At 43.2% G+C, this 72,089-nt stretch overlaps 2 protein-coding genes and 1 pseudogene across 2 annotated transcripts; 1 reads left to right on the forward strand and 2 right to left on the reverse strand.

Annotated features, from left to right (window-relative positions):
• Positions 1-17,098: 17,098 nt before the first annotated feature.
• LOC127306339 (uncharacterized) lies at positions 17,099-19,901 on the reverse strand (annotated as a pseudogene).
• Positions 19,902-57,172: 37,271 nt separating this feature from the next.
• Positions 57,173-64,874, forward strand: LOC127306345 (sphingoid long-chain bases kinase 1). Its single transcript, XM_051336959.2, has 9 exons — positions 57,173-57,434; positions 58,692-59,217; positions 59,324-59,692; positions 60,664-60,757; positions 60,840-60,877; positions 61,569-61,715; positions 62,495-62,594; positions 62,687-63,639; positions 64,073-64,874. Exons 2-9 carry the CDS (start codon positions 58,810-58,812, stop codon positions 64,223-64,225), a joined length of 2,262 nt encoding a protein of 753 aa, XP_051192919.1. The 5' UTR covers positions 57,173-57,434; positions 58,692-58,809; the 3' UTR covers positions 64,226-64,874.
• Positions 64,875-66,951: 2,077 nt separating this feature from the next.
• On the reverse strand, positions 66,952-67,893 carry LOC127297304 (uncharacterized). The gene is made up of 2 exons (XM_051327625.2): positions 67,673-67,893; positions 66,952-67,536 (listed from the first exon to the last, which is right to left on the reverse strand). Exons 1-2 carry the CDS (start codon positions 67,764-67,766, stop codon positions 67,313-67,315), a joined length of 318 nt encoding a protein of 105 aa, XP_051183585.1. The 5' UTR covers positions 67,767-67,893; the 3' UTR covers positions 66,952-67,312.
• Between the last annotated feature and the right edge of the window lie 4,196 nt (positions 67,894-72,089).

Consider the following 72,089-nt stretch of genomic DNA (forward strand, 5'->3'; position numbering starts at 1 on the left):
GCAGCCGTCCAAACTAACTCCAGAGATCGGCTCTTGGTCGTCTGCGTCCCAAATATTCATGCCAGCTATTGAGATCTCGACTGAGTCATCTGCATGAACGACCTCCACTTCATCTCCATCCCACTGTATCAGGCATTGGTGCATTGTGGATGGAATGCAGCAGTTGGCGTGAATCCAATCCCTCCCTAGCAGGACAGCGTAGGTGCTTTTGCTGTCGACGATGAAGAACGATGTAGGGATGGTTTTTCGGCCCACGGTTAGATCCACGTTCAGAACGCCTTGCGTTCCTGATGCTTGGCCGTTGAAGTCGCTTAGTGTGACGTTGGTTTTGATCAGATCTGCGTTAGAGCGTCCCAAACGCCGTAGCATGGAGTACGACATTATATTGACTGCCGCTCCCGTGTCAACCAACATCTTGTTGACAGGCTGCCTGTTGATATAACCTCTTAGGTACAGGGCCTTCAAATGTTTGTAGCTCTTCTCCCGTGGCTTCTCAAAGATAACTGGCCGTGGGCCGCAGTCAAACTGTGCCACCGGCGCTTCTTCAATTCTTGGAGCACAAAACTCTGACGGAAGAATGAACACCATATTTGTGCCAGCCGATGCCTTCGCGTCGGTTTTTATTTGTTTGGGGCGCCATTCTTTCTTCTGTGGATGCGTCCCCGTGTCCAAGGTTTGCTGAACTTTCACGGCCAGATCGGGCCGCGCTTTCCTCAACGCGTGCAGGTATTGCGCCTCGGCTTCCTCCAAGCTACGTAGCCGCTGAACCCTACGCTTTTGGGAGTGACTGAGTCCATCAGGGCACCACCTTGGCCGGTGGTATCTATCTTCTTCTTCATCTTCTGACTCCTCGAATCTTCCACTCAAGATGACTCAGCTCGTCTGTTCTGAGATGGGAGAGGCCCTAGGCGTTTGAACACTGAAACCTCACCTGTGTCCTCCTTCCGCTGTCTACATTCCGGGCAGTTGTCGATGGTAGGTAATCGGCTCATACCTGAATCCCAGCAGTGCTTAAAGAAAGGACAATCCTAGTGTCTGTCCATGTCTTCCTGCTCTCTTGACTTCCCCTTAGCGCGACGCTCATACCCCTCGTCGTCTCTATTATACCGACGATATTTTCCATTGTCTACATCAGACCGACGATATCTTTCGTCATCTATATCGTACCGCCGGCGTTGATCGTACCGACGCTCATATTTGTTAAGGAGATGCTCGGAGAGCGGTCGTTGATACCGCACGTTTCTCACCTGCTCCTCGGTGACGTACCGTCTGTCATCATATCAGGGCCGGTCGCGTGGGCCGGCCTCCTCTTTCTCCTTGCCACAGGGGTGACCACTTCCTCCTTTATCCCTGCTATGGTGGTATACAGGCCCTGCCATGTTGACATCGAATGAGAAATCTAGTTGATGTTGTAGGATAACGTTGCATAGAAAACAAAAAATTTCCTACCGCGAACACGCAATCCAAGCCAAGATGCAATCTAGAAGACGGTAGCAACGAGGGGATGATCGAGACTCACCCTTGAAGATTTCCAAAGCCTACAAGATGAGGCTCTTGTTGCTGCGGTAGACGTTCACTTGCCGCTTGCAAAAGCGCGTAGAAGATTTTGATCACGGTGCCACGAACGGGCAGCACCTCCGTACTTGGTCACACGTTCGGTTGTTGATGAAGACGACGTCCACCTCCCCGTTCCAGCGGGCAGCGGAAGTAGTAGCTCCTCTTGAATCCAGCAGCACGACGGCGTGGTGTCGGTGGTGGTGGAGAATCCCGGTGGAGCTTCGCTAAGCGTGCGGGGAAGAAGGAGGAGTAGGGCGGCTAGGGTTTGGGGAGAGGGGGGCGCCGGCCACTATAGGGGTGCGGCCACCTTGTGGTGTTTGGGGTGGCCGGCCCCCTCCCCTTGGCCCTCATTATATAGGTGGAACACCCAAGAGTTGGTCTACAAGTCTTCGAATAAGACTCCAAACCAAAACCTTCCATATCACATGAAACCTACCCAAGCTAGGACTCCCACTAGAGGTGGGATTCCCACCTTCCCTTGGGAGGGGGTGGCCGGCCACCATAGGCGGAGTCCACCTGGGACTCCACCCCCTAGGGTTGGCCGGCCATGGTGGTGGAGTCCCTTCGGGACTCCGCCTTCCAAAGTGACTTTCTTCCGGAATATTCTAGAACCTTCTAGCACATTCCATAAATGCACCGGATCATTTTCAAACTCATAAAATGACTTCCTATATATGAATCTTATTCTCCGGACCATTCCGGAACTCCTCGTGATGTCCGGGATCCCATCCGAGACTTCGAACAATACTTCGAACTCCATTCCATATTCAAGTTCTACCATTTCAACATCAAACCTTAAGTGTGTCACCCTACGGTTCGCGAGCTATGTGGACATGGTTGAGAACTCTCTCCGACCAATAACCAATAGCGGGATCTGGAGATCCATAATGGCTCCCACATATTCAACGATGACTTTAGTGATCGAATGAACCATTCACATACGATACCAATTCCCTTTGTCACGCGATATTTTACTTGTCCGAGGTTTGATCATCGGTATCACTCTATACCTTGTTCAACCTCGTCTCTTTACAAGTACTCTTTACTCGTACCGTGGTATGTGGTCTCTTATGAACTTATTCATATGCTTGCAAGACATTAGACGACATTCCACCGAGAGGGCCCATAGTATATCTATCCGTCATCAGGATGGACAAATCCCACTGTTGATCCATATGCCTCAACTCATACTTTCCGGATACTTAATCCCATCTTTATAACCACCCATTTACGCAGTGGCGTTTGATGTAATCAAAGTACCTTTCCGGTATAAGTGATTTACATGATCTCATGGTCATAAGGACTAGGTAACTATGTATCGAAAGCTTATAGCAAGTAACTTAATGACGTGATCTTATGCTACGCTTAATTGGGTGTGTCCATTACATCATTCATATAATGATATAACCTTATTGTTAATAACATCCAATGTTCATGATTATGAAACTAATCATCCATTAATCAACAAGCTAGTTAAGAGGCATACTAGGGACTCTTTGTTGTTTACATATCACACATGTATCAATGTTTCGGTTAATACAATTATAGCATGGTATATAAACATTCATCATAAACATAAAGATATATATAATAACCACTTTTATTATTGCCTATTAGGCATATCTCCAACAGTCTCCCACTTGCACTAGAGTCAATAATCTAGATTACACTGTAAGGTACCTAACACCCATGGCACTCTGGTGTTGGTCATGCTTTGCCCTAGGGAGAGCTTTAGTCAACGGATCTGCTACATTCAGATCAGTGTGTACTTTGCAAATCTTTACTTCTCCATCTTCGATGTACTCGCGAATCGAATGATAACGCAGCTTGATATGCTTCAGCCTCTTGTGTGACCTTGGTTCTTGTGCATTGGCGATGGCACCCATGTTGTCACAGTATATGACTAATGGGTCCAATGCACTAGGAACCACACCGAGCTCTACAATGAACCTCTTCATCCATACCGCTTCTGATGAAGCCTCTGAAGCCGCTATGTACTCCGATTCTGTTGAAGACTTCGCCACCATGCACTGCTTTGAGCTTGCCCAGCTTACTGCAGCACCATTCAATATAAACACGTACCCAGACTGTGACTTAGAGTCATCAGGATCAGTGTTCCAACTTGCATCGGTGTAACTGGTTACAACGAGCTCTTGGTCACCTCCATAACAAAGAAACATATCCTTGGTTCTTTTCAAGTACTTCAGGATATTCTTGACCGTTGTCCAGTGTTCCATTCCTGGATCACTTTGATATCTGCTAGTCAAACTGACAGCATGTGCTATATCCGGTCTAGTACATAGCATGGCATACATGATAGAGCCTACTGCCGAGGCATAGGGGATCTGACTCATCCTTTCTCTTTCTTCTGCCGTAGCCGGTCCTTGAGTCTTACTCAAGAACTTGCCTGGTAACATAGGTAAAAATCCTTTCTTACTTTCGTCCATTCTAAACTTCTTTAGAATCTTGTCCAGGTATGTACTTTGTGATAGCCCTATTAGGCGTCTTGATCTATCTCTATAAATCTTGATGCCTAATATATACAATGCTTCACCAAGGTCTTTCATTGAAAAACTATTATTCAAATAACCTTTTACACTGCTTAATAGTTCTATATCATTCCCAATCAATAATATGTCATCTACATATAATATCAGGAATGCTACAGAGCTCCCACTCACTTTCTTGTAAATACAGGCCTCTCCATGACACTGTATAAACCCAAAGTCTTTGATAACCTTATCAAAGCGTCGGTTCCAACTTCTCGATGCTTGCTTCAGTCCATAAATTGAACGCTGAAGTTTGCATACTTTGTCAGCATTTTTAAGATCGACAAAACCTTTGGGTTGTACCATATACAACTCTTCCTCAATGTCTCCATTAAGGAACGCCGTTTTGACATCCATCTGCCAAATCTCATAATCGAAAAATGCAGCTATTGCTAACAAAATCCTCACAGATTTTAGCTTCGCTACAGGTGAGAAAGTCTCATCGTAGTCAACACCTTGAATTTGTCGGAAACCCTTTGCGACAAGTCGAGCTTTATAGACAGTAATATTACCATCAGCATCTGTTTTTCTCTTGAAGATCCATTTATTCTCGACAGCCTTTCGGCTATCAGGTAAGTCTACCAAAGTCCATACTTTGTTATCATACATGGATCCCATTTCGGATTTCATGGCTTCTTGCCATTTGTTGGAATCTGGGCTCATCATCGCTTCTTCATACGTCGCAGGGTCCTCATCATTGTTGTCCACAATCATGACATTTAGACAAGGATCATACCAATCAGGAGTGGCACGTTCCCTTGTCGATCTGCGAGGTTCAAAGAGCTATCTCGTTTGAAGTTTCATGATCATTATCATTAGCCTCCTCTCGTTGTTGGTGTAGGCGGCACAGGGAACAACTTCCGATCTTGCGCTACTGCGATCAACTAGTGAAGATTCATCAATCTCATCGAGTTCTACTTTTCTTCCAGTCACTTCTTTAGTGAGAAATTCTTTCTCAAGAAAGGTTCCGTTCTTAGCAACAAAGATTTTGCCTTCGGATCTGTGATAGAAAGTGTACCCTATAGTTTCCTTAGGGTATCCTATGAAGACGCATTTCTCCGCTTTGGGTTCTAGCTTGTCCGGTTGTAACTTCTTTACATAGGCTTCGCAACCCCAAACTTTAAGGAACGACAGCTTAGGTTTCTTGTTAAACCATAATTCATACGGTGTCGTTTCAACGGATTTTGATGGTGCTCTATTTAAAGTGAATGCGGCAGTCTCTAATGCATAACTCCAAAAAGATAACGGCAAATCAGTAAGAGACATCATAGAACGAACCATATCTAAGAGAGTTCGATTACGACGTTCGGACACACCGTTACGTTGTGGTGTTCCCGGCGGTGTCAATTGTGAAAGTATTCCACATTTCTTTAAATGCATGCCAAACTCATAACTCAGATATTCACCTCCGCGATCAGATCGTAGAAATTTGATCTTCTTGTTACGTTGATTTTCTACTTCACTTTGGAATTCCTTAAACTTCTCAAAAGTTTCGGATTTATGTTTCATGAAATAGATATACCCATATCTACTCAGATCATCTGTGAAGGATAGAACATAACGATAACCACCACGCGAGGCTACACTCATTGGTCCACACACATCGGTATGTATGATTTCCAATAAGTCTGTAGCTCGCTCCATAATACCAGAGAATGGAGTCTTAGTCATTTTTCCCATTAGAAATGCTTCGCATCTATCAAGTGACTCAAAGTCAAGTGATTCAAGTAATCCATCGGTATGGAGTTTCTTCATGCGTTTCACTCCAATATGACCAAGACGACAGTGCCACATATAAGTAGAATTATCATTTAATTTAATTCGCTTAGCATCAATGTTATGTATATGTGTATCACTACTATCGAGATCTAACAGAAATAAGCCATTCTTTTCAGGTGCTCGACCATAAAAGATATTATTCATAAAAATAGAACAACCATTATTCTCAGACTTGAATGAATAACCGTCTTGCGTTAAACAAGATCCAGATATAATGTTCATGCTCAACGCGGGTACAAAATAACAATTATTTAGGCTTAAAACTAATCCCGAAGGTAGATGTAGAGGAAGTGTGCCGACAGCGATCACATCGACTTTGGATCCATTTCCAACGCGCATCGTCACTTCATCCTTTAGTAGTCTTCGTTTATTCTTTAGTTCCTGTTTCGAGTTACAAATATGAGCAACCGAACCAGTATCAAATACCCAGGTACTAGTACGAGAACCAGTAAGATAAACATCTATAACATGTATATCAGATATACCTTCTTTCTTCTTCTTGACAAGGCCGCTCTTCAGATCCGCCAAATACTTGGAGCAATTACGCTTCCAGTGTCCCTTCTCCTTACTGAATAGCACTCAAGATCGGGTTTAGGGCCAGTCTTAGGTTTCACAGGAGGCGTGGCAGCTTTCTTGCCACCCTTCTTGAATTTGCCTTTAGACTTGCCCTGTTTCTTGAAACTGGTGGTCTTGTTGACCATCAACACTTGGTGCTCTTTCTTGATCTCAATCTCAGCAGCTTTAAGCATGGAGAAGAGTTCAGGTAACTCTTTGTTCATGTTCTGCATATTGTAGTTCATCACAAAGTTCTTGTAACTAGGTGGCAGTGATTGAAGGATACGATTAATCCCCAGTCTGTTAGGAATAACTATTTCCAAGTCACTGAGTTTCTTCGCATGCCCGGTCATAACGAGCATGTGCTCACTAACGGAGCTACCTTCTTCCATCATGCAACTGAAGAAGTGTTTCGATGCTTCATAGCATTCCACGGCCGCATGAGTTTCAAAAATAGTCTTCAACTCTTTTATCAACTCATGTGGATCGTGGTGCTCAAAACATTTTTGAAGATCGACTTCCAGACTGCATAGGATGGCACACTGAACTTGAGAGTACCGAGTTTTTCGAGTTGCGTAAACATTCTTTACTTCATCGGTTTCAGTTTCTGCAGGAGGGTCACCTAGCGGTGCATCAAGCACATATTGCAGATTTCCGCCAGCGAGGAAAATCCTCACATGACGGAACCAGTCGGTGAAATTGCTACCGTTGCTCTTAAGCTTTTCTTTCTCTAGGAACTGGTTAAAATTGATTGGGGACGCCATATCTACAACATATATTTGCAATAGTTTAGACTAAGTTTATGACAAATTGAGTTCAAATTTTAATTCAACATAATTAAAAATCTAGGTGAACTCCCACTCAAAACAATATCCCTCGCATTGTCTTAGTGATCACACGAACCAAATCCACCACACCTAAGTCCGATCATCACGAGACAAGGTGTAATTTCAATGGCGAACACTCAAAGTGTTCATCATATCAATCATATGATTCATGCTCTACCTTTCGGTATCACGTGTTCCGAGACCATGTCTGTACATGCTAGGCTCGTCAAGGCCACCTTAGTATCCGCATGTGCAAAACTGGCTTGCACCCGTTGTATGCACTTGTTGATTCTATCACACCCGATCATCACGAGATGCTTCGAAACGACAAGTCTTGGCAACGGTGCTACTAAGGATGAACAATTTATTATCTTGATATTTCAGTGAGAGGGATCATCTTATAATGCTACCGTCGCGATCTAAGCAAAATAAGATGCATAAAAGGATTAACATCACATGCAGTTCATATGTGATATGATATGGCCCTTTTGTCTTTGCGCCTTTGATCTTCATCTCCAAAGCACGAACATGATCTCCATCATCATCGGGCCTGATCTCCATCATCGTCGGCGTAGCGTCATGGTCAATGGCGCCGTCTTCATGATTGTTCTCCCATGTAGCAACTATTACAACTTCTTTGAAATACTACTCAACATGAAATTTAAAGACAACCATAAGGCTCCTGCCGGTTGCCACAATACAATAATGATCATCTCATACATATTCATCATCACATTATGGCCATATCACATCACCAAACCCTGCAAAAACAAGTTAGACGTCTCTAATTTGGTTTGCATATTTTACGTGGTTTAGGGTTTTCGAGAGAGATCTAATCTACCTACGAACATGAACCACAACGGTGATACTAGTGTTGTCAATAGAAGAGTAAATTGAATCTTCACTATAGTGGGAGAGACAGACACCCGCAAAGCCACTTATGCAATACAAGTTGCATGTCGAGCATGGAGCAAATCTCATGAACGCGGTCATGTAAAGTTAGCCCGAGCCGCTTCATCCCACTATGCCACAAAGATGCAAAGTACTCAAACTAAAGACAACATAAGCATCAACGCCCACAAACCATTGTGTTCTACTCGTGCAACCATCTATGCATAGACACGGCTCTGATACCACTGTAGGATAACGTTGCATAGAAAACAAAAATTTTCCTACCGCGAACACGCAATCCAAGCCAAGATGCAATCTAGAAGACGGTAGCAACGAGGGGATGATCGAGACTCACCCTTGAAGATTTCCAAAGCCTACAAGATGAGGCTCTTGTTGCTGCGGTAGACGTTCACTTGACGCTTGCAAAAGCGCGTAGAAGATCTTGATCACGGCGCCACGAACGGGCAGCACCTCCGTACTTGGTCACACGTTCGGTTGTTGATGAAGACGACGTCCACCTCCCCGTTCCAGCGGGCAGCGGAAGTAGTAGCTCCTCTTGAATCCGGCAGCACGACGGCGTGGTGTCGGTGGTGGTGGAGAATCCCGGCGGAGCTTCGCTAAGCGTGCGGGGAAGAAGGAGGAGTAGGGCGGCTAGGGTTTGGGGAGAGGGGGGCGCCGGCCACTATAGGGGTGCGGCCACCTTGTGGTGTTTGGGGTGGCCGGCCCCCTCCCCTTGGCCCTCATTATATAGGTGGAATACCCAAGAGTTGGTCTACAAGTCTTCGAATAAGACCCCAAACAAAAACCTTCCATATCACATGAAACCTACCCAAGCTAGGACTCCCACTAGAGGTGGGATTCCCACCTTCCCTTGGGAGGGGGTGGCCGGCCACCATAGGTGGAGTCCACCTGGGACTCCACCCCCTAGGGTTGGCCGGCCATGGTGGTGCAGTCCCTTCGGGACTCCGCCTTCCAAAGTGACTTTGTTCCGAATATTCTAGAACCTTCTAGCACCTTCCATAAATGCACCGGATCATTTTCAAACTCATAAAATGACTTCCTATATATGAATCTTATTCTCCGGACCATTCCGGAACTCCTCGTGATGTCCGGGATCCCATCCGAGACTTCGAACAATACTTCGAACTCCATTCCATATTCAAGTTCTACCATTTCAACATCAAACCTTAAGTGTGTCACCCTACGGTTCGCGAACTATGTGGACATGGTTGAGAACTCTCTCCGACCAATAACCAATAGCGGGATCTGGAGATCCATAATGGCTCCCACATATTCAACGATGACTTTAGTGATCGAATGAACCATTCACATACGATACTAATTCCCTTTGTCACGCGATATTTTACTTGTCCGAGGTTTGATCATCGGTATCACTCTATACCTTGTTCAATCTCGTCTCCTGACAAGTACTCTTTACTCGTACCGTGGTATCTGGTCTCTTATGAACTTATTCATATGCTTGCAAGACATTAGACGACATTCCACCGAGAGGGCCCAGAGTATATCTATCCGTCATCGGGATGGACAAATCCCACTGTTGATCCATATGCCTCAACTCATACTTTCCGGATACTTAATCCCATCTTTATAACCACCAATTTACGCAGTGGCGTTTGATGTAATCAAAGTACCTTTCCGGTATAAGTGATTTACATGATCTCATGGTCATAAGAACTAGGTAACTATGTATCGAAAGCTTATAGCAAATAACTTAATGACGTGATCTTATGCTACGCTTAATTGGGTGTGTCCATTACATCATTCATATAATGATATAACCTTGTTATTAATAACATCCAATGTTCATGATTATGAAACTAATCATCCATTAATCAACAAGCTAGTTAAGAGGCATACTAGGGACTCTTTGTTGTTTACATATCACACATGTATCAATGTTTCGGTTAATACAATTATAGCATGGTATCTAAACATTCATCATAAACATAAAGATATATATAATAACCACTTTTATTATTGCCTCTTGGGCATATCTCCAACAGATGTCTCGTGGAATGATTGAGCTCCACCATGTTGATGCCAGGAAACGGTTGCGTGTCCACCTTCATGGCAAACTGACCAAAGATCAAACGGCCTTGTTCTATCGCCGTTTGGATCTGCCGACGCAACTCTTTGCAGTCATTGGTGATATGGGTGAACGAGTGATGCCACTTGCAGTACGGCCTCCCGTTCATCTCTTGCGCCGTAGGGATTTTATGGCCTTCAGGTAACTTCAGCTGTTTTTCCTTAAGCAATAAGTCAAATATTTGCTCAGCTTTGCTTATATCGAAGTCAAACCCTTTTGCAGGCCCTTGTTGTTTCACCCATTTGCAGGACACGGGATCTGCCCCCCGAGCCCATTCAGCCACGGCTACTTCCTGGTCTTCTGCAGAGTCCCCAACTTCTTCCGTCTCGACCAGGCCTATCGGGCGCTTGAACTTGTCTTGGTACAATTCTGGGTGGCGCTGCTCATACAATGTTAATTTCTGAGCCATGTGCGCCAGTGAATTGTATTCCACCTGGAAAGCCAGATCCTTGATCGGCGCTGCGAGGCCCAACACTGCCAGATCGACTGCTTCTTTCTCATTCAAGCGAGCCGAATAACATCTATTCTTGACAGTCCTGAAACGCTGGATGTATTCCGACACCGTTTCTCCACGCTTCTGCCGCACCTACGCTAGATCGGCAATGCCAACCTCGGTAGCTTCTGAATGATATTGAATATGAAACTGCTCTTCCAGCTTCTTCCACGTCCGGACTGAATCTGGTGGCAACGAGGTGTACCACCCAAAAGCTGGTCCTGTGAGAGATTGCGCAAAAAACCTCACGCGTAATGGATCTGATGCTGAAATCATGCCCAATTGTGCCAAATATCGGCTCACATGCTCGATTGAGCTAGACCCTTCTGATCCATTGAACTTTGAGAACTCAGGGAGTCGATACTTGGGCGGCAGTGGAATCAAATCGTATTCGTTGGGGTACGGCTTGGAATAGCCGATTGTTCTCTTCTTTGGCAGGATGCCGAACTGGTCTCTCAAAATTGTACTGATTTGTTCCACGGTATTAGCTGCAGGGGTTGAGCTTTCATGACTCGTCCCGGTGGCATATTTAGCTAGCCACGCCTGTTTATCGGCGTCCGCTCCAGAAATCCCTCCTGTTGTAATCTGGTTCGTGCGTGCCAAGTTGTTGGAGTCTGGCACGTATGTGCACACGTATCCATGTGGGATCTCTTTAGGCGGCTCTTGCAGGAACTGGTAATCGCCAGGATCGCCTCCAATCTTGTAGACGACCTATGCCGGTGAACCCGGCGACTCTGGCGCTGCAAGCGCGAATGGCAGCTGTGGTCTGGTTTGGAACGGTATCTCTCCCTGGTGAGTTCCTAGGGCAGGCCCTGACGGAGAGTACTGATGCTTCATGATTTCCTGAACCACGCGAACCGCAACGCGCTCGAAAGCGTTTACTAGGCTCTCAGAATGACGGTGTAGAGAATGAGCTACCATGTAATTAACTTCCTGCGTAGAGCTCTGGTGCGTTCTTCTGAAGGGGTAGACAGATCCACTTCATCGAGAGCCCCTTCGGGGGAGAACCCTTTCCACCTAACGCCATGCCATTCTCGAAAGAGCCGATGAGATCGGCTTCGAAGACAACTTTAATCTCATCATATTTCTTCTTGTGCTCCTCACGCAGTTCTTCGTAGGTGATTGGTGCCTCCGCCATCTCAGCTGCAGATGTTGACGCAGTTGATGTAGAAGGTCCCACCGGGCGTGCCAGAATGTGTTGCCTGCCAAAATCCACCGACGAGTAGCGACGAGCAACACGAAGAGCCGGGAGGCTCCCAGAACTGCTGGTGGGCCCTGGTCCCTCGGGCAATGGCCCGCAAAACTCCAGCACACGTCCTGGCTGTTGCGAGGGCGTGCCACCTGACCTATACCTGGTCAGGAAGGTGATGGATTGCTTCAATTAGTTTCCTGCATGGCAGACACGTAAACATTAAATCCGAGCCTCGATCGGCTCTCAGGTTGCCCTGTGAATCGGCTCAAGGAGCCGATCGACCCATGGTTCGTATTGGATCTACAATAACATGGGGGTCCTGCTTTATCAAAATTAAGTTAAATCGACCTACGACAGTCTAGGGTTTTCACCACATAATTGGAACGTCCTACACGTAGTTGAGCCTGGCAGACACAGAAGATAACGACAAGCTAGTCTTAGAAAAGGCCTAAAAACCAACACAGAGTCAATTTCCGGAACAACTCCTCTAGGATCGGCAAACCATACCTTACGCACTACTGGATCATTCAACCCGTTTGCAAGGCCTAATCATGCGGATATCAAACTAATCCTTGGAGATCAAGGAACAACCATAACAGATCAGATCTACTAAATAAAGACCAAGCAAGCTGCTGCCTTTACACCTAAGATAGGTGCAAAGGCAGCTAGATATGTAGAGGTAGCCTAGCTAAGCAAACATGTAAAAGTATTGATGCTAGCCGCAACACATCCAAGATAACGGTGTTACTCGCCATCAACAAAGCTTCAGTACGAGCAACACAAAACAACGAATAAACTGATACTACCTAGATCGCAAGATGCGATCTAGGTAGCATGGCGCTTACCCGGAAGAAACCCTCGAAACAAGGGGTGGCGATGCGCCTAGATTGTGTTTTTTGTGAACGTGATCGTCCCTTTTCCTCAATAACCCTAGGTACATATTTATAGTCCGTGGACTTTCTATCTTTGGAATAAATCTAGTTGTATACGAGCTAAACTCTATCTCTTAATTTTAACTGAAACGTAATCTACCATAATATACAGATACACGGGCAACCTAGCCCAAATTCTCGCAGGAGGCCGATTCATAAACACTTCGTGCGCATATCTTCTAAGCCCATCTCGATCACGGCCCAACTCCCAGTGCGACTGAAATCTGGTGATAACACAAGGTTATATCATTATATGAATGATGTAATGGACACACCCAATTAAGCGTAGCATAAGATCACGTCATTAAGTTTTTTGCTATAAGCTTTCGATACATAGTTACCTAGTCCTTATGACCATGAGATCATGTAAATCACTTATACTGGAAAGGTACTTTGATTACATCAAACGCCACTGCGTAAATGGGTGGTTATAAAGGTGGGATTAAGTATCCGGAAAGTATGAGTTGAGGCATATGGATCAACAGTGGGATTTGTCCACCCCGATGACGGATAGATATACTCTGGGCCCTCTCGGTGGAATGTCGTCTAATGTCTTGCAAGCATATGAATAAGTTCATAAGAGACCACATACCACGGTACGAGTAAAGAGTACTTGTCAGGAGACGAGGTTGAACAAGGTATAGAGAGATACCGATGATCAAACCTCGGACAAGTAAAATATCGCGTGACAAAGGGAATTGGTATTTTATGTGAATGGTTCATTCGATCACTAAAGTCATCGTTGAATATGTGGGAGCCATTATGGATCTCCAGATCCCGCTATTGGTTATTGGTCGGAGAGAGTTCTCACCCATGTCCACATAGTTCGCGAACCGTAGGGTGACACACTTAAGGTTTGATGTTGTAATAGTAGAACTTGAATATGGAATGGAGTTCGAAGTATTGTTCGAAGTCTCGGATGGGATCCCGGACATCACGAGGAGTTCCGGAATGGTCCGGAGAATAAGATTCATATATAGGAAGTCATATTCCAAGTTCGGAAATGATCCGGTGCATTTATGGAAGGTTCTAGAAGGTTCTAGAAAAGTCCGGAAGAAATCACTTTGGAAGGCGGAGTCCCGAAGGGACTCCACCACCCATGGCCGGCCAACCCTAGGGGTGGAGTCCCAGGTGGACTCCACCTAAGGTGGCCGACCACCTCCCCCTCATGGAAGGGTGGGAATCCCACTTGGGTGGGAGTCCCACCTTGGGTAGGTTTCCCTACTACATGGAAGGTTTTGGTTTGGGGTCTTATTCGAAGACTTGTAGTCCAACACTTGGGGTTCCACCTATATAATGAGGGGCATAGGGGAGGGGGCCGGCCACCACAAAGCCATAGCTTGGCCGCACCCCTCAACTGGCCGGCCACCCCCTCTCCCAAACCCTAGCCGCCCCACCTCCTCCCTCTCTCCCGCAACGCTTAGCGAAGCTCCGCCGGAGATCTCCATCGCCACCGCCACCACGCCGTCGTGCTGCCGGATTCAAGGAGGAGCTACTACTTCCGCTGCCCGCTGGAACGGGGAGAAGGACGTCGACTTCATCAACACCGAACGTGTGACCGAGTACGGAGGTGCTGCCCGAACGTGGCACCGTGATCAAGATCTTCTACGCGCTTTTGCAAGCGGCAAGTGATCATCTACTGCAGAAACAAGAGCCTCATCTTGTAGGCTTTGGAAATCTTCAAGGGTGAGTCTCGATCATCTCCTCGTTGCTCCCGTCTTCTAAATTGCATCTTGGCTTGGATTGCGTTCTCGCGGTAGGAAATTTTGTATTTTCTATGCAACGAATCCCTACACCATGCACCACCGAAATGTTGTATTTCTGTGGCGTATTTGGCAGAAAACAGCGCATGGAGCTCCATGCGCCACAGAAGATTTTCCAACCGTCCACGCCTCCCCCAGATCCTCTTTTTATTTTTCAGAAAATCACCGAAAATTATAAAACTTCCAAAAAATTTCCTTTAAATTGTACTGATACTAAGTGGTATACTTGTAGGCAAATTTGTAAAACATGAATTTTGATGTATTTTGCAAAAAAGAAAAAGTGATGAACTCTTTAAACTGGATTGCTGGTTGCATATGAACTCGAAAAAAACGCACAATATATCAAAATGACCAGGAGAATATATCAAAATGACCGGGAGGAAATTCTACATCCGAATTCACCAAGGCTTACCCGGTTAGCCAATTTTTAGAATCGGAAAATTCGAAAAGAGTAAAAAGTTACGGCAAAGTCAAGATTTTTTCCTACAAAAATAAAAAAATCCGAATTTTTTTGTGGCGCACCATATGCCCATGCGTCACAGAATGTTTAGTCTCAAATTTAAATTTCTGGGGCACCTATCTCCCTCTATCTTTTCTCCTCCTCCTCCTCCTAATCTTCCACACCCGACGACCACCACCACCTCCTCTTCCTCCTTTGGCGACCACCTTCTCTTGCTCCGGCAACCTCCTTCTCCTCCACCGACGACCACCACCACCTCCTCCTCCGGTGACCGCCTCCTCCCCTACCTCCGGTCGGCCGCCTCCTCCTCCTCCACCACCCACCCACCAACAACCTCCGGCCGGCCTCCTCCTCCACCCACCCCACCCCACCCACCCACCTCCGACAGCCTCGGGAAAATTTCGAAGAAAATATCCGGCGGCCCTAGATCTAGATCTGGCCACTATTTTTTTAATTAAAAAAAAATTGTGACGCACCACCGCTGGATGTGCCACAGAAAGTTTTCTGTGGCGCATGTCGGCCCGATGCGCCACAGAAATATCATTTTTCTGTGGCGCATGGGTTCGTGCGCCATAGAATTCAAATTTTTGCGGCGTGAATTCGCACCTACAGAATTCCAAAATGGTGCGAAAAGCCTTTTCCTACCAGCGATGCCTTGTGTCCAGACATGTTCGGAAGCGCGGGAGATAGGACATTTCGACATAACTCTCCGCTTCGCTGCCCTCATCGATGAAAATCCACTTTGTCATCCATTCGCCGAAAATTTGCATGAGTAAGTATCAAAATAATGTGTACATGCAAAAACTTATGTCAACTTATTTTGAAACTTTGAAATAGATTTTTTTTTTTGCTTTTAAATAAACCAGGACCCCGGATTCCTCTAGCTACTTTCGAATAAACATCCTGGTATATAAGTACTTCCTCCATGGAAAACTTAAAACGATGGCCGAGCTACACATAGCCCTTTATTTGTAAACACTCATAATTCATATTTCAAAGTTTTAAAAAAGCCAAAACAAAATTCTAGAGATAGCCAATGATGTATACTAAAATGGTGTAAAATCTCAATATAAACTAGTACTTCATATTGTAGGCTACACAAAAATAACAAATGTTATAGTGAATAGTGCATATTTCAAAACTATAAAATTTGTCAGATTTTATCAATTTCATGTAGCCTAGAATACAAATCAGTTTGCATTAGGATTTTACACCATTGTTGAATACATCATTGGCTACCTCCAGAATTTTGTTTCGAATTTTTTTAAAACTTTGAATCCGAATTCTGAGAGTTAAAAAAAAAGAGCTACATGGCTTCCAAAACACAAACCTCCTCCCTCCGCCCCTAAAAAAGCTGGTCAACTTTATCTAGATACAGAAAAATTTAGACAGGTTATAGATACATCTGTATCTAGTAAAAGTTGAGCAGCATTTTTTTTTTGAGAGAGAATCCTTTGTAGACACCAGGATGGTATCAAAATGAAGTTGTCTTATTCATTGTAATCAAGAATCTTATCCACTATAACTGACAATACGGATCATCTGATAATTAGTACAGATGTCTAACTGCCTGTTGGCTAACCAACTGTGAATACACCAACAAGGATGAAATCGCTCCTGTTAGTATCGATATGAAAAGGATACAAAGATGCAACTGTTTGAGTGTGATTGTAGAAGTGTTGCCCGCAACAGAAAACACTAAGAATGCCATAATAAACATATTATGCACATGACGTTGTTCATAGTAAATTAGGGAAACTGCAGTGGGAAATTAGGGGTGCAGGTAATTAGTGTTAATATTTATTTGCGAACCTGTAGACTGAACATTTGGAGGTGCTAAAAGTACTACGACATGCATCATGCTTGTTCAGTCTATCTATTCACTGCACTTGACGAAATGTAGGCAAAAAAAGGTCAAGAAACATTAGTAAGTCTGTACCACATACATGATAGATCAACCATGGTTGAGCAAGGCGTAATAGTATCCCAAAGAAACATTCCAATTTTTCCCCCAAGTGCCTTTTGATTTAGCAAAATGAGATTTATCATGATTAACACTAAGAATCTATTTCACATTGTATCGAAGAAAATACAGAAACTACCTTCAATAACTACCAAGTATAACAAGCAGCCGATTACTGCCAAGTGCTTGAGGCAGAAAAAGAGCCCCGGGGACACTTGATCCAAAGAATGTAGGATGATAACTACATCTTCCAGGTATCATCTGGACAGAAAATATACATCTCTGTTTTCATCAATCAAGAGAATCAGAAGCTGATCCAAACGCTCCACGTCCACATTGCCGAACAAACATAAACAGAGTACCATTAATAGATCCCTTCACAGCACTACATAACCTTCTTGGTGCCTGTATATCAGCAGAATGATAATTAGCAATTGTAAAGGTTGAAACAATACAGGAGATTTCGCTAGTAATATTAGAACGAACCAGATGCCATCTTTTGCTTAAAGGGGACGCAGAAACTTGAATCTCTTCTATGTCGGGTAAAGGAGATGACCTGAAACAGAACACCTTCCTTTTGAGATCATCCCGATTGGTTGATCTTATATAAGAGCCTCTTGTTATGTTCCCGTCCTTCCAAACATCCTTCAAGAAAAATAAGACTGGCTTCTTGCACATAGACTTCTGAATTTCCTTAGTGTCAAAATCGAATTCGGTTCTCTGGCTCATCCTATTAAAAGCAATGTATGTCCGCTCAGATCGCTCCAATTCAGGAGGAAGAAGAACACTGGGGTACACTTGAACAACATAACCCAGAGAGATGGCAAATGTAAGCTTCTGCTTTACATCATAGCAAACTGAACGCTGCAAGAAGCTCATGGGTTCTGTTTTCATAGCCTTTGTAAAGAGCTCCAAGCTCTCAAGAGAGTTTAAACCAGGATATATAGGATCCACAAACTCCACATGGTGGATGCTGACGAAAGGAGCGATTGGATGAGCAGCCAATATACCATGGGCATTGCCTCTGATATCCCACTGATTATGGCACCAGGGGCAAAAGTACATAAAATAGAGTAAGGGGGTTAGAAGGATGCATTCAAAATTCCAAATCCACATAAATTATTCAACCGAAAAAAGAATATATGCAGTTAAAGGATGACGTTCACAGCAAACAGAACATCTTTTGTTAATCAGCTGTTATCTTTTTTAATGATGCAGTGCCTGTTCAACAGAGATATATACAAAGATAATAATACTCCTACTGTAAAACAAGTAAATAGCAAAGCAAATCTTAGCAAAGGAAAATACTAACATTCAAGGCCAACCAAACTTGCTTTTCTATCATAAACACTCTGGCAAGGACGTACTTTTGTTCATGCGCTACAACCAGTGAGATAACAACACGGGGCACAGATTCGGTGGTACCACAGAGGAAGGACCAGCTTTCTTTCTGTCATAACGAATCAAGCATGACACACATAGTAAAGTTCAGAACAGCGCATCAGGATCCAAAGCAAGCTCTACAGTGGGGCGAATTCCTCAGCAATCTCCACGCGTTTCTTTCAGTCAACACGAAGAATAAGTTACATTGCACTAATTCATGCATGGTATGGTAAGTATGTGTGGAAGAGCGCACTGTCCTCGAATTCGTGTGGCTGAGAATCAGTTTATAAGCAGAATCTACTAATCTACATAGTAGGACAGGCTAATAAGTGAGCCAATTGGTCGATGAGATTTAACTATTTGATAGTAATAAGATCCTTAAACAAGGAACAAGCGCTGTAAATGGCAAACGAAAGTTGAAATGCCGAACAGAACAGACGTTGAAGGATAAGCTCCATACCTGATGGAATCCATACTCCCGGGAAAGGGGCACGCCGAGCTCCGTAATGCAAGCATGGAGTCGGTCGTCGCTCCCATACAGCCTGGGGTACCTCTCGATGCAGACGTCGAGCGTCCTTGCGAGCGCCGCGGCGAGCGGGAAGCTGAGCGCGACGCCGCCGCCCCCGAAGGCCATGCCGTGGCTGAAATAGGTGTTGGCGGAGTGGCTCTCGGACGGGGCCCCGACGTAGACCATCTCCCTCCAGTCGTATTTCCCGAGCACGGCCACCAGGTTGTCCGGGGACAGCACGGTGTCGTCGTCCACGAGCACCACCCACCGCGCGGCCCCGCCGCCGCCCACCAGCCGCACGGCCTCGGCAGCGATGCGCGCGATCCGGAGCCCCGAGGGGTGGCCCGTCGGGTTGGTGTACCGGAAGCGGGAGGTGTCCTCGGACACCCGGATCGGCGGGAGCGAGCCCTCCCCGGGCGCGCTGGGCCCCGGCGCGCCGGCGGCGTCGAGCCAGACGTGGCCGCGCATGGAGGCCGGGTCCCACCAGAGGCGCACGTACTCGCGGCGGCGCGGCCAGAGGTGCGCCGAGCCCGCGATCCCGAACACGATGTGGCCGAGCGAGAGCGGGGAGGACGCGTCGGCGGCGGAGAGCGCCTCATCCGCCGCCGCCGCGGCGTAGGACAGCGCGGCGGCGGAGGAGGAGGATGCCAGGGAGGCCTGGGCCGGGGAGAGCACGAGCGCGAGCCAGAGCGCGGTGGCGAGGAGGAGCGAGAGCAGCGCCAGGAGCGCGGTGGCGAGCGGGCAGGTCCGCGGCGGGAGGATGGCGAGCGAGAGCGGGAGCGGCGTCGGCGGCGGGGCTTGGTGGGGCTTGGGCATTGGACACGGGGGACGCCGCCGCCGCCGGTGGCCACGGACATTTGGGGGGGTGGCGGGACGTGGCGATGTTTCAGGAATGGACGGTGCGACACACTTCCCCGGTGGTTGGGTTGCCCTCACCTCTCACCTGCGGTTGTAGTACTAGCACCAGTCCATCACCAGTCCAATACAAATCTCCCATGATTTAGAAAGAACATTTTACAGTTTTAAAATAATTATTCGAATCTTAGTACGGTTGGGTTATTTAAATTACTGTAAAATTTGAATTAGATTCGGCGGCGTCATTACGTTAGCTTAACCTGATGACACGCTAAGCCAAGATTTGAACGTGCACGTGGAGGGCGATGGGGAGCGATAGCGTGGTAATACTGGTGGACTGCTACTGACGATTCTACGAATTTTTGACTTGTAGTGTAGGCGACATGTATGCTTTAGAATAGAATATATCTCGCTGTCGTGAGCTATAAGATAGGACGACGAGGGCGCGCCATGTGTCTGGGGGAATGTGATTAGAGGATAGAGTATAGTATGTCTTTTCTTTTCTTTCATGGACACTGTGGAACATATTCCCTTAATCAGTCTCATCAATGATTGAACTACTGCTAATGTTTGTGAAATTTGGTTATTGCATTGTGGTACGGTGTTGCCGTGATAGTGAGCAACAGGTGTGCGGCTGGCTTGAGTTTGCAGCAACTAGTTGGAATCAGTGAGAATTACCTGTCAAGCAACCTAAGGTTACAGAAATGCTTTCCTAATCATGGTCAATCCCAAATGACAGGTAGTTGTCTGATAAGTGATGGTGTGATGGTGTGATGTGTGATTTTTAAATATGCATTTGATGTGTGATGGTGTTCACTGGGTGTTGTCTGATAAGTATATGAATTAAATATAAGAAGTCCTATATTTTCCGCAAGGGTACATTGGTCTGAAGGGCTGCGCCCATGTTTTTTTTGTCTCCTATGTATTTGAATTTATTTTATTTCATAGTTGGGACTTAAAATCATCCACCCATATTTTTTTTTCATCACCTCTCTTGTGAGGATCTCTTATCTTTGGTCTGAGGTCACAATCATCCATATCTTGATAAACCTTGTAGCGCTCTCTCTCGGTACACCACGAATCCAAGTGTATGTTGAGGCCTCAGACCACCTTCAGAAACAAAGTGCATGATGGAATTTCCAACGAGTCTTATTTGTATACGTATCAAAGAAATTTTACAATAAGGTACTGGTAAAGTGTACAGCGTGCGATAGTTTCTATTTCCGACTTGGCTCTAATTTTATCATTAATTTCTACGTGTAGGTAGTCTGTTAGATCCATAATAAGTACCGTAATTTTAGTTACTAACTAAAATCATGACACTTACTATGGACCAAGGAAGTAGCTTTTATAGTACTTTACTTCGCGGCAGCTCGTTTGACCACATACGTAGAAGTTTGAACACACCCAATGAGGCTGTTCGACCTCCCATGCTAGGTTTAGGAAGTTGGGTCCGGATGGAGTAGAAAACAAAATTTCCGAATTCTTGATAATTATAGAACATCGTAAGCATGATAAGTTTTTCTTAACAAAAGGGTAATATTGTATTATTAACGAATTAGTAGGCGTCGGTCAATTAATTAGCGATAAACTGGTCATAAACCTATATAGACACCTCGCCGACTGTCTAGAACACGACCTCCTCGAGAGCGGTTAGCCTGGCTACCTACACAAACGCCAACCAGTATCATTGTCATCACTCCTTATCGAGCGAGGAACTTTGATTTTACCAAAGAACAACCTCCTAAGAAGCCTTAGCCTCCCATGGCAAACAATTGACCCTTCACACAAAATACTGGCAGTTTCAATATATTTTGATGATGACCTCTAGAGAAGGAAAACAAGACCCGCTGATGGCGGTTGACGGGCTTGATGGAGTGTCTTGATTACTCCCCGACAACGGCGCCAGAAAAGTTGCTGCTGGCGTGTGGGAGTTAGAAATCCCTGGGGAGCAGCTCCTTGTGACGGTAAAGCACACGTCCGTTGGGAACCCCAAGAGGAAGGTATGATGAGCACAGCGACAAGTTTTCCTTCAGTAAGAAATCAAGGTTTATCGAACCAGTAGGAGATGAAGGCCACGTGAAGGTTGTTGGTGAAGGAGTGTAGTGCGGCGCAACACCAGTGATTCCGGCGCCAACGTGGAACCTGCACAACACAATCAAACAACTTTGCCCCAACTTAACAGTGAGGTTGTCAATCTCACCGGCTTGCTGAAAACAAAGGATTAAACGTATGGTGTGGAGAATTATGTTTGCTTGCAGAAAACAAAAGAGAACAATGATTGCAGTAGGTTGTATTTCAGATGTAAAAGAATGGACCGGGGTCCACAGTTCACTAGTGGTGTCTATCCAATAAGATAAATAGCATGTTGGGTGAACAAATTACAGTTGGGCAATTGACAAATAGAGAGGGCATAACAATGCACATACATATCATGATGACTAATATGAGATTTACTTAGGGCATTACGACAAAGAACATAGACCGCCATCCAGCATGCATCTATGCCTAAAAAGTCCACCTTCGGGTTAGCATCCGCACCCCTTCCAGTATTAAGTTGCAAACAACGTACAATTGCATTAAGTACTGTACGTAATGTAAACAATACAAATATCCTTAGACAAAGCATTGATGTTTTATCCCTAGTGGCAACAGCACATCCACAACCTTAGGGGTTGCTGTCACTCCCCCAGATTCAATGGAGACATGAACCCACTATCTAGCATAAATACTCCCTCTTGGAGTCACAAGTATCAACTTGGCCAGAGCCTCTACTAGCAACGGAGAGCATGCAAGATCATAAACAACACATATATGATAGATCAATAATCAACTTGACATAGTATTCCATATTCATCGGATCCCAACAAACACAACATGTAGCATTATAAATAGATGATCTTGATCATGATAGGCAGCTCACAAGATCTAAACATGATAGCACAAGAGGAGAAGACAACCATCTAGCTACTGCTATGGACCCATAGTCCAAGGATGAACTACTCACGCATCAGTCCGGAGGCGGGCATGGTGATGTAGAGCCCTCCGGTGATGATTCCCCTCTCCGGCAGGGTGCCGAAGGCGATCTTCCGAACCCCCCGAGGTAGGGTTGACGGCGGCGGCGTCTCTGGAACTATTCTCGTATCGTGGCTCTCGGTACTAGGATTTTCGCGACGGAAGGAATAAATAGGCGAAGGGGCAGCGTCAGGGGCGCTCGAGGGGCCCACCCCATATGGCGGCGCGACCAGGGGTGGGGCCGTGCCCCCCTATGGTGTGGCCGCCTCGTGGTCCCTCTTCGTCTCCTCTTCGGTATTCTGGAAGACTCCGTGGAAAATAAGACCGTGGGCTTTTGTTTCGTCCAATTCCGAGAATATTTCCTGTGTAGAATTTCTGAAACCAAAAACAGCAGAAAACAGGAACTGGCACTGCGGCATCTTGTTAATAGGTTAGTCCCGGAAAATGCATAAAAACAATATAAAGTATGAACAAAACATGTAGGTATTGTCGTAAAACTAGCATGGAACATAAGAAATTATAGATACGTTGGAGACGTATCAAGCATCCCCAAGCTTAGTTCCTACTCGCCCTCGAGTAGGTAAACGATAAAAAGAATAATTTCTGAAGTGACATGCTACCAACATAATCTTGATCAACACTATTTGTAAAGCATATGAGATGAATGAAGTGACTCAAAGCAATGGTATATAGTTTGCTAACAAAAAGATAATGACTAAACAACTGAATCATATAGCAAAAACTTTTCATGAATAGTACTTTCAAGACAAGCATCAAAAAGTCTTGCACAAGAGTTAACTCATAAAGCAATAGATTCTTAATAAGAGGTTTTGAAGCAACACAAAGAAAGATTTAAGTTTCAGCAATTGCTTTCAACTTTCAACATGTATATCTCATGGATAATTGTCAACACAAAGTAATATAATAAGTGCAATAAGTAAACATGTAGGAATCAGTGCACACAGTTGACACAAGTGTTTGCTTCTAAGATAGAAAGAAGTAGGTAAACTGACTCAACATAAAGTAAAAGAAAGGCCCTTCGCAGAGGTAAGCAGGGATTACTCATGTGCTAGAGCTTTTTATTTTGAAAGCATGGAAACAATTGTGTCAACGGTAGTAATAATTCATATGTATTATGCATAAAACCTCCTATAAGTTGCAAGCCTCATGCATCGAATACCAATAGTGCCCGCACCTTGTCCTAATTAGCTCGGACTTCCATGGATTATCATTGCATTACATATGTTTCAACCAAGTGTCACAAAGGGGTACCTCTATGCCACATGTACAAAGGTCCAAGGAGATAAATCGCATTTGATTTCTCGATTTTGATAGATCTCAACTTGAGGACATCCATACCGGGACAACATAGAAAACAGATAATGGACTCCTCTTTTATGCTTTAAGCATTCAACAACAGATAATATTCTCATAAGAGATTTGAGGATTAATGTCCAAGCTGAAACTTCCACCCTGATACATGGTTTTGGTTGGCGGCCCAATGTTCTTCTCTAACAATATGCATACTCAAACCATTTAATCATGAGAAATCTCCCTTACTTCAGACAAGACGAACATGCATAGCAACTCACATGATATTCAACAAAGGTGTGACAGGTTGATGGCGTCCCCAGGAACATGGTTACCGCTCAACAAGCAACTTATAAGAACTAAGATACATAAACGACATATTCATTACCACAATAGTTTTTAGGCTACTTTCCCATGAGCTATGTATTGCAAAGACAAGGAACAAATTTTTGGTAGCACGCAAGCAATTTACTTTGGAATGGCAGAAAATACCACATAGTAGGTAGTTATGGTGGACACAAATGGCATAGGTTTTGGCTCAAGGTTTTGGATGCACGAGAAGCATTCCCTCTCAGTACAAGGCTTTGGCTAGCAAGGTTGTTTGAAGCAAACACAAGTATGAACCGGTACAACAAAACTTACATAAGAACATATTGCAAGCATTATAAGAATCTACACTGTCTTCCTTGTTGTTCAAACACCTTTACGAGAAAATATCTAGACCTTAGAGAGACCAATCATGCAAACCAAATTTCAACAAGCTCTACGATAGTTCTTCACTGATACGTCTCAAACGTATCTACAATTTCTTATGTTCCATGCTACTTTTATGATGATACTCACATGTTTTATACACATTATATGTCATTATTATGCATTTTCCGGCACTAACCTATTGACGAGATGCCGAAGAGCCAGTTGTTGTTTCTGCTGTTTTTGGTTTCAGAAATCCTACAAAGGAAATATTCTCGGAATTGGACGAAATCAATGCCCAGGGTATTATTTTTCCACGAAGCTTCCAGAAGACCGAGGGAGAAACGAAGTGGGGCCACGGGGCGCCGCCACACTAGGGCGGCGCGGCCTAGAGGGGGCCCGCGCGGCCCTAGCGTGTGGCCCCCCCGTGACTCCTCCGACTCCGCCCTTCCGCCTACTTAAAGCCTTCGTCGCGAAACCCTCTGCACCGAGAGCCACGATACGGAAAACCTTCCAGAGACGCCGCCGCCGCCAATCCCATCTCGGGGGATTCAGGAGATCGCCTCCGGCACCCTGCCGGAGAGGGGAATCATCTCCCGGAGGGCTCTTCATCGCCATGATCGCCTCCGGATCGATGTGTGAGTAGTTCACCCCTGGACTATGGGTCCATAGCAGTAGCTAGATGGTTGTCTTCTCCTCATTGTGCTATCATGTTAGATCTTGTGAGCTGCCTATCATGATCAAAATCATCTATTTGTAATGCTACATGTTGTGTTTGTTGGGATCCGATGAATATTGAATACTATGTCAAGTTGATTATCAATCTATCATATATGTTGTTTATGTTCTTGCATGCTCTCCGTTGCTAGTAGAGGCTCTGGCCAAGTTGATACTTGTAACTCCAAGAGGGAGTATTTATGCTCGAGGAGTATTTATGCTCGATAGTGGGTTCATGCCTCCATTGAATCTGGGACAGTGACAGAAAGTTCTAAGGTTGTGGATGTGCTGTTGCCACTAGGGATAAAACATCGATGCTTTGTCTAAGGATATTTGTGTTGATTACATTACGCACCATACTTAATGCAATTGTCTGTTGCTTGCAACTTAATACCGGAAGGGGTTCAGATGATAACCTGAAAGTGGACTATTTAGGCATAGATGCATGCCAGATAGCGGTCTATGTACTTTATCGTAATGCCCTGATTAAATCTCATAGTACTCATCATGATATATGTATGTGTATTGTTATGCCTTCTTTATTTGTCAATTACCCAACTGTAATTTGTTCACCCAACATACTATTTATCTTATTGGAGAGACACCACTAGTGAACTGTGGACCCCGGTCCATTCTTTACATCTGAAATACAATCTACTGCAATTGTTCTTTACTGTTCTTCGCAAACAAACATCATCTTCCACACTATACATCTAATCCTTTGTTACAGCAAGCCGGTGAGATTGACAACCTCACGGTTCCGTTGGGGCAAAGTACTTTGATTGTGTTGTGCAGGTTCCACGTTGGCGCCGGAATCCCTGGTGTTGCGCCGCACTACACTTCGCCGCCATCAACCTTCAACATGCTTCTTGACTCCTACTGGTTCGATAAACCTTGGTTTCTTACTGAGGGAAACTTGCTTCTATAAGCATCATACCTTCCACTTGGGGTTCCCAACGGACGTGTGCTTTACGCGTATCAAGCTAAATTTCTGGCGCCGTTGCCGGGGAGATCAAGACACGCTGCAAGGGGAGTCTCTCACATCCAATCTCTTTACTTTGTTTTTGTCTTGCTTTATTTTATTTACTGCTTTGTTTGCTCTTATATCAAAATAAAAAAAAATAGTTGCTAGCTTTACTTTATTTACTGTCTTGTTCTCTATATTAAAAACACAAAAAATTAGTTACTTGCATTTACTTTATTTTGTTATCATGTCTAGCTCTGAACCTGTTACTTCTTCACCTGAGGAATTAATCTTCACTTTTAAACAAGGGGATGAGGAGAGTTTTAAAGATGCTTGGTCTAGAATTTTTGATTCTTATCGTAAAGCTGAACCTCAAATGACTCTAAGTCTGCTCCTTAGTAATTTTTATTTTGGGCTTATGATTTGCTATAGATATGCCTTAGATGATGTAGTGGGAGGAGATTTCCTTCATTGCAATGGTGATCAAGCTTTTAATGCCATAAAAAAATTAGTTGCATCACATAGTTCAACTAATAACTTTGATTCAGCTCTTATTAGCATTTATAATAGATTAAACACTCTTGAGACAAATACATCTTGCTTTAAAGAAAGGTATAGTCAGATTCGTGAGCGCCTTGATCATGTTTTAGTAAACTCTGAACCTTCAATGTGGGACCCTACTATTAAAGTTACTATTGGTGGTGAAATTTTTTATGCCCGTTGTGATATTACGTCTGAATTTTGCCTTATGCCTAAGAGTATTTATGAATCTTTGACACTTTGGGGACTTACTGAAGGAGGAGAAGGAATAACTCTCACTGATAACTCTGTTATAATTCCTGAGGGAATAGCCAAGGGTGTGTTCACAACCATTCTTGGAAGAACGGTATCCACTGATTATCTTGTTATTGAATGTGTAGGAACAGGACAAATCACACTTGAATGTGTAGCCAAGGTTGTTGGTGAAGGAGTGTAGTGCGGTGCAACACCAGTGATTCCGGCGCCAACGTGCAACCTGCACAACACAATCAAACTATTTTGCCCCAACTTAACAGTGAGGTTGTCAATCTCATCGGCTTGCTGAAAACAAAGGATTAAACGTATGGTGTGGAGAATTATGTTTGCTTGCAGAAAATAAAAGAGAACAATGATTGCAGTAGGTTGTATTTCAGATGTAAAAGAATGGACCGGGGTCCATAGTTCACTAGTGGTGTCTCTCCAATAAGATAAATAGCATGTTGGGTGAACAAATTACGGTTGGGCAATTGAAAAATAGAGAGGGCATAACAATGCACATACATATCATGATGACTAATATGAGATTTACATAGGGAATTACGACAAAGAACATAGACCGCCATCCAGCATGCATCTATGCCTAAAAAGTCCACCTTCGGGTTAGCATCCGCACCCCTTCCAGTATTAAGTTGCAAACAACAGACAATTGCATTAAGTATTGTGCGTAATGTAAACAATACAAATATCCTTAGACAAAGCATTGGTGTTTTATCCCTAGTGGCAACAGCACATCCACAACCTTAGGGGTTGCTATCACTCCCCCAGATTCAATGGAGACATGAACCCACTATCTAGCATAAATACTCCCTTTTGTAGTCACAAGTATCAACTTGGCCAGAGCCTCTACTAGCAACGGAGAGCATGCAAGATCATAAGCAACCATATATGATAGATCAATAATCAACTTGACATAGTATTCCATATTCATCGGATCCCAACAAACACAACATGTAGCATTACAAATAGATGATCTTGATCATGATAGGAAGCTCACAAGATCTAAACATGATAGCACAAGAGGAGAAGACAACTATCTAGCTACTGCTATGGACCCATAGTCCAAGGATGGACTACTCACGCATCAGTCCGGAGGCGGGCATGGTGATGTAGAGCCCTCCGGTGATGATTCCCGTCTCCGGCAGGGTGCCGGAGGCGATCTTCTGAACCCCCCGAGGTAGGGTTGACGGCGGCGGCGTCTCTGGAACTATTCTCGTATCGTGGCTCTCGGTACTAGGGTTTTCGCGACGGAAGGAATAAATAGGCGAAGGGGCAGCGTCAGGGGCGCTCGAGGGGCCCACCCCATATGGCGGCGCGACCAGGGGTGGGGCCGCGCCCCCTATGGTGTGGCCGCCTCGTGGTCCCTCTTCGTCTTCTCTTCGGTATTCTGGAAGACTCCGTGGAAAATAAGACCGTGGGCTTTTGTTTCGTCCAATTCCGAGAATATTTCCTGTGTTGAATTTCTGAAACCAAAAACAGCAGAAAACAGGAACTGGCACTGCGGCATCTTGTTAATAGGTTAGTCCCGGAAAATGCATAAAAACATTATAAAGTATGAAAAAAACATGTAGGTATTGTCGTAAAACTAGCATGGAACATAAGAAATTATAGATACGTTGGAGACGTATTACCCGCCCTGATAAAGATCTTTACAACCGGCTGCCCATCCGAGGTCATCGCCACCGTCCGAATGAATATACAACAACTATAACTTTGTAGTCGGGGTAATCCAACACGAATCTCATCAAACAAGTTGAAAAAGCTGACTAAGGAAGCCTCCCTGAAATATCAACATATGCGATTAAATATGAGCAATTAACATATGCTTCAAACAAACGATAGATGCAACAGAGATAACAATGAAGTAGCGGGATATAAATAGAACAACTATTATCTTAAAGCAACACACAAGAAGAATAGTAAATAAGAACAAGTATGAATTGCAAAAGGGAGACGAATACATCAGATGTAATTTTTGAAGTTCAAATTGTTTATGCAACTCTACGTCCTCATTTGGATACGCTCGGCATGAGTGCACCCTATTCCTCAGATTTAGCATACTTCTTTGCAAGCTCAAATTGATCAGAACTAGCTCAATCACTCGGGGTTGATCTTGAGGTGATCACTGATGTCTACGCCCCCCTCCTTTTCCTGTAGACAGTGTTGGGCCTCCAAGAGCAGAGGTTTGTAGGACAGCAGCAAGTTTTCCCTTAAGTGGATCACCCAAGGTTTATCGAACTCAGGGAGGAAGAGGTCAAAGATATCCCTCTCATGCAACCCTGCAACCACAAAGCAAGAAGTCTCTTGTGTCCCCAACACACCTAATAGGTGTACTAGTTCGGCGAAGAGATAGTGAAATATAGGTGGTATGAATATATATGAGCAGTGGCAACGGCACCAGAAAAGTGCTTTGCCCAGGACAGTAAACAAGCAGTAGTAACGCAGCAAAACAGTAAACAAGCAGCGATAGCAATATTTAGGAACAAGGCCTAGGGATTAGACTTTCACTAGTGGACACTCTCAACATTGATCACATAACAGAATAGATAAATGCATACTCTACACTCTTGTTGGATGATGAACACATTGCGTAGGATTACACGAATCCTCAATGCCGGAGTTAACAAGCTCCACAATTCAATGTTCATATTTAAATAACCTTAGAGTGCATGAAAGATCAATAAGACTAAACCAAGTACTAACATAGTATGCACACTGTCACCTTCACACTATGTAGGAGGAATAGATCACATTAATACCATCATAGCAATAGTTAACTTCATACTCTACAAGAGATCATAATCATAGTATACGCCAAGTACTAACACGGATGCACACACTGTCACCATTACACCGTGCAGGAGAAATAAAACTACTTTAATAACATCACTAGAGTAGCACATAGATGAATTGTGATACAAAACACATTGCAATCATAAAGAGATATAAATAAGCACTTCACTATGCCATTCATAACAGTGAATAAGTATTCTGTGAAATATAGCCTAAGAGACCCACACGGTGCACACACTATCACCTTTACACACGTGGGACAAGGAGTCTCCGGAGATCACATAAGTAAAACTCACTTGACTAGCATAATGACATCTAGATTACAAGCATCATCATATGAATCTCAATCATGTAAGGCAGCTCATGAGATTATTGTATTGAAGTACATAGGAGAGAGATGAACCACATAGCTACAGCGGAGCCCTCAGCCTCGGGGGTGGATTACTCCCTCCTCATCATGGAGGCAGCGATGGCGGTGAAGATGGCGGTGAAGACGGCGGTGGAGATGGCTCCGGGGGCAATTCCCCGTCCCGGCAGGGTGCCGGAACAGCGACTTCTGTCCCCCGAATTGGACTTTCGCGATGGCGGCGGCTCTGGATGGTTTTCTCTGTTTCCGTCGAACTTGTCGATGTTTTTAGGTCAGAGACGAATATATAGGCGGAGAGGCGGCGCAAGGAGGCGGCTGGGGCCCCCACACCATAGGCTGGCGCGGCCAGGGGGCCACCCGCGCCGCCTTATGGTGTGGGCCCCCTGCTACCCGCCTCCGACTCTCCTTCGGTGTTCCGGAAGCTTCCGGGAATTCTAAGACTTTCGGTGTTGATTTCGTCCGATTCCGAAAATATTTCCTTACTAGGATTTCTGAAACCAAAAACAGCAGAAAACAGCAACTGGCACTTCGGCATCTTGTTAATAGTTTAGTTCCAGAAAATGCACGAATATGACATAAAGTGTGCATAAAACATGTAGATATCATCAATAATGTGGCATGGAACACAAGAAATTATCGATACGTCGGAGACGTATCAGCATCCCCAAGCTTAGTTCTGCTCGTCCCGAGCAGGTAAAACGATAAGAAAGATAATTTCTGGAGTGACATGCCATCATAACCTTGATCATACTATTTGTAAAGCATATGTAGTGAATGCAGCGATCAAAATAATGTATATGACATGAGTAAACAAGTGAATCATAAAGCAAAGACTTTTCATGAATAGTACTTCAAGACAAGCATCAATAAGTCTTGCATAAGGGTTAACTCATAAAGCAATAAATTCATAGTAGAGACATTGAAGCAACACAATGGAAGATTAAGTTTCAGCGGTTGCTTTCAACTTGTAACATGTATATCTCATGGATAGTTGTCAATGCAAAGCAATATAACAAATGCAATAGGCAAGTATGTAAGAATCAATGCACAGTTCACACAAGTGTTTGCTTCTTGAGGTGGAGAGAAATAGGTGAACTGACTCAACAATGAAAGTAAAAGAATGGTCCTCCATAGAGGAAAAGCATCGATTGCTATATTTGTGCTAGAGCTTTGATTTTGAAAACATGAAACAATTTTGTCAACGGTAGTAATAAAGCATATGTATCATGTAAATTATATCTTACAAGTTGCAAGCCTCATGCATAGTATACTAATAGTGCCCGCACCTTGTCCTAATTAGCTTGGACTACCGGATCATCGCAATACACATGTTTTAACCAAGTGTCACAAAGGGGTACCTCTATGCCGCCTGTACAAAGGTCTAAGGAGAAAGCTCGCATTGGATTTCTCGCTATTGATTATTCTCAACTTAGACATCCATACCGGGACAACATAGACAACAGATAATGGACTCCTCTTTTATGCATAAGCATGTAACAACAATTAATAATTTTCTCATATGAGATTGAGGATATATGTCCAGAACTGAAACTTCCACCATGGATCATGGCTTTAGTTAGCGGCCCAATGTTCTTCTCTAACAATATGCATGCTTAACCATAAGGTGGTAGATCTCTCTTACTTCAGACAAGACGAACATGCATAGCAACTGTTGATGGCATAATTTGGCTAGTAGGGTATTTATGAGCCAAATTAAAATGCGTGTTGTTGAATTACTGATTGCCATATAAATTTGAGGTTTTTGTTTAGTTCAAACTTCAAATGCAGGCTTGTGGTTGTTACGGTCTAATACAGGTACCGCAGCGGACATGGCAGGCGAAACAAGCTTTTTACCAGGAGAGATATACAGAGTATTGTTTGAACTATCGGCTACCGAGGAGACATAGTCCTAACATGGTTCAAATATCGGCTGAGACATGTGGATTTCAGATGCTACCAAGTTTATGTAAGACAGATACAACCGGAAATATCAGGACGTGAGTGGTGAAGTACTAGCAACGTAGCTGAATATTTAATTATTTTCCTTATGGGCCAAAGTGTATTTGTACATGAATATGTTTCGTACTCAGGCCTTCTATGCGCCGGTAGGAATTGTCAAAGAGAATACCGAATCAGCTAGCTGATCGGTTTTGTTTCAGAGTTTTATTCTTGTACGTCAAGTCTTCATCTGTACACGCGAAGTCCTGCGCCTATATATAAAGGTTCTGGCCGATTGGAAAAACCCCAGACAATCGATCTATACTCAATAAAATACTTTACTGTTTTACGTTCTTTTTTATCTCTTTCTCTATCCTTTTTCGCCATGCCCTAGCAGCCTTAGGGTTTTGGTTCATCTTTGCCGTTTTGCGCTGAAAAGCGGTCGGTTCTCCTCCACGAAAGTGAGGTAATCTTTGTTGCTTTGCTCGGAAAGCAATCGTCCGTCGTCACGAAAGCACGACAACTATCCTGGTGTTGCGCGGCGATTTTGCGTGCCAACACAATTGGCGACTCCGCTGGGGACGAAGCATCGAGTGGTCTTCAGCCTATTCTTGCTTCATAGAGAGCGTCATCAAGAAGCTGCAATCTACACGGTAACATGAATTCTCAATCTTTTTATGTTGATGCAAATAACTCTTATATTGATGTTGCTAGATCCTATGATATGCCTACTATATCGGCTAGCCCTAGTTCTTACTATGTGCAAATGCCGATTCAAAACAATATACATGCTTCTGATTTTTATAATTACAGCAACTTGCAACATGTATACTCGAGTTCTCATGCATCGGCAACCCCAGAAGTTCATATGCCGATGAACAACGTGATGAATTCAGTAAATCAATATGAAACACCCAATGTTATAGATTTTAATAACATGCAAAATAGTGTTTCGTCCTTTTATCCATCGGCAAATAACATGCAATATGTTGGTTCACCTTCACACATGCCAATGGATAGAGCAATTGGAAGTTCTAGTACTGACTATTTGGCCAATTACACCCAGCCATCATATGCTACATCTTATGTTACTAACTTTTCAGCATCATATGTAACTGGAGATATTCATAATTTGGCTACACACCTTCACAATGATTACAGCCGAGTAAATGAAAATTCAAAAGGAGTTCATAAGCCCTCGTCTAATATTGTAGCATGTGGTACACCCCCTACACAATTCCAGAATTTCGGTACCACCCAAGAGTCATTGCCGAAACATACTGAGACATATGAGGGGCGAACAGCAGAAGAGTGGAATGATATATATCTGAAATCTTGTGAAGATCTTGCAAAAAAGCTTCTCGAAGTCAGAGCTATGCGAGCCAACCAGCAGATAAATGTTGACTCAGTCAGTACCGCAAATTCGGCTAAGGCCGGGTTGGACAAATCATGTGCCGAGTCAAATCAACAAAAGATGATTGACACATCTACCACGACCGACTTAGTTCAAGCTAAATTAATTTTTGGTAAAGCCAAATCGGACACACAAACCGAGTTTGTCAAGACAGTAGATAAAAGCTTTGTTGAGCAAGAACATGGTGAGTGTGAAACAACTGTGCTTGATTTTCTGGATGTAAGGGACCTTTCATGTTGCCCTATGAATTTCGTGCCAAAGAAATTGACGAGCATCAAGAAGAAGAAAGTATAGCCGAACCATCGTTGGTTGAAGAAGAGCGTCGACGTGAAGAGACCGAAGATCCAGAAAAGAAGGAAGACATGACATTCAAAAATCATCAAGAGGCAAAGCAAAATAATGTTAAGATCAATTATAACAGAGGAAAGAATGTGTTCATCGATGATAATGCTCCTCCAAAGATGATCATGCCAAAAGTTCCAGAAGTAGAAGTTTCGAATGTCAGTGGAAGAAAGACACAATCAACACCAAGATCAAAGCCGACGGTTAAACAGTTGTTGGACAAATATACTGCACGCAAGGCCAACAATGTGTTTAGTCGGCTTGGAGGTAGTGAGCATCCTAGGTCTGTTTCTCGACATGGAGGTCGTGAACCCCGGCGAGGTAAGTCATTTGTCCGGCAGCCGTATTTTGGAATAGAGCCGACATATTGGGGCGGTGCACCTTCTGTATATCCACAATTTCCTCTGTGGGGTTGTAATCACTGGAAGCCGTATCTTACAAAGCCAACAGGTAAGTTTCAGATGGAATATATTTCATGGAGGAGACCTATATTCAGACCGCACTTGCATGAGAAAAGGGCTCACTTTAAGCATGAAACTAGACCACGCTCCTTTATGATTTGTGGTCACGAGGAGCCAACTTTGGGATTTTTCAGTTCGGGCGAGAGATGTGGTGTCGATGATAAAAGTTACAAGGGTGGATGCAAGTTCGTGTGGGTACCGGTGATTCATGCTGAACTTAAGGCTAGTGGTACGGTCGCGAGTAAGTCTAGAAGAAATTTAAATGGTACTGACGCTGATCATGGTTTGAAATCTGGAGGATCAAAAATAGCTGACGGTGTCAGTGGTGTACCACAGCAGAAAAAAGCATCTGATCTGGTTCAAAATGAAGTTACGTTGGAGCTTAGCTTGGAAAACAGAGAAGACAGTATAAGCCATGCAGAAAATATTGTTATGCATAATGGAGCTAAGCCTGGCTGCACCAAGAAGATTGCAGAGAAAGGTACTAGCCAAAATGCTTTTTCGAAACATAATGTGCAGACACGTTCAGAGAAGGTAGTTGTGCGTCCATGTACTAGTGATTCAGTTCAAGTATCCTCTTATCTATGTGCCAGAAGCAGCAGGAAATTTGACGCTGATGGTTTATTTAATCAGCAGAAAACTAATTCGGCCAAGGACAGACAGTTTGTCCCAAAAACTGCAATACGTCATTACAGGCCGAGAAACTGCGACGTCAATGAAGTTGGTTGTGGTTCTGTTCAAGGAAAACCTGGTAGTACAGAAGCAAAACGAGCAAAAACTATACTCGTTGCATCTTCTTGTACAAATACAAATAAGAAATTTGAATCGGCTAGCATACATGCCGTTTCAGCTAGTTTATGTCCAAAGGTTGTTAAGTCTAGTGCTAACACATCTACACCATGGTGTGATTCCACCAGTAGGTGTGGCCAGAAAATTCTAGCTAGTAACGTATTTGATGAGCATAGAGTATTTTCGGCCAAACGGGGAATATTTACCCCACAAACAATAGTATGTCAGTACATGTCAAGGAATTGGGGGGGCAGGATGATTAAGTCAGCCACGCCTGTCACTAAACCGGGACCTCGATGGTGCCCAACGGGATTCACACCTACCCAGAAACGACGGGTGCAGCGATTGCGAGCATCGAGAATCCGAGGAAAAAGACAGGTGAAAGAGCTGGAAAAGTGGTTCAGTAGAGACAGACAGATGGTTCCTCCGAAAATGGTTTGGAAGAAGAAAGGCATTGTGGCGGATAAAAATACAAATGCGGATGATATGGTTGCTGATGGAATTTCAGAAATTTTTAGAGATGCAGCCACCCATATGGATGTTGATCAAGGCGGATAATCCGGCGTACATCGCGTTGACAGAGGCATCGGTGTATATACAACATGGTGAGATATGATGTCTGATCGATGCTAGTGTTAAATGTCCTCAAAGACGTACCTGGAATTATTGTTTCGGCAAGGGTGATGATATGCATGAAATTATTGATGGTTTTGATTACATGGAGAAGTTTGGACATGGATTCTCATCGGTTGGCCCGCTTGAAAAAAAATGATATTGGTATTCGAGACGTTGCAAGGCCTACATTTATCAATGATAGCATAAAAGCCGATCAGAAAAGCATACAAAATTTGAATTATTTATTCCTTTACTTCTGCTAAAGCTTGATGCCGAATATGCTTCGGGGGCAGAATAACATAAAGTGATAGTTGCCATGTCCTCCAGTACTGCGAGCGGCTAATTCTAGTGTGCCGTTCATATTGTATACTGCTGCACAAGATTGATCGGCGCGGTGTTGGCGCAAGAAGATGGCGGGAAGGAGTACACCATTACATACCTAAATCGTCGTTTGCTCAACGCCGAAGCTCGGTACGTGTTTATTAATAAGTTATGCTTGTCTTTATATTATGTGTGTACCAAGTTTCGACATTATCTACTCTTTAGTATATGTGTGGAAACTTGCCAGCCGACATGTTAACTATTTATATCAGAACAACCGATTCCTAGTGATAGGATTAGAAAATTGGCTTATACGAATATGATTTAGCAATTAAATCGGTGTGTGCTATAAAAGGTCAAGTTATCGCCGATTTTACTATTGATTATAGGATTAAGGATGAGGAAAATACTGATTATGTTAGTGTATGCCCATGAAACTTTTATTTTAATGGATCGGTTTATAGAGATGAAAATAACGTCGGCGGTATATTAATTTGACCTACATTGTAGTTTATCAAACATCGGTCTGTTTAGATTCGCTTATAGTAGTATGACAAATTAAAAGCGAATTTCAGTGTTCTTATTTACAGATTACTATTTGGACCGATGTTCATATATAATTAAGCTTCTAGATACGTTCACTATTTATCATATACCTAGGAAATAAATTTCTAAAGCTTATTGCCTAGAACAGCAAGCATCTGGTCATTACGTTTGGCATAGAAAAAAAAGTTATACTAAAGGGGCCGATGCTGGCTGATATTGAGAGTGAAACCAGCATGATAGTGTGAGTTTAGTGCATGGTGCAGCTGTTACTGTTACTGTGTCAGTTCAACATCAACAACTAGCACTACATAGCAAGCATAATTCGGTACCTGGTTCACAAACAACCGAATTATCAAATAGTTTAGAACCAGGTGATTGCAGTTTTCCTTTAGTTAATTATTTAAAGGGTCCAAGTCAAACTGGAATTCAAAAATTCGGCAAGCAGCTTTAAGATATACACACTTTTGTTGAATGGCTAATTATACTGCCGAACTATACATGGTTTGATGTTGAAGTTCTTGGATTTTGATCAGTAGAGATTAGCTATGGGTGAAGTTCACGAAGCAATAATCACAATACAGCTGTCGGCTTACGAGATGCTATGGCTATTAAATAGAACGGGTTTTTATTTGCCGACATTGTTAGAAAATCCTTATCAATACTAAAGGGAGTATGAAGTACTCAAACTAAATACAGAAAATTCGGTAAATGGTCGCCGAGTTGGAAAGGCCTATATAGAGTTGTATACGTTCCTAGAAATCCATGTTTGGTATACTCCTTGCAGGGAGAGTTGTCCAAAGTTCTCAACGAAAAATATTTGAAGAAGTATTATCATATCATGTGGATGTAGGGTTGATGATACTATGGGCGATATCTTATTCGAAATATCGCCCTAAGGAATTATGGCTAATGAGTTATTTACACATCACAATAGGTAAAAATTTGGCCGATGTGTTCTTTAAACATCGCCCTAATGGCTGGTGAAGTTATTGGCATCGTACTAAGGTATTGCAGATATATTTTTGGTCAATTAAATCGTACCAAAAACAGGGGGGCATGTGTTGATGGCATAATTTGGCTAGTAGGGTATTTATGAGCCAAATTAAAATGCGTGTTGTTGAATTACTGATTGCCATATAAATTTGAGGTTTTTGTTTAGTTCAAACTTCAAATGCAGGCTTGTGGTTGTTACGGTCTAATACAGGTACCGCAGCGGACATGGCAGACGAAACAAGCTTTTTACCAGGAGAGATATACAGAGTATTGTTTGAACTATCGGCTACCGAGGAGACATAGTCCTAACATGGTTCAAATATCGGCTGAGACATGTGGATTTCAGATGCTACCAAGTTTATGTAAGACAGATACAACCGGAAATATCAGGACGTGAGTGGTGAAGTACTAGCAACGTAGCTGAATATTTAATTATTTTCCTTATGGGCCAAAGTGTATTTGTACATGAATATGTTTCGTACTCAGGCCTTCTACGCGCCGGTAGGAATTGTCAAAGAGAATACCGAATCAGCTAGCTGATCGGTTTTGTTTCAGAGTTTTATTCTTGTACGTCAAGTCTTCATCTGTACACGCGAAGTCCTGCGCCTATATATAAAGGTTCTGGCCGATTGGAAAAACCCCAGACAATCGATCTATACTCAATAAAATACTTTACTGTTTTACGTTCTTTTTTATCTCTTTCTCTATCCTTTTTCGCCATGCCCTAGCAGCCTTAGGGTTTTGGTTCATCTTTGCCGTTTTGCGCTGAAAAGCGGTCGGTTCTCCTCCACGAAAGTGAGGTAATCTTTGTTGCTTTGCTCGGAAAGCAATCGTCCGTCGTCACGAAAGCACGACAACTATCCTGGTGTTGCGCGGCGATTTTGCGTGCCAACAGCAACTCACATGAAATTCAACAAAGAGTAGTTGATGGCGTCCCCAGTGAACATGGTTATCGCACAACAAGCAACTTAATAAGAGATAAAGTGCATAAGTACATATTCAATACCACAATAGTTTTTAAGCTATTTGTCCCATGAGCTATATATTGCAAAGGTGAATGATGGAATTTTAAAGGTAGCACTCAAGCAATTTACTTTGAAATGGCGGAGAAATACCATGTAGTAGGTAGGTATGGTGGACACAAATGGCATAGTGGTTGGCTCAAGTATTTTGGATGCATGAGAAGTATTCCCTCTCGATACAAGGTTTAGGCTAGCAAGGCTTATTTGAAACAAACACAAGGATGAACCGGTGCAGCAAAACTCACATAAAAGACACATTGTAAACATTATAAGACTCAAGACCGTCTTCCTTATTGTTCAAACTCAATACTAGAAATTATCTAGACCTTAGAGAAACCAAATATGCAAACCAAATTTTAGCATGCTCTATGTATTTCTTCATTAATAGGTGCAAAGAATATGATGCAAGAGCTTAAACATGAGCACAACAATTGCCAAGTATCACATTATCCAAGACATTATAGCAATTTCTACATGTATCATTTTCCAATTCCAACCATATAACAATTTAACGAAGAAGAAACTTCGCCATGAATATTAAAAGCTAAGAACACATGTGTTCATATGAACCAGCGGAGCGTGTCTCTCTCCCACACAAGCATTTATTCAAACAAAAACAAAAACAAAAGCACACAGACGCTCCAAGCAAAGCACATAAGATGTGATGGAATAAAAATATAGTTTCAGGGGAGGAACCTGATAATGTTGTCGATGAAGAAGGGGATGCCTTGGGCATCCCCAAGCTTAGACGCTTGAGTCTTCTTGATATATGCAGGGGTGAACCACCGGGGCATCCCCAAGCTTAGAGCTTTCACTCTCCTTGATCATAGTATATCATCCTCCTCTCTTGACCCTTGAAAACTTCCTTCACACCAAACTTCTCATAAACTTCATTAGAGGCGTTAGTACATAATCAAAAACTCATATGTTCAGAGGTGACACAATCATTTTTAACACTTCTGGACATTGCTCAAAGCTACTGGAAGGTAATGGAACAAAGAAATTCACCCAACACAGCGAAAGAAGCAATGCGAAATAAAAGGCAGAATCTGTCAAAACAGAACAGTTCGTAAAAACGAATTTTTAATAAATACTTCCGTTGCTCATATCAGAAAACTCAAAACTAATGAAAGTTGCGTACATATCTGAGGAACACGCACGTAAATTGGCATATTTTTCTGAGTTACCTACAGAGAAAACAGCCCAGATTCGTGACAGATAGAAATCTGTTTCTGCGCAGAAATCCAAATCTAGTATCAACCTTTGATTAGAGGCTTCACTTGGCACAACCAAACACAAAACTAAGATAAGGAGAGGTTGCTACAGTAGTAAACAACTTCCAAGACACAAAATAAAAACAAAGTACCGTAGCAAAATAACACATGGGTTATCTCCCAAGAAGTTCTTTCTTTATAGCCATTAAGATGGGCTCAGCAGTTTTAATGACGCACTCGCAAGAAATAGTATTTGAAGCAAAAGAGAGCTTCAAGAGGCAAATTCAAAACAAATTTAAGTCTAACATGCTTCCTATGAAGAGGAAGCTTGTACACAAATGAATTCATGAAGAACAAAGTGACAAGCATAAGCGGATAAAACACGAGTAACTTCAAGATTCTCAACATAAAGAGGGGAAACTTAATATTATTAAGATGCATACAACCATATTTCCCTCTCTCATAATAACTTTCAGTAGCATCATTGATGAAATCCACAATATACCCATTACTTAAAACATTCTTATCATGGTTCATATGCATAGAAGTATCATTAATTTTGGCATAAGAAGAGTTCTTCTCATCAATAGTAATTGGAGCAAGATTATTATCAAGAATTTGAACATGGTAAACAAGTTGCATATTAAGGGAATTGTTTTTGGTAATCCAATCATGACTATGACAAATTTCATAAGGATAGTTATAACCTATATCATAGCATTCTTTATAATAATCATCAAAGATCGGAGGCACAGTGTCATCATAAGAAATAGAATAGTTATCTTTCACAGTCGGTTTATCCATAACCATACCATCATTGTTATTAGAAGGAGATGTATCAAGAACATAATGACCAGTAGCAAAAGGATTTTCAAACACCTCTTCCCCAAGCTTAGAGCTTTCTATATCATTATGGGAGGAAGCATGGATAGCACTGACACTATGGCAATTATTATCATCATCATTTTCAGAATTAGTTTCCCAGAGATTTGCAATATCAAAAGTAGTGTGCTCATTCAAATCATGATCACTAATGTATGTAGAGAGCATAGGAAGATCATCATATTCAGATTCATTATCACAATAATCATTAGGAGCAACATACTTACGGTTACCTAGCGTTATCTCATTCACGCGGGGATACGCCGTTACCTCTTTCTTTTTATTCTCCTTCTTCTTCCTCTTCGTTCCCTTCTTCTTCTTCTTCTTCTCATTTCCTTCTTTAGGAGGAAGGGGCTTGAAGGGTGGCTTGTCCGCATAACCTGATTTACTTTCAGAAACAATAGAAGAAACTTGGGAGGATCCCTCCTTTTCATTAATTAGTTGAAAACACACAGCGGTCCTATCATATTTTGGCAAGGTGTCATCTTCTAAAATATTTTGTATGTAAGTATTTGTATGGCTATTATCAATGCAATAAGAAAAACACCCATGCAGGACATTATCAATATCAAGATCACTCATATGTAACAAAGAGATTTTTCTCGATAGTTCTTCACACCCCAAAAATAAAGTAAGTTCATCATGCTGATTAGGAGTAATTTCATCATCACAATACAAATTTGCAGCATTCATTGGGTTCAAATTATCATTGGAGGAGCATTGAAAATTAAAATGACCCACTTCATGGCAAACTTCACAAATAAAAGGATAGAGGGCACAAACTTTTTTACCAAGATCATCTAGAGCCCTAAACCACTTTCTAGTTTTTTCATTAATATGATGGATGCAATATTCATTTTTGATTTGATTAATTCCACAAGGTCTATGTATTCCACAAAAATTAACATGCTTATAGGAAATAGCATTCTTAGGAGTTTGAGCATGCTTATTGCAATAATTAACAACAATTTCATTCTTCATGCAAGCCTCTTTAAAAGGTTCATGATACTTATCAAAATTATTTTTAGGCAATTCAAAATGAGAAGCAAAGGCTTTATAAAGATTTGCAGCAACTTGAGAGTCAAGACCATAAGTAGCACTCATATTTCGAAATTTATCGGTATCCATAAAAGCTTCAATGCATTCATAATCATAATTTATACCTGACTCTTTACCTTTATCGTTCTCCCATCCTTCAGCGTTGTCCTCAATCCGATCAAGAAGATCCCACCTAGCTTCAACCTCTTTGCTTGTGAAAGATCCTTCCGAACAGGCATCCAGATAGTCCTTGTGTTGTCCTGAAAGTCTCGCATAAAAATTGTTAACAATAACATTACGGGGGAGCTCATGAATGGGACATTTGAGCATTAGTGACTTCAGTCTCCCCCAAGCTTGAGAAATACTCTCTCCATCACGAGGATAAAAGTTGTAAATATAATTCCTATCAATATGCACTTCATGAGGAGGATAAAATTTAGAATAAAAGAGAGATGCAATTTCCTCCCAACCAAGAGAATGTCTATTCTCCAACAATTTATACCAATGCGCCGCTTTACTGCATAAATGAAACAGAGAATAGCTTCTTCCTCACTTCATCCATAGAGATACCTGCACACTTGAATAACCCGCATAATTCGTGCAAAAACAGTAAATGATCTCTAGGATGGACAGTTCCATCCCCTTTATAGTGGTTGTCCATAACACGTTCAATAATTTTCATAGGTATTTTATACGGAATACTTTCAGCAGGTGGATTTAAAATATCAGAAGCATCATTAGAGTTATCACATATGGGAGATAAAGTATTATCAGAGCAAATTTTCTCCCCTAAAGATGGGAAGCTAAAAAGATCACAAAAACTAGCTTCCCCAAACTTAGACTTCTCCATAGCATTAGCAGTAATTGCATTCATACTAATAACACCGCTACTAGCACGCAAATAAGGTTCCATAGGTTTTTTAATTTTCGCATCGAACAATTCTAAATCAGGAAAAAGATTAAAAAGCTCACCAAATTTTTTGTTGTTTTCCATTATGCCTAACTAGTGAAAATAAAAACAAGAAACAAAAGGATGCAATTGCAGGATCTAAAGGAAATAGCTTCAAGTACTTACAATGGCGAAAATAGCTTAGTAGCCGAGATCCGGAGTGTGAGTACCTTTTACCTTTCCTCCCCGACAACGGCGCCAGAAAATAGCTTGATGTCTACGCCCCCCTCCTTTTCCTGTAGACAGTGTTGGGCCTCCAAGAGCAGAGGTTTGTAGGACAACAGCAAGTTTTCCCTTAAGTGGATCACCCAAGGTTTATCGAACTCAGGGAGGAAGAGGTCAAAGATATCCCTCTCATGCAACCCTGCAACCACAAAGCAAGAAGTCTCTTGTGTCCCCAACACACCTAATAGGGGTACTAGTTCGGCGAAGAGATAGTGAAATACAGGTGGTATGAATATATATGAGCAGTGGCAACGGCACCAGAAAAGTGCTTTGCCCAGGACAGTAAACAAGCAGTAGTAACGCAGCAAAACAGTAAACAAGCAGCGATAGCAATATTTAGGAACAAGGCCTAGGGATTAGACTTTCACTAGTGGACACTCTCAACATTGATCACATAACAGAATAGATAAATGCATACTCTACACTCTTGTTGGATGATGAACACATTGCGTAGGATTACACGAATCCTCAATGCCGGAGTTAACAAGCTCCACAATTCAATGTTCATATTTAAATAACCTTAGAGTGCATGAAAGATCAATAAGACTAAACCAAGTACTAACATAGTATGCACACTGTCACCTTCACACTATGTAGGAGGAATAGATCACATTAATACCATCATAGCAATAGTTAACTTCATACTCTACAAGAGATCATAATCATAGTATACGCCAAGTACTAACACGGATGCACACACTGTCACCATTACACCGTGCAGGAGGAATAAAACTACTTTAATAACATCACTAGAGTAGCACATAGATGAATTGTGATACAAAACACATTGCAATCATAAAGAGATATAAATAAGCACTTCACTATGCCATTCATAACAGTGAATAAGTATTCTGTGAAATATAGCCTAAGAGACCCACACGGTGCACACACTGTCACCTTTACACACGTGGGACAAGGAGTCTCCGGAGATCACATAAGTAAAACTCACTTGACTAGCATAATGACATCTAGATTACAAGCATCATCATATGAATCTCAATCATGTAAGGCAGCTCATGAGATTATTGTATTGAAGTACATAGGAGAGAGATGAACCACATAGCTACAGCGGAGCCCTCAGCCTCGGGGGTGGATTACTCCCTCCTCATCATGGAGGCAGCGATGGCGGTGAAGATGGCGGTGAAGACGGCGGTGGAGATGGCTCCGGGGGCAATTCCCCGTCCCGGCAGGGTGCCGGAACAGGCCTACTTGTCCCCCCGAATTGGACTTTCGCGATGGCGGCGGCTCTGGATGGTTTTCTCTGTTTCCGTCGAACTTGTCGATGTTTTTAGGTCAGGGACGAATATATAGGCGGAGAGGCGGCGCAAGGAGGCGGCTGGGGCCCCCACACCATAGGCTGGCGCGGCCAGGGGGCCACCCGCGCCGCCTTATGGTGTGGGCCCCCTGCTGCCCGCCTCCGACTCTCCTTCGGTGTTCCGGAAGCTTCCGGGAATTCTAAGACTTTCGGTGTTGATTTCGTCCGATTCCGAAAATATTTCCTTACTAGGATTTCTGAAACCAAAAACAGCAGAAAATAGCAACTTGCACTTCGGCATCTTGTTAATAGGTTAGTTCCAGAAAATGCACGAATATGACATAAAGTGTGCATAAAACATGTAGATATCATCAATAATGTGGCATGGAACACAAGAAATTATCGATACGTCGGAGACGTATCAATCACCAAACCTTCACAAAAATGTTGCGACAGATCCAGTGGATCCTTAACCACAAATGCCTAGTCATCCAGGAGATGCCAAATATTCAAGAGGTACAAGTAGATCTCAGAGAATGGAATGTGCACTTGCTTGTCAACTAATCTCACTTATTTTACCTCTCAAAGATTTCTCAAGAACATAAGAGAGGGGAAACTTTGCATGACAAAGGAATCGGGTCTCATATCTAGAAATTTTCTCGAAGTCGTCAACCCTACCTCGAGGGATTCGGGTCCTTATATAGGTGAACCTAGAAATTATTTGTTGGTACGGAACTGGTTTGTCTCGAAGCAACACAATGGTCGCTCTTCTAGTGCTTCAAAAAAGTATTATGTGAGGAAGCATCAGACACCTATAGCAATCTTCAAGGACAACGTGCTCTGACTCGTCACTCGTGAGACCGACAACAGCTATGTGCAATAGTATTGGGATCAACATTGGTTATACCCAGCCGGTTATACCACATGTTCAACCTAGTTCTTCTGGTCATTCTGCATTCAGTCTCCTTAAAGCTTTCCAAAATATTGCTTTAAAAATGATCATATTTGAACACTTAATCAAGTTTCACATTCTTTACTTAGGTATCATATTCCTCTTATAGTATGCCTTTTTATACAACTCTTTGAGGCACTATAACTACTAAACAACTAGCCCCTAGTCTTCAACTTTTGGTCTTGAGTCTTCATAGGCCGTACGGAGTCTTCAACTTGAAGCCATACCTTCCTCACTTCATTTTAAGGGATCAACATTCATATGGTTAAACCAACTGTATGTTACTGTACACGTGTATCCATTTATTATAAATGTCAGTCCCCTAAACATTTGCCACTAACCGTCCTCAACCCATTAGGAAGACAGTAGATCTTCATATTTAGTTTTTTAGGGATAGAATGGACTTTTGTAGCTCAAGCTACATGTAGGCCACTTTTTGAACATGTAATTCAATTTAAACATGTTAAAAAATTAGAAAATAATACTATAATGTAGATAATATTGTAATCTTCAAGTGTGTAAATTTTAAGATTGAAATATGTTGTATTTTGGGCTTAGCAAAAAGAACAAATCTTGATTTCAGCATTGGTGAATAGTAATGAACAGTACATTAAAATCTAGATTTTGTCATTTTGTGAGATTTTTTTATTTTTACTGAGAGCAATATATGATGTATTTCAATGTGAAATTTACACATTGATAGATTTCAACATTCTCTATGTCTACATATTTTTTTTCAAAATTTTCTAAAACTTTGAAATCAAAAGTTTTGAAGTTTGAAAAAGGAAAACAAAACCGGGCTAGATGTAGCCCGGGCTACATTTGAGGTTTTCCGGAGATCTTCATATTTATTGTTTCCATACCCAATAATTATCGTATTGGGCAGGGCTTGCCCTTGAAGTCAAAACGACCCTCTTATTTAATTTCCCTTCTTCAGTGGCGCAACTTAAATATGGCGACGACTACTCCAACTCAGCCACGGTGTTGCTTGATGATAAAGAAGGCTCCACACTATAGCTATCATACCAATATTAGCTTGTCGTAAGAACGATCACATGATATCTTGGTAGCTAAACTAGTTGCATATTTGAACCTCATTCAACTCGAATGATTGACAAAAAAAAATATACTCCCTCCCTCCGTTACTAGATATAAGTCATTTGCATATACTTAATAATACTTCATCCGTTCCTAGTAAATTTGAATGATTCAAATATTTTCATATAAATCTTCTTAGATTTTGTAGCAATTCAGAAATTTGAGTGCCCCCCCACTCAGGCCTTCTTGGGTCCGCCCATGGTTCTTCTTGTACATTGCAACGTTCCATCTCCATATGCCAAGATGCAGCGACTTAGTTAGTATAAAATTCTCATTAATAAAAGTACCAGATTCAACTAATTAAGAGTGGATTCACCTGTTATTATATTTTAGCTTTGCATGTGCTATTGTAATTGGCCAAAGTCTGATCTACATGGTTTTGTCTTGTACAACACTAACTTTATTGATGAAAAAATGGTTGAGAGTTAAGGATGCCCTCAACACTGAACTTATATAAATTTTGGCAAAATAATAGAGAAAATTTTGAGACTCATTTAAAGGCCAAGGCATTTTTGCAACCCAGGAGCATATGCTCCTCGTTTTTAATTGATTATTTTAAAACAAATTTTTGGTTGTCAAAAATTTCCGACTAAAATATCGTGCTTACATCTCGACGTCCTATATGCTCGCAAAGCCGTTTCACAAAAAAAATGATACTTTTTGGTGTCATGTGTAAAAAGGACAAAATTTGGTGCTAAAAGAAAGATCTTCACGAGACTTTTCTTTACCTTTTTTTACACGTGATAAAAGTGTATCGATTTTCCGCGAAATTTGAGGTGCACACATATAATGTCAAGATGTAACGTGAATATATTTTTCACTTTTTGAGATTTTAAAATGGTTTTTTTTGGTGTCAGATGCGTATGAAGCCAAGACCGAAAGTGAATTTCCCTTGTTTGTCTCATTTTTGTGTTTTGTTTGCCTTCCAAAAGATCCTGACAGCATACTTAAAAGAAGCTTTACTTTACACAACAGAAAAAAAAGTTTACCTAAGGCATAATACATGCCCATAAAAGGAGGCCCATGTCGAAGCCCAACTTCATCGTTTACTTGGTGTCCGACAAAAGAATGCCGGATAAGTTAGGCTTGATCTGCCAAATTCAGAATTCATCTAGGGGCCGAGCAGCTGTTTGTACGAGGAAAAGCTGGTCCCGTTTGTATAATCAGCTGTTGGGTTTATCCGTTTGGTTAACGTTCTGCGTTGGCACAGCCAAAGCAGATCTAGCCCAAGGTAAATAAAAGACATCAGTAACGTCAACTTGCTTTTTTTTTTCAAACGACCTCGCTGGATCGGATTTCATTACCCAAGGATAACGAAAACAGAGGTATCACGTCCATGCGTGTTTAAAGCCAAAGAACCGCTAAAACGAACTATTACAGCCGCCGCCTAATGCAACGACAACAAGCATAGGAGTTTTTCACTTGCCCAGGGGAGCACAGAACCAACAACTGATAGGAAAAACTAACAACTGACAGACATGAGACATCCAAAAGCACGGCAAGAGGTAATCTTCCAGGCAAAGGGGGAGGGGAACTTCAGTCTTACTCCATATCATCATCGCCAGTATCCAAGCTTGCATCTCTGATCCGCAGAGGCAACTGTATTTGCCGAGAGCCATCTTGAGGGGCAGCAGTACCGAAGGTAGTTGCGCTAGCAAGTCGCAGTAAACCAACCGCACCTGCTTCCAGATCATCAGCATCTTTCTGTAAATTCAACTTGCTGGCACCATGATAGGGTTTTCATTGCCAAAATTGTTTTTTCCTTTTATTTTCTCTCCAATCAAATTCAACTTTTTCTTTGTGATAGTAAAATGCCCGCGTTGCCACGGAAAAAAATGAAGCAAGGTGATCTCACTTTGTTGGGCATCATAAGTAATTAAGGTGAACCAACATTTGTTTTTTTGTCTTTTGCACGACCTAGAGATTTCCCACCATGTAAGTCATCTTTGCATAATATAATTAGTGGGACTTTAATTGATTATAAGTACGTATGAGATGGTCACACAGATAAGTAGACTATGGTACTATTTTAGCAAAGGCAATTGTCATCGTCTATGTCCCTATGTGCATAGGTTGAGAGAAGACATACAAATCCCAGCAGTATGCCATACACAACCAAGTAAATGATGATCGAGCCGTCCCAAACAACTCGAGTCCATACGACAATGCGAAACAAGCTGTTCAAAAAAAAAAAAAAAAAAAAACTCGAGACCATACAACAATGCGAAACTTAACTATCATCTACCCACAACTCAAGTCCATACAACAATGTGAAACAAGCTGTTCAAAAAAACTCAAGTCCATACAACAATGCGAAACTTAACTATCATCTACCCATCGCAAGCAACTTCATGCAACAACCAAAAGGGTAGCTACTGCACCAATCATGCTTCAACTTCTGCAACCTCTAATCTTCTTCCGTCATTGGTTGGGGTATTTTCTGTCTCAGCATTAAGGTCTTTCTTCCATTTTTTTTGTTTTGATCCCTAGCAGCCTCGTGCATGTTGTTTCTATCGCCATATGGGCAGTCAAACCTGTCTCCTGTCACTTGAAGTTTTATTTATATTGTGCCATGTAGTTGTATTTATATATATTCACTTGGAAGTAGTTAAGGAACATGTTTCACCGTCCCTGTCTATGTTGGGCCTCCAGAAAATGATTATGAATCTTCCATTGTTCAGCTAAATGCCTCTGACAAATCTGCTTGTGTCGGGCATGTAGAAGATATAAAGGATTCACTGTCCTCTTTTCCAGTATGTGTTATTTCTGAAGTTAACACCCGAGAAGGGAACAGTGCGCCTCATGTTCTAGCCAAGTTAGGAATTAGTGTGTCGGATGCATATATATGCTTTTGATCAATTTTGATTGAATGCTATTTCAAACTTGTAGCAGATGCAATATCAGATAATGCAGCCAACAACAGTGACACATTCTAGAATCTCATAAAAGAAAGTAAATCTAACAAAAGCATGCATTTGAATCTTTGGCGATGAAAAAAATTAGAATAATAAAATGATAAGTTAATTCAGCTATGTCAAGCTATTAAGGGCATGAACACCGGTAGCAGTAGCAACTCGCTTCCCCAAGCCTAACACGTAGGTATTTGTCAGTAAGGCTATGGTAGAAAAAGAAAAGCACCCAATGCATCTCTAGCTCCAGTGGGCCTACATTTTCTACTTTTACAGATTCTTTTGACATCTCTTTCCTACTTTTACCTGAACTTTAGACGCGAGCAGCACAATCTCTCCTTGCTTTCTCATCTTTTTTCTTCTCTCTCCTGGCTTTCTCCGACGAAGATCCCGCCTCCTCCGCAAGCATCACCTATCACCTGCAAGCAATAGCGGGACATCCAGGGTGGCATCCGAACCTAGCTGGCACTGCTGGGGAAGTAAGCTGGGGCTATGCATTGGCCATGCCCTAACTATAGAGATATATACTCTTTTGGCTATTCTCACATGCTTCTATATTTTTCAATCGGAGAAGCCAGTGAAGGGTCAAAACATCGGATATTAACTCACTCGTGTTCCTATCTGTTAGAGATATATTAGGTAGTATTAGATGTCACGGGATTTGTATAGGATTTGTCATTCATCTCCTGCCTTATCTCTAGGAGAGCTTCTTAGCCTCCAAGTCTTGTACCCTATATATACTCGCCCATGAGGCGCAATACAACATCCATCATATTCCGCCAATCTCTCTCCCTCTCTATCCTTCTACATGGTATCAGAGCGGCACACTCCTTGACCTAGCCGCCGCCTAAGCTTCCGCGCCGCGCCGCCCCGGGGAGGTCGATCTCCATGATCTACTCCGGGGGCCGCGCAACCCGTATGAGGGTTCGTTCGCCGATCCGTTGATCCGCTGCCCTCGAGTCTTTTTTTTTCCAATCTGTAGATTGGTTTTCTTTTTGAGTCGCCGGTCGCTCGACCGGCGTTTTTCTTTTTTGGTTTACCGATCATAGATCGGATTGAGTCGCCCATCGCCGTCGTCCACTTGCGCCTCTACTCCGACAACAGCATCGACATGCACCAGCCATCAACCGCATGGCACAGCCGGACGTGCCGCACACGGGGCGGCCCTACGTGCGACGCAGCAGGCTGTTTCGCCTGCACGGTCTCCATCGCCGGTTCGTCTTCGCCGTCATCGCCAAGGACATCACCGACAACGTCGCCAACGACTCCGATCTGCGGCGCGTCGTCCACGCCATGGCACGTGTAGCGCCACCGTCGGTCTGATCAACCGACCCCGCACACGTCTACGCCAAGCACGTCCCCGAGCACGCGCCTACCACCGACTGAGCATCGGGTTGCCGCTGCGTCGCCCCTTCGGGTCGCAGCGCCGCCGCCTTTGGTCCACGCTGCTAGCCAACGACGCGCCTTCTGAGGCGCGTACGTCGCTGGTGGCGTCCCGCCGCTGCACCGACTCGCGCCCTGCAGCTACGCCGGCCCCTCTGGCTGTGGCGTCGCCGCACGCGGTCGCCTTGCCGTCCCCCGCGCGTTGATGTCCGAGGCCACCACAGCCCCGCCCCTTCGGCGCGGGTCACCTCCATCCGCGCATGGTCTTCGTCACGCCGCTGGGTCTTCCTCGCCTACTTCGTGTACCGCCGCCGCACCCCCACCCCAGGTCGCCGCTGGGCTCGCCAACCACTTCAGGTCGCGCTGGGCTCGCCGACCACCGCAACGCCCGTCTAGGCGTCCAGCATGACCACCCCTGGTCACCGCTGGATTAGCCGCCTTCTACGTCTCCAACCGTCTCGACTTCGTCGCCCGTGCCATCGCCTCGTCCCCGTCTACACCACCTGCTACTCTACTCTGAGAACCGCGGGCAGCGTCGGCATCTCCGTCGATCTGCGACCGCGACGCTTCCGGAGGCCTCCTCTGCTAGTCCCTCTGACATGGCGATAAGTTCATGATGGTTCCTGCCCCTCGCATGCCCGGTACTGGCAACACCGGAAGTGCCTTCGTCCCCGACACGTTCCCGAGTCTGGCAAACTCGCGCCGGACGTCTCGTCTTCATCGGCTTCGACAACGTCTTCTTCGGCATCGCCTCTACGACTGCCTCGACCGCGTCACCGACTTCTTCTATGTGTACTTGGTTCTGGCAAAACCGAAGTATGCCTTCGTCCCCGACGTGCGCCTGGTTCTGGCAAAACTAGGGCCGCACGTCATCCTCGATGGCTCGGACTGCATCGACTTCGGCATCGACAACCTCCACGACTGCCTCGACGCGTCTCCGTCACTCTCCTCGCGCACTACGCGCTTGCGGCTACATCGACACCGGCACCCGCCCACGACATCGACCACGGCAATCCCTCGCGCGGATCCCTCGACCAAGGTTGCAGCACCCACGCTCTCGGCTACCTCGACATCGGCATACATGGCTACCACCTCGCCTGCGCCTCACCAGCTTCTTCTCCAGTCTGACCGTCCGCGACGCTACTCTTGTTCACGTCGCTACCGCTACGACTGCGGGGGGGTGTTAGAGATATATTAGGTAGTATTAGATGTCACGGGATTTGTATAGGATTTGTCATTCATCTCCTGCCTTATCTCTCTAGGAGAGCTTCTTAGCCTCCAAGTCTTGTACCCTATATATACTCGCTCATGAGGCGCAATACAACATCCATCATATTCCGCCAATCTCTCTCCCTCTCTGTCCTTCTACACTATCCTACTAATGAACTCATAGAAGACATATTTTGAACTATTTATTGTGCTCAAGGGAGCTGGTCACAGCAAAAGCCAAGCATAAGAACGACTTGAATTCATGGGAAAGAGCAAACAGAACAGCTAATCGGTTTTTTCCGAAGAAAAGATGTGTAAGGGATATGATAAAACTTAGATCCGTCCAAAGGCTAGCTAGGCCTTACCTCTTCTAGTACTGGCTGCAAGCTCACGTTGATGTAGCTTACCAGTGGCTAAAAAAAGAAAACTGTGAGAAAACGCTTGAAAACATACCACATGCCCGGCTTTCATATGCCAATTAGCACGCCCTTGGCCTCAAATCATCTACAGGAAAAACATTATCGGTCACGAGAAGTCATGGACACAGTATTAACAAAGTTAATTATAAATGATTTCATAGAAATAGGTAAATGGGTGCTTTGTATCCTGGTCTAACTGACAAGGAACTCATCCAGCGTTGCTACAATGCCGAGGCATTAGCAGCCAACTTCACCGAGCACCACACGACAAACTGGCATCGTTTCTGCATATATATATTGGCCGATTAAGCAAATCCATGATAATAATCTCCGCTGAAACAGACCAAGAACGGACATGAGCATGTCTGGTTTTCTAGGTACATCTCTTATTTTCTCCAGCCATAGTAGACAAATAAAAATGTGAATGTAAATCCAGGAATCAGCCTGAATACCTGGAAACTCTCCTACATCCAGAAAATGTACCTGAATAGTACACACCTCCAATCCAGACCTTCATCCATGCAGAGACTTGTGAATCTCGCAGTTTATACTGCTTATAGAGAGACGAAAGAGAACCTCGTGTAACAAGCTCAATAAAAATAACGAGTTTTGATTCTTCCTGCATTTTAGTATTAAATATCAGTTCTAACGTACGCAAATAATGATTATATAAATTAAAAAATTAAAAAATTCTATAATCAGAATACATATCAAGCAACATCAAAAGGATTGATGAATATACCTTCTCAGTTCCATAATACTGGACTACATTTTCATGTTCAAACAAAGTCGATCTAACTAATACATTCACAACTATGCATGCATTACAAGCAACCTTCATTTTACTTGACTATTTCCACTTCAGCACTGCACATAGCTAAGCACACTATAGTTACATAGAAGATGATCTGCTAATTAATGAGCCATAAATCTGTTACTCGACGCCTAGGTTAGTTAATTATTGTTTTCTATATAATACCCTCCATGTTCGTAAATAGAAGACTATCTTACAAGTGTCCAATCAAACTTCTCTCTTTTTGACGAAACGTATGTAAGGTGAAAATAGTACCAGATGGCTTCTCATGAAAAAGTACATAAATATAAATTTAATAACTTTTTGCTGACATGGCTCACAATAGTCAAGTGCCAGTATTTTGTTGTTTTGAATATCTATTATGTTAAGCAGGGAAAATGAGAAATATTGCCCCAAGAATAAGATTGGGCAGAGCCACATCGCATATACATGTGAAATTTTAAACATGTAGCTATACCAAAATTCTGGGTTGTGGAGTAACTTTCCAGTCCCACCGGTCACATTTGTTCGCAGAATCGAAACGGAGACTGCGAGGAGGGGAGGCGCCGATGTAGAAGTCCTCATCGGAGATAGAGGCGGCTAGGGTCAAAACATGGACAGTCAAAACAATAGCAAAATAATTTTCAGCAAAGATGGAATCAAGGAAAATAAATATATGTAAGCTCCGTTCATTTTTAAGTTTTTGCGGCTAGTCTTATCATTACAAGAAGATTACAGCAGTAGTATAATAATGCGCACGGACAAACTTAGACTGAATACCTTTTGGAGAAGCCTTTTTGGTCTTCAGCGAAGGCTTTTCTTAAATTTCCTTCCCACTGAGTTGGACTATTAGGTTAAGTTGCAACGACTACATGGTTTACTTGCATCCATTATTAGGTTCAGTTGCAACAATTACAGGGTTTAGTTGCATCCATTATTTGGTTAAGTTGCAACTGCTACATGGTTTAGTTGCATTCATTATGAGGCTAAGTTGTAAGAGTTGTAAGGTTTAGTTGCATCCATTATTATGTTAAGTTGCAATAACTACATGATTTAGTTGTATCCATTATTATGTTAAGTTGCAACAACAACAAGGTTTAGTTGTATCCATTCTTCAACCTAATTGTAGATGGAACATACATAGTTGCATTTTTATTCCTATGTAGTATATAATTGTGGGTAGCTTTTTTCATTTGTTCATTTTATACACACGATAAGTTGCTTTTATCACATGATTCATGTTGCTTATACAAACTATATTAAATTGCACCGGCTACAAAGTTCTAGATGTATCGCCGTCTAAGTTGCCTACATTGGTGGATGTCTACCATTACACCTAAGTTGCCTCCATTAGTACTAAGTTGGCTAGCAACACACCTAAGTTGGATACCACTAATGTTAAGTCCGACTAGCACCACACATAAGTTGTGTATCACTAGTACTAACTTGGCTAGCACCATTAAGGTGAATATACTACGCAACATCATCGTGAACTTGAATATAGTCGTGCCTAGGCCCACTAGTAGTACTAAGTTAGCTAGCAACATTGTTGTGAAGTGGCATGGCATTATCGTGAAATTGGCTACAGATGCACCTAAGTTGCGCACGGTTTGCTATTAAGTTGTATTTTTATTACTGCTATTTTTTACCTCAGAAACCAAATTACCAATGAAGGAATTCTGTTTCGTGAGATCCGATCTTTTGCATCGTTGAATTTTATTTTATTTGAAGTATCTTACTGTCCGAGGCTTTGTAATAAAGTAGACCATGCATTAGCAGCTATGGGTGCTAATCAGACTATGCCTACAGTTTGGTGGGAGGAGTCAGTACCGGACAATGTAAGTGTTTTGGTGGCCACTGAGTTAGCTGAGCCAGTTTAATGGAACAAACATGTTCCAGTTCAAAAAAAAAGTTACCAATGATATTAAAAAAATATGGTTGGCTACTAGCAGTGCGAAGTTGCGGGTCTTAGTACAATGGAGCTATTGGCAGTTGTTGCTTAATTAGTACCTCGGAAACTAATTTGGCTATAAAATATACCAAAAGAAACTGTAAACAACTCTTTGTACGAAGTTGCTTTTTAATAACACTAAGTTGCTTTTAGAAAAAAAAAAGTTATCGAAATATATACAAATGAGATCTAGTTTCGAAGATCTCGTCGCGAGAGGCCCAACGATGAAAACGGATCACAATTGCGGCATACGGTTTAAAAGTTTTGACTTTTTTAAATGTTTTACGCATGAAAGTTAAATACATGTGTGGTGCTTTGAGTGATTTTCGGTCTATCCAAAAGTTTCCTTTTTTTGGACGTGGGGTAAAGAGCAGCTAGGACTTTTCCTTTTATGGGGTGAGTGCTGGGATATACAAACAAGCACTCGGGTGTCCCTTAGTCGCGTCCTTGAAAATATGATTGACGAAAGCTTCGACCGAAGGAAAAAGCTAGTGGGAGATATAGGTATAGATATAGATATAGATATAGATATAGAGATAGAGATAGAGATAGAGATAGAGAAGAGATAAAGATAGAGATAGAGATAGAGAAAAGGAAACAGTTAGCTCTAGGTTGTACTTTGTCACGTCTTCTCCCTGTCTTGAATGTATTTTGATTTTCCTTTTTGTTACTCTCGCGACTCCCATCAGATATCTCAACAACAATCATGCGTTGTGGCATCACAACTGCAAAGTGACAATGCCGATTTTTTGTTGAAAAATGTGTGGAGGTGACTCCTATGACTCTAATGATAACACTATTATTGTACACAAAAGCTTAATTTGGCAACTTGACCTAAGTGTACAAAATCGTCCTTGTACTTAGCCAAACTTTTACAATATATACACCCGGCCTAAGGTGGTGCATGATTAATGGCATGCAGGAAATGAGATCATTGTTGGACACCCCTCCAAGATCAATCATCTGAAGCCTGATTACAAAAACTATTACTACTCCCATCCCAATGCATGTGGCGTTCTTAATTTACATGTTTAATCTTTGACCACTAATTTAAACAAGTATATATTTGTCAATTGTTGTAAAATTTATCCCACTAGAAAACGTTATTCAAATACGAATCCAATGGTATAACATGCATAACATATCATTCATATTTTGGTCAAATTTAAAACTTGAAAAGCGTGTGCTCCACCTAAATGAGGACAAAAGGAGTATAGTTAAAACAACCACATTACTACAATAAACTAATTAGTTACCGAGGAATATGGAACTTGAACTTGAAACATTATGGATGCAGATTGGTGACCCTTAGGGTACCCTTTCACCCTTTTTAGTTCAATCAAATAAATTTAAAATTTAAAATCACATCATTTAAATATTACTTCATTTGATTGAACAAGAGGGGGTCGGCAACCCTAAAGGTCTAGAATTTGCACTTCTAGGGAAAATACATATACTCCTCCATTCTCAATTACCTCAACTTCTAGATTTTGTTGAAGTCATTTTTTTAAAATTTTAACTATTAGTAGAATAAAAAACATCAACATTCATAATATAAAATGCATATAATTTGAAAATATATTTTATGACTATTTTAATACTACAGCAGATCAAAACTTTAATTTGACTAAACCATAACACGAGGTAATTGTGAACAGAGGGAGTATCACATAGTCTCGACTATCTGTTATTCTTTATGTTTGAGGCCCATGTTGTTGACACAAAGGTGGAAAACAACATCTAAAAAAAGGTGGAAAACAAAGACCTTGCATATTCTTTCATGTTTTCTAAGGAGATCTCTTTTCTAAGTGTCTATCTATATATGTACACTATACTACCCGCAAAAAAACTCCCATTTTTCTTTAAAAATATTTTGTCTGTTCTGAAAAGGGAAACCCAGTCTGAATAATCTCCTGTGCCTTTTTCTTTTAATAAAAAAAATAGGTGCTCTCTAGGCATCGAAAGTCAAAATACACCTGCTCCACGGTTTCCTCTCCACCGCCCTGTACACCATTCTTTCCTCTTCTTCTTCTTCCTCTCCCGAGTCCTGACCTACCCAAGCTCTCTCCAACCGGACCGCCGTGCCCTAGAGCTGCCGCCGTGCCGTAGCTAGCTTATCGTCACCCCTCGACGCCTCGCTCCCTCCGCCTTCCACGCGCGTCGCCGCCATCGCCGTTCCCGTTCTACCTCGCCCCGTCCCTGCTGTCGTCTGGACCCCTTGCGCAATTTTGGCCATTGGTTCTTGAGGTACGAGCCTTTTCTCATCCAGTGATCAGTTAAACCTCAATCACCTCCACAAATTATCGGCGTGCCCATCTAGATCCGCCCCTTTTAATGCCTGCATGGTCGAATTGGGAAAATCGAGGTAGTTTTATTCAGTAAGACTATGAAGCTCTTCAATTTCAATCAAGTTAGGAAATCATGAGGTACTACTGCTTGTGGTGTGGGAAAATCCTTTCGCTCCTGCCATATGGAATTCTGTATTTCCACGAGTTTATTGCGCAAAGCTGTATGGTGAGCAGAGGATTTTTTTTCTTCTTACTTGTGTGCGTTTTGAACTGTAACATTTAAATTCTGGTTGCAATCGGTTCAAGTTCAGCTGTCTGTCCTGTACCAGAGCTGTTAGTGACACCTTTGAAGCTCACACTTTGTTAGAAGTTGCTTGGTACCTTCCAATGGAAAACTTTTGCCTTCAGATAGCTCAAGTTAGGTAGACAAAGTTTTTCACTTTTTCTATATATTTTTTAATAACCTGCCCATGTTGTACCTAACATGATGTCGCCTTAGGTTGCTTTGTAGTCTTTTCCTTAGTCACTATCTATTGGTTAGAGATCCTTAGAAGCATTCCCCAACTCTTTTTAGCCCTCCCTTTCTAGATATGCTGCATAACTTGCAGTACTGTGCTCATGAATCATGACACTTAAGATAGGATTATAAATTTCCATGGCTCCACGCTTCGTTGATCAAACCAGGAGCATGCAAATGCTATATGTTACCTTTTTTTTTTTTTTTTTCATAATCCCAGTTGACTGGCTAGTGTTAGTATGTTACCGTGATGTAAGAATGCACTGCATTGGGCACCATGCAAATCTGGTGAGTACATCACAACAAGACTGAATGTCAGACGCTAAGTTATCCTATGCAGTGATCCATTTCCATTTACCAATATTTTTATACCTGGCATAGTTCAGAGAGATTATTGACACATTGTGGCTACTGACTTAAGTAGAAACTCTCACCTAAAGGATCAGTTATGATATAACATACATATCCTCAATACTCATTCATCAATTACTAGCATGTTTTAGTGGGGTAATTTCTTCAGATCCTTATAGTTGGTATGTAAAACCCATCACTAGGTAGCTGGGCTGTGTACTTTCTGAGTCTCCGAGTTCAATGCACTTTTTATCAATTATTGCCAGTCACTTATACTTCATATTAAATTACATATCTGTTCTATTGTTTTTATAATCTGTTTGATGTTCTGTTACGTGAATTTTGCAGGCTCAGTCATAAGTGTCTACCCATGAGTTTTGGAGAATGATGCCTTTAACGTTGTAGGCTTTCCTTAACATGTAGTTCCAGTGTTATTCTTGCACTGGGTTTTTCTTAGAAGACGGAGATGCAGAAGTCTGACCATCACGAGCAGAATCTTACTTCACCAAGGGGACTCATCCATAAAGTGCTTCGTCGTACGAATAGCAGGCGATCTCCAACTGCAACAGAGCAAGACCCTCCCCCTGTATTTCCAGAAACAAGCAACGCTAAATTCTTAAAGCAAAAGAATACAGAAGACACAATCAAGGATCCAGAGAAGGCAATCACGCATGATAACCGAATTGAAGATGAGAAGTCCGATTTATTAGGATACGAAGTTTGTTCTGGGAAGCTTACATTAGATAACAAAGGTAAAAGCGTTTCAGGCGAACAATCTGGATCAGGCTCTAGTGGCAATTGCTTTGATGCTAGGCTCACCACTGAAGCCTTAGTATGGGGTTCTAACATCCTTAAGCTTGAGGACATTGTATCTGTAAGTTGTTAGCTCATTGACTTCAGTCAACCACTTGCATTTATGTGTTTAAGAGTTTCACTGCAAGCATATATCACTTCAATGCTAATATCTTGTTTACCCACAGGTGTCATACAATTCTGGGCTCCGGCATTTCACTGTGCATGCATGCCCTCTTGAAAAAAGATCCAATGGACTTTCCTGTTTTATGAAGCCTAGAAGAAATCAAAAGGACTTGCGTTTCCTATCCACTACTCCACATGAGGCCTTTCGGTGGATTAATGGTTTTGCAGATCAACAATGTTATGTTAATCTGTTACCACACCCCATGGCATCTAGCAAGAAGCATTCGTCTGAACTCATTCCATTTGATGCCATGCTTGATCCTTATGTTAAATGTCGGTCTCCACCAAAGATACTTGTGATCCTGAATCCTCGATCTGGACATGGCAGATCTAGCAAAGTTTTCCATGGGAAAGTGGAGCCTATATTTAAGGTATGTCTGACTAAGTAGAAGCATGTGCCTTATCTCTATCACACCTACTTGGTTTGGTTGCCTAATAGGATAATAAAATAATTCAGCTTATAAGCATGCCTGCGGAATGGCTTCAAAATTTGATTAGCAGGATGTCACTCATGTTCAAAGGTGGTCAACACTTCGGATCACAATTCTTTTAACATTTCGATCTGTGACATGTTGGCTTAGTGAGATCGTCGCATCACAATTCTCATAAACTTGGCAAAATATGAATGTTAACTTTGGGTAAATAGACAGAGTCATGTATAGTTTTCTAGTCCATTTGTTAAACACAAATTCATTTATAGTAAATACACCACCATAATAATGTTTATGGTGTCAGTATCTTACTGAGATGAGCTTCTTTATGTATATGATTTGTTTTGACTCTGAATTGTGCAACATTATCTAAGAAAAACCCTATTGGTCTTCTTTAGAAGCCGGGTGTCATATTAATAGAAGGATTTGTTAAGACCTTAACAGGCTCTATAATACTGTAACTAAATATTCCACCAGTGGTTACTGTGTTAATATCGTTAGAACCTCTTCTCAGTGATCTCATTGAATCGGGACCTTGGTGTTACCATATATAGGTGTGTGTGATGGAATTTCTATTCAACGTTTATATATATATATATATATATATATATATATATATATATATATATATATATCTAGATAGTATACCCTGCCACTGTCTTACCTTCAAGACCTTGGTGTTATCTTGTGGCTCCATGTGACATGCCTTCGAGAATTATTATTGACTTGTCATGTCAGTTCTAAGTTGCTAAATTTACCAGAGGATGGCCTTTCTTCTAATGTTTGACGCCTAGAAGTGCCATTCAGTTATACAAAAAAGTTTATACAGACATGCTTGTTTACACACACCGCTTATTTTCATTACCTCAAGTACTCGTGTTTGGTTTAATAATAATAAGTGTTAGAGACAGCTTGCAGGTTTCAAGATGGAAGTGGTCAAAACTACACATGCCGGTCATGCAAAATCTCTTGTATCAACTATTGATTTTAGTACATGTCCAGATGGTATATTCATCTTTACATCTTCTCTCTGTATTTTACATTGATCATCTGAAATTCTGAATCACTTTTTTCCTGTACTCGCTAGGAATTGTATGTGTTGGTGGAGATGGAATTGTTAATGAGGTTAGTCTATATCAATTCTATGCATATCCTTTTTTGTTGGCCTCTGTCTTATCAGTTTTTTCTCTAGTGCATCTGGTATATTAACTAGAAAAGATATTTCTAGTGCATCTTGATTTTGTAAATATGGGTTGATTGGAGAGCACATTATTACTTTTGGCCAGACAGGGAGAATACAGTGCTTGCATAGTGCAGACTGTGCATCTCAAAGCACAAACTCACAGAATATAATATGTCTCCACTCTTATTTGTAATAGCAATAACCAAGATGTTGACATAGTACTCCAAAATTAATTCTGCACCTTTATTTTGTTATCAACCTTGTTAGCTCCCCAAGTTTACCTACTCGATTGGGAACTACTAGGTTCATGGAGCTTATCTAGGGAGGTTAAAAGTCCTCATATACCATATTCCGCTTTTGTTATGCCACGACAATTTGGTGTTCATTAAACAAAGTTACTTGGTTTTGGGATAAACAAAATATTTTTTAAAATTAAGCAGTACTATTGACTTGCTAAATACAAAGTTACATTTTAGGGCCCTGTATGTTTGCTACAACTGAACCTTGTAAATTGTCATGAACAATTGAGGAACCTGTTTGTTTGCTAGTTTTCTGAACTCGTCTTCTTGTTACCAAAGAAGATATTTGTATGCAAACTACAGGTCCTGATGTAGCATTCAACTTATTCTGCAGGTGCTTAATGGTCTTCTGTGCAGAGATGATCAAAATGAGGCAGTTTCTGTTCCAATTGGTATAATACCTGCAGGGTCTGACAACTCACTTGTTTGGACAGTCTTGGGTGTTAAAGATCCAATATCTGCAGCATTGTCGATTGTCAGGGTAAGCAACATTCTGTTGGTTATGCTGTACTGACGATATTCTGAATATGTTTTACTCCTTCTCTATGCATGTTTGCATATAGCTTTTTGTTATTGCATTACAAATATTCGAGTTACTGGAGAACCTAAATGTTACTTTTCATGCTGGGTAGAACACCTTATGTTCTTGAGTAAATCACACAAAACCACAACTAGTGAGGCAGATATATCACAAAAGCGCAACTTCTATGCCACATTGTTGCTTCAGTGATTTTGCTTTGTATGGTGGAGTGGCTAGCGTTAGCAAATTTTGCGCAGGGCTTCTCAATATCAGCTAGTTGCCAAACCTCATTGTGTTTGTGTCACATGCCTTTGTTGATGCTGGCTGCTATTTAACACTTCATCAGAGATGATTGTTAGTCAAGTCTGATGTATTCTAGACATTGATGGTAAGGAATGCCAGTTTTGTTGAAAGTACTTCTGCACCATATATAAAAAATGGTCACTTTGGACCATCCATTTGAATCTTTTTTTTTTGCTCTGGTAAAACTTAGGTTACTATGTAGGGAAAGAAGTTGATGTATTATATATATATAAAGTGAAAATATGGTAAGTATGCCATGTGTGTTATTGGCTGCATAGTTTCATCTAACAGATGCCACCTTATACTGTTTGAACTGTTTAATGTGGATATTATTAGTTTATGTTTTTTGCAATTTCATTGACAATCATCAACTTATTCTGTTCAATATGATATTTGGTCAAAAGAATATATTATTGATTGAGATATGTTTGTTGCAGGGAGGTTTTACACCTATTGATGTTTTTTCCGTTGAATGGATTCAGAGTGGGACTACTCATTTTGGCACAACTGTCTCATATTTCGGTTTTGTTAGCGATGGTACCACATAATTGCCATTTCTGAACATTTTCTCTGTTTGGTTATCAATTAGCTTCTTGAACTAAAGTGAGTTTCCATTTATCTATTTGCAGTTCTTGAACTTTCAGAGAAATACCAGAAGCGTTTTGGTCCTCTCCGTTACATTGTAGCTGGTTTTCTTAAATTCCTGTGCTTGCCCAAGTACAGTTTTGAACTGGAGTATCTTCCAATATCGGATGCTGATGGTGCTGAGCGTAAAACTGTGGAGGGGCTAGAAAAGGTTGACGGATCAGACCTCTATGATGATGTAGTTCAGAGGTCGAGAGCTGAAGGTTTACCACGTGCCTCAAGTTTATCTAGCATCGATTCAATCATGTCTGCAAGCATAATGTCTGGGGGTGAGCCGGAGGTTTCTAGTCCACGGGCCAATAATGAACCCTCTGAACTTATACGTGCGCTTGATCCGAAATCAAAACGCCAGTCTTTAGGGAGGACAAGTACTTTCAAAGAACCAGAAGAATTGCTCCACCCTCAGGCATCAACTCCCAGCTGGCGTAGATCTAAATCAAAGTCAAGGACAGAAAAGGCATGGCCTGGTTTAACTGCTACAAATGAGACCAAGTCTTCTAGGGGTACCACAGCCCATGATAAAGAAGACACATCGTCCACAGTTTCAGATCCTGGACCTGCGTGGGATACAGGACCCAAGTGGGATATGGAGCCTAAATGGGATAATAATCAACCTAACTGGGAATCCGAAACTCCTATTGAGCTACATGGTCCATCTGATGACATTGAGCTTGGTCTGACTAAGGAACTAGTGCCAAGCTTAGATGAAAGATGGGTCGTTAGAAAAGGGCGGTATCTTGGTGTATTGGTATGCAACCATTCATGCAAGACCGTGCAGAGTTTAAGTTCCCAGGTTGTTGCTCCCAAGGCTGAATATGATGACAATTGTCTGGATCTGCTGTTGGTTGGTGGAAGTGGGAGGCTGAGGTTATTAAGATTTTTAGTGCTCTTGCAGTTCGGAAAACACATTTCTCTTCCACATGTGGAATATCTCAAGGTATGACTTGGCTCATTCTCTTTTTTCGAGCATCCAGTATTGCCCGCCACAGAAAAAACTATCCGATTCTACTTTGGTATTTCATTCACTCTGATAAACTACTGCTTTGGTCTTGGCTTGCTCCATAGTAATGTTTCTTGTCATTCATATTCTTTAGCTACATAACTACTGCGGTTTACTTCATAAAATTGTTCAAACTTCAAAGAAAGACAAATCATTTAAACACTATTGATCTTCTGCATGTTCTTAAATCATTTAATGGTATCTTGCATAGAGAAAGACAAATCTTGGATGTCTGAATTGCTCGCTGTTAGTGGAAATTGCCATGGTTTTGCTTGTACCTGTCATGATCATTGTACTGTCCACCCATACAATTTCGCTTATAAGTTTTTTGTGTATATATTTCCTTAGCTCACTGCTGTTCTAATTTCAGGTAAAATCCGTGAGACTTAAGGCAGGTCCAAATACACATGACGGATGTGGTATTGATGGTGAACTGCTCCATGTCAAGGGGCAGGTTCGGTGTAGTTTGCTACCTCAGCAATGTCGTTTGATCGGCAGGCCAGCCCAAAACCCTGTACAATAGCTGTAAACACATTACTCTGCCACCTGCATCTGCCTGCCTGGAATCTTGCACCTGTGCAATTGGCAACGTTGCGGATTTTTGCCCGCTTCCAGAACAGCCTTGCTCATAGATATCCATCCAAACAGCTCCGGTGGTGTACATTTGTGCTTGATGACTAAAAGTGCTTGAGTGTGACATATATCCAAGAAATGAAGTCTATCCTGTCTGCAGTGTGTTGTGCATCTCTCGGTTTCGCGTTTGCTTCCGCTGATATCTAATCAACTATAGAGCCATCATGATCAGTGTACTTGGGGGTGTGATTCTGACCAGCATAGTCGCCACCCCTGGTATGTGCGGTTGTTTGGAGGTCCCCGTGCCGGCCACTTGGATGTGTTTCACCCTCCCATGAGGGGGACAAAAACTTGCAATGCTATGCCCCTGATAAGCTTGTAGTGTTTACAAAAAGTGAATAAGATTTTTATCATGTCGGGCTCCCAGTACAGTATAGGGCTTGAACCAAAAAGAGAGAGAGAGAGAGGGAAGATATTTGTGGTGGTGCTGTCTTTTTCATCCGTAACTCTTGCTTCCTGTGAAGTGTGATGTATTGAGTTGTAATATGTCCGAGTTGTCTGCCATAATGAGTTGGATCATATATCTTCTTCAAGATAAACCTGCAGGTACATATGCGCGGGTGCAAGCGGGACGGATGGGATGCGGAACGGTTTTTTTGCTCTAATTCTACCACTTGATAGGGCAAAGGTGTCCGATCTTTCGATGAGATGAGGATAAATCTCATCGAAAGATCGGACACCTTTGCCCTATCACTTGCTTTAGTCCAGTTCGTCATTTCTCTAATTCTTGTTTTGCTGGACGGGATGCGGGCGCCGCCTGCAAGCCTTGATGTGCCATGTGCTGTTCTCGGTTGGGGAATTAAACAACATGGTTTGGTAGTGCGTGGCAATACTGGTCGCAAATGACTGCTTTTCTTGTGAATCAAAAAGGATGTAACTACACATGAATCTGCTTTTTCTGGTTAGTTTAGCTCTAGTAGAACCCCCTAAAACCTTTCTAACCACTATTCTGGAACATCTGAAAAATACTACTCCGGTTCCAATTGAATATTTTGTAATCAAATCATTCAATTCAAAGTTTTGACGTCTTTTAAAAAGTGGATTAATCGGACAAGGATAAAGAGAGAGTCCCATTGTACATGTCAAACAATGAAATTTCTAGTAAAAGGAAAATACGTCAACTTTATAAGTTGTGGGGGTTCAAGTCCCTCTATCCCCAAACCCTATAGTATTTGTCCTCTTTTCTTCTTTTTTTTTTTTTTTTTTTTTTTGCGAAACACAGTACAATCAAAGACGCTCATACATACGCGTACACACTCACCCCTATGAACGCACACACGCACACCCTATCCCTATGAGCACCTCCAAGAGACTGTGTTGAATAACTGATCCGGCGGGTCTTGAGATTGACGAAGTCACCACAGGCGCCTCGCTGTCGACGGGAACGTCGCCTCCCACTGAAGAATATTCCGCCTTTTATGAGACACCAAAGTGTCAAATCTGGGATTTGAACTCTGGTGGGCTGGGGGTGCCACTGCCCTCCTAACCATCCAACCCGTGGTTGGTCCTCTTTTCTTCTTTGTATCATTGGGTTTAAGATTCATTAGGGTTGTGTTCGGTTCTAGAATGAGTGGGGATGGAATGGAATGGTTCCATTCCGATGTCACGGGATGGTTCCGACCCTGTGTTCGGTTCAAAAAAAAGTCGAGGAACAGAAGGGTTCTATTTTCTGTTCGGTTCTGGAATCGCACGCGGAATGGAACAGCTTAAACATAATTCTTTGTCCAGGTTAAAATCAACACAGGCCTAAACGTGATTTTGTATGTCCAAATCAAAATTAAAATAAAAATAAAAATCGCTACATGCGGGCGTGCATTGCTGCGGCGCGTGCTGGCCGTGCTCGGCTGCCGCGCATGGTGGCCGTCCAGAGCCGCCGCGGGCCGTGCTGGTCGTTCTGCGCCGTCACCGCTGGCCGTTCTGAGCCGCCGCGCGTGCTGGCCATGCTCGGCTACCGTAGGCGCCGCCGCACTGAGCCGCCGCGAGCGGGCGCCAACGCCGCTGGCCGTGCTGGCCGTTCTGCGCCGCCGCGCGTGCTGGCCATGCTCGGCTGCCGCAGGCGCCACCGCACTGAGCCGCCGCGAGCGGGCGCCACGCCGCTGGCCGTGCTGGCCGTTCTGCGCCGCCGCGGGCTTGCACCGCGGCGCGTGCTGGCCATGCTCGGCTCCTGCGCGTGCTGGCCATCCTGAGCCGCCGCGGGCGGGCACCGCCGCACGTGCTGGGTCGACGCCGCTGGCCGCCGCCGTTGGCCGTCCTGCGCCGCCGCGTGATGGCTATGCTGGGTGGTTAGCGATGTTTTTTTTTCTTTTCATCCGTTTGGTGGTTAGCGCCTCGTTCCTCCGCATTCTACCAAATTGGCCGGACGAGTCCGTTCCGCATCTATGCGGTATATTCCATTCCGAAGAACTAGTTGGTTCTGTTCCTTCTACCCAACCGAACACAAGAATGAGTACTAGCTGTGGAACCGTTCCATTTCATTCCTCCTAATTCCATAACCGAACACACCCTAGCTTTCTCGTTCTACTGTTTCACAAAGGAGTGCTAAGAGAACGTACTAGAATAACGGGCAAACGGCCAAAAGGTATGCCTCTGGCAGACAACATTACCACAATCTTCATGTACAAACAACATAGCAAAAGTCACAAGGACATATAGGCTGTTGGTTTGATAATTGTAGGTCGCAGTTGGCAGCATGAGGTTGCTAAAAAGGAAAGCCAAAAGACAAGGGAGTGAACAAAAGGCACCTGGCGTTTCTTTTCTCAGTGCCGATGCTTAGCTAGCTCAGGCTGTGCAGTGCATGCACACACAAAAAAAAAAACGCAGGAACAAACAAAAGCAACCGACTGTGCAGGTGCAAACACCTCAATACACCGATCGTACTACTCTGCTACCAAGTACCAACTCAAGTACAGAGTGGAAAAAAGCCGCGAAGAACAGGGAAACTATTAGCTAGCTGGAGACGGCGGGCTGGATCGATGAGCTAGCACTTGCAATGGCAGCCGCGGCCCCTGGCGAAGCCGAGAGAGACGCAGCGGCCGCCGCGCCGGCACCCGCCGTAGTGGCACACGTCCATGCAGGCGCTGTTGGCGGCCGCGTCGCCCGGGTCGCACTGCTCCACCGGGATCGTCACGCCGCACGGCACCCCCGACGGGTAATCCTCCACCCAGGCCGCCCTCGCCGACGGCGGCGCCGCCACCAAAACCACTGCGCAAAATGAGGCGGAGCAGACATCAGAGGCATGCAAATGGAAGATACCACGCAGCTCGCGCGCCGGCGCTCCCTGCATGCGCGCACTTGGAGCTGCACACGGACACGGCCGGCCGGTGCCTTACGCCCTTACCGGTGAGAGTGGCGACGAGGACGAGGAGGAAGAAGCGTGGAGGCAGCAGGGAGAGACTGCAGCGGCAGGCGGCGGCATCGTCTCCTCGAGCCATGGTGTGCGTCTAGGGAGCTGATCGAGGTGACAAGCTGACGGCTCCGCGCGCTGTGCATGCCGGCCATGGTGCGAGCGTGTGGTGCGATATATAGCTAGAGAGACGAGAGGTGGCGACGAGGAGAACGGCTGGAAAGCGGCGCGCGCCGCGGCAAAGGGTGGAAACACATGCGAAAGTACATGTGATCGACACCGCCGATAGTGTTGTTTCGCTACTGTTTTAGGAGTATGCATATATGGTGGTTAGTACTATAGTTTATCTATGTGATCCGGGTATCAACTTGCAATTAGGGTAGCTATTGTTGTATTATTAGCTGATTTGGACGCGCATATCTAGCGTGCTTTTTTGCTAGCTGGATGCCTGGATAAGGGTATTACTAAATTCATGGCAGTGTGTGCGTGATTAGGACTTTATATCTATTTATTATATAGTGCACACATTTTACTGGCCAAGTTTTTTTTAAAAACTTTTGGTTTAATTGGTCAAGTTAGATTCAACATCATCTATATGCCCAATATATTGGGTAACAACAAGCAGGGGTGATGTATATCAGAGCATCTCCACTCGTTGGCGCTCCCCACGTCCAAATTCGGCGAAATTTTCGTCCGGATTAGACGAAAATTTGGCTTCGGGAGCGCCGAAGTTCTAGCCGTCCCCCCGGCAGGAAACCCCCAACCTCGCCCATTTGACATATTTCAAACAAATTCGACATAAAATGTAACAATCAAGGGCGGTGGACTCCGCCATCTGAAGATAGTCATCTGCACCATCACCGGGAGCTCCATACGCCAGCATCCTCATAGCCACTGTGCACTTCTGCAGTGACGAAAATCCAACCAAGCTAGTGCAATCCGCTTTGCATCTGAAGTAGGGGTCAAAGTTTCGGATGGCATACATAATTTGCAGAAATAGCTTTCTGCTCATCCTGAAACGACGCCTGAAAATAGTCTCACCAAGCAGTGGATTGTCGGCGAAGTAGTCAGCGTACAACATGCAGTAGCCCTCCATTCGCTGTCTCGGCTTGCACTTCCGGCGACCTGGTGCCGACCCACCACGTCGACCAGTTGCCACCCCGGCGTACATGCTTGATAAGAAACCGGGGATCATCATGTGCTCCTCGTCTTGGACGGCGGCTTCCATCTCTTTTCGCATAAGCTCGACGAACATCTGCTCCTCCTCTTCGTCCGAGTCCATGACCGGCGAGGCAAACGGACGAACACCTGACAGGCGTGGTCGAGGCAAGCCGAGCCGCGGACGACGAGGAGTAGGCCGTCGTCGGAAAACAGGCCGGCGGAGGAGCAGCCAGATAGGCCGTCGTTGAAAGACGGCGGAATATAGGCAGGTGGGGAAGGAGGGACGGCGGAATCTGGGCAACAAGCCGGCGGGGTGGTGCCGGCGGCGAGATTTTGAGCGAGGTGGCGGTGGGGTTCGTGTGTCGAGTCGCCGACAAATCGGGCCCTTCCCCGCTTTTCACTCGTCCGGACTCCCCGATACAACCCCGGGGGACCGTGGTTGGCGTGGGTTCGCCGGATGGATTTATGCCCGAATCCGGACGAAATCGAGAAACCGGGGGGGGGGGGGGGGGGAGCGACTAGGCCGAATTACGCCGTTCGGGTGGGAAAATCGTCGCTCGGGGGCCTGATACGTCTCAAACGTATCTATAATTTCTTATGTTCCATGCTAGTTTTATGACAATACTCACATGTTTTATATACACTTTATACCATTTTGATGCATTTTCCGGCACTAACCTATTAACAAGATGCCGAAGCGCAAGTTCCTGTTTTCTGCTATTTTTGGTTTCAGAAATCCTACACAGGAAATATTCTCGGAATTGGACGAAACAAAAGACCCACAATCTTATTTTCCACGGAGCCTTCTAGAAGTCCGAAGAGGAGACGAAGAGGGGCGACGAGGCGGCCACACCATAGGGGGGCGCGGCCCCACCCCTGGTCGCGCCGCCTTATGGGGTGGGCCCCTCGAGCGTCCCCCGACTCTGCCCCGTCACCTATATAATCTCTCTGTCGCGAAAACCCTAGTACTGAGAGCCACGATACGAGAAAACATACTGAGACGCCGCCGCCGTCAATCCCATCACGGGGGATTCTGAAGATCGCCTCCGGCACCCTGCCGGAAAGGGGAATCATCACCAGAGAGCTCTACATCACCATGCCCGCCTCCGGACTGATGCGTGAGTAGTTCATCCTTGGACTATGGGTCCATAGCAGTAGCTAGATGGTTGTCTTCTCCTCTTGTGCTATCATGTTTAGATCTTGTGAGCTGTCTATCATGATCAAGATCATCTTATTGTAATGCTACATGTTGTGTTTGTTGGGATCCGATGAATATGGAATACTATGTCAAGTTGATTATTGATCTATCATATATGTGTTGTTTATAATCTTGCATGCTCTCCGTTGCTAGTATAGGCTCTGGCCAAGTTGATACTTGTAACTCCAAGAGGGAGTATTTATGCTCGATAGTGGGTTCATGCCTCCATTGAATTTGGGACAGTGACAAAAAGTTCTAAGGTTATGGATGTGCTGTTGCCACTAGGGATAAAACATCAATGCTTTGTCTAAGGATATTTGTATTGTTTACATTACGCATAGTACTTAATGCAATTGTCTGTTGTTTGCAACTTAATACTAGAAGGGGTGCGGATGCTAACCCGAAGGTGGACTTTTTAGGCATAGATGTCTGCTGGATAGTGGTCTATGTTCTTTGTCGTAATGCCCTAAGTAAATCTCATATTAGTCATCATGATATGTATGTGCATTGCTATGCCCTCTCTATTTGTCAATTGCCCAACTGTAATTTGTTCATCCAACATGCTATTTATCTTATTGGAGAGACACCACTAGTGAACTGTGGACCCCGGTCCATTCTTTTACATCTGAAATACAATCTACTGCAATCATTGTTCTCTGCTGTTCTTCGCAAACAAACATCGTTCTCCACACCATACGTTTAATCCTTTGTTTACAGCAAGCCGGTGAGATTGACAACCTCACTGTTAAGTTGGGGCAAAGTATTTTGATTGTGTTGTGCAGGTTTCACGTTGGCGCCGGAATCCCTGGTGTTGCGCCGCACTACACTCCTCCACCAACAACCTTCACGTGGCCTTCATCTCCTACTGGTTCGATAACCTTGGTTTCTTACTGAGGGAAAACTTGCTGCTGTACGCATCACACCTTCCTCTTGGGGTTCCCAACGGACGTGTGCTTTACCGTCACAAGCAACTCTTTTTCTGGCGCTGATACGTCTCTGACGTATCGATAATTTCTTATGTTCCATGCTTGTTTTATGACAATACCTACATGTTTTGTTCACACTTTATATCATTTTTATGCGTTTTCCGGAACTAACCTATTGACGAGATGCCGAAGTGTCAGTTCCTGTTTTCTGCTGTTTTTGGTTTCAGAAATCCTAGTAAGGAAATATTCTCGGAATTGGACGAAATCAACGCCCAGAGTCTTAGAATTGGACGAAGCTTCCAGAACACCCGAGAGCCACCAGAGGGGAGCCCTGGGGGCCCCACACACCAGGCTGGCGCGGCCAGGGTGTGGGCCGCGCCCCCCTACTGTGTCGTCGCCTCGTCAGCCCTCCGACTCCGCCTCTTCGCCTATATAAAGGTCCCTGACCTAAAACATCGATACGGAAAAGCCACGGTACGAGAAACCTTCCAGAGCCGCCGCCATCGCGAAGCCAAGATCTGGGGGACAGAAGTCTCTGTTCCGGCATGCCGCCGGGACGGGGAAGTGCCCCCGGAAGGCTTCTCCATCGACACCGCTGCCATCTCCACCGCCATCTTCATCACCGCTGCTGTCTCCCATGAGGAGGGAGTAGTTATCCATCGAGGCTAAGGGGCTGTACCGGTAGCTATGTGGTTAATCTCTCTCCTATGTACTTCAATACAATAATCTCATGAGCTGCCTTACATGACTGAGATTCATATGATGATGCTTGTAATCTAGATGTCATTATGCTAGTCAAGTGGATTTTACTTATGTGATCTCCGGAGACTCCTTGTCCCACGTGTGTTAAGGTGACAGTGTGTGCACTGACTGTCTACAACTGGCGCGTGGTTGACGTGGGAGGAAATCTCTGTAGTGTAGCTTTTCGTTCCCCGGCAACGGCACCAGAAAATAGCTTGATGTCTATGCCCCCTCCTTTTCCTGTAGACAGTGTTGGGCCTCCAAGAGCAGAGGTTTGTAGAACAGCAGCAAGTTTCCCTTAAGTGGATCACCCAAGGTTTATCGAACTCAGGGAGGAAGAGGTCAAAGATATCCCTCTCATGCAACCCTGCAACCACAAAGCAAG

Source organism: Lolium perenne, chromosome 1 (assembly GCF_019359855.2).
Source record: "Lolium perenne isolate Kyuss_39 chromosome 1, Kyuss_2.0, whole genome shotgun sequence".
Taxonomy (NCBI): Eukaryota; Viridiplantae; Streptophyta; class Magnoliopsida; order Poales; family Poaceae; genus Lolium; species Lolium perenne.

Coding starts and splice junctions, on each gene's coding strand:
- LOC127306345 (XM_051336959.2), top strand. CDS start 58,810: ATGCAGAAGTCTGACCATCACGAGCAGAATCTTACTTCACCAAGGGGA. Junction 60,758..60,839: donor TTTTAGTACATGTCCAGATG/GTATATTCATCT, acceptor TGTACTCGCTAG/GAATTGTATGTGTTGGTGGA. Junction 61,716..62,494: donor CAGCATTGTCGATTGTCAGG/GTAAGCAACATT, acceptor TGTTTGTTGCAG/GGAGGTTTTACACCTATTGA.
- LOC127297304 (XM_051327625.2), bottom strand. CDS start 67,766: ATGGCTCGAGGAGACGATGCCGCCGCCTGCCGCTGCAGTCTCTCCCTG. Junction 67,537..67,672: donor CCTCGTCGCCACTCTCACCG/GTAAGGGCGTAA, acceptor CATTTTGCGCAG/TGGTTTTGGTGGCGGCGCCG.